Source organism: Solanum stenotomum, chromosome 2 (genome assembly GCF_019186545.1).
Source record: "Solanum stenotomum isolate F172 chromosome 2, ASM1918654v1, whole genome shotgun sequence".
Lineage (NCBI taxonomy): Eukaryota > Viridiplantae > Streptophyta > Magnoliopsida > Solanales > Solanaceae > Solanum > Solanum stenotomum.
In genome coordinates, this window is record NC_064283.1 from 28,567,676 (window position 1) to 28,639,764 (window position 72,089).

At 36.4% G+C, this 72,089-nt stretch overlaps 1 protein-coding gene across 1 annotated transcript; it reads left to right on the forward strand.

The window, feature by feature from the left end:
* Positions 1-18,118: 18,118 nt before the first annotated feature.
* On the forward strand, positions 18,119-59,456 carry LOC125856825 (5'-3' exoribonuclease 4). Its single transcript, XM_049536469.1, has 23 exons — positions 18,119-18,401; positions 18,763-18,992; positions 26,469-26,571; positions 26,649-26,725; positions 26,796-26,987; positions 27,161-27,280; positions 27,495-27,557; positions 27,638-27,766; positions 27,865-28,029; positions 28,318-28,395; positions 30,162-30,248; positions 30,761-30,829; positions 34,966-35,061; positions 47,956-48,026; positions 49,409-49,537; positions 49,665-49,741; positions 49,835-49,875; positions 49,988-50,062; positions 54,632-54,783; positions 54,878-54,982; positions 55,103-55,178; positions 57,943-58,025; positions 58,205-59,456. Exons 2-23 carry the CDS (start codon positions 18,801-18,803, stop codon positions 58,941-58,943), a joined length of 2,919 nt encoding a protein of 972 aa, XP_049392426.1. The 5' UTR covers positions 18,119-18,401; positions 18,763-18,800; the 3' UTR covers positions 58,944-59,456.
* Positions 59,457-72,089: the final 12,633 nt, after the last annotated feature.

Genomic DNA, 72,089 nt, shown 5'->3' on the forward strand with positions numbered 1-72,089 from the left:
TCACAAATCAAATCTTTGATAAAAGAATTCAAAGTAATGCTACTCCCTGGTCGTGGCACCATTTTGATTAACGTTTCAAAGACACTTCATCCAGTTCTAAGTGTCAACTATAACCCAACTAAATGAGTTGGGGTCAATCCCATAGAGAGTAGCTTTTCCTTCGAATTCAATTATAGAAGTATGACAACAATCTCTTCAACTAAACACTTACTACACCTTTTTGGTTTAAACTTCAAATTTTAGGTTATAATTATCAATCCAATTCAACACTTAACACGAAACCATCAAATTGTGAGTAACATTTGGAGAATTGACCAATCAATTATTGAATTCAACTTAGTGGATGAACATTGATGCTCACAATATGATAAATTGTTGTGGGTAGGTCGGACTATATGTAAAGCAATTTTCTCTCAAACAATTACCTTATCTTTGTCGAATTCTCGCAAATTTCAACACTAGCGGAAGATGCCCAACCCTCGTCCTCATCAAATCTACTCTCAAGCTAGATACAAAGGATAGATTCCATATTTCACTTTCTCAATCTGAAATCATGGTGACCCACTACTAAGGATGCTAAATTTGCTACTTTGGCTCTGTACTTCTCTCTCGAGCAAGCACAAAAAACTAAACTTGCTACACTAATCATGCAAGACGACCTCAAAATGCAGCAGCAATTCAGACCCACTTCAAATTAACACCATTATTCGCAAATCAATGACACCCACATAGGAAAACTCAAAAATTGGTGACATCATCAAAATCCCAAGGTTAGGGTTTTAGCCAATCATGATGAAAAGATGAAAATCAATATTTGCCACATTTTCATAGCTGGGTAAATGAAGTTTTAAAGTTAAAATCAACTACAATCTTCTCTATTACAAAATTTCAACGAAAAACCTTGCTAAAATCACTTGAAATCCACAATGGTAGTGTTTTCACTCTCAATCTTGCGTTCCTCACATTTAAGAATGCCTTCTCTCTCTTCCAAAAATCAATTTATGCAAGTCTGATGTGAAGCTGGTTGGGACCAACCGGTGAGGTAAGTAGGGCTTCGCCGACCATTCGGCGACTCGCCGATTTTCCTTCATCTCGCCTTCATTTTTCACCTCTTCTTAGTCCAACCACTGTAATTTTAGGCGAGCTAGACCAGGATCACCGAGAAATTTTGCGATGCACCCTTTTTACTTTCCACTCGCCCATCGACACTTATATGGATATCCATTAGTACTTTTGGCGACCTGGTCATCCATTGCTGAAGCGATCGGCGAAACACCGAGTGAAACTGCTGCTCACCGAAGTTACCCCTAATTCAGCCTCAGCATTCTATAACTATAGGCGGTAGGGTGGCAACTTGGCGAGTCGCCGAGTGACATCGGCGATCATCAAGCTTGTCTTTCCCTTCTCTTTCTTGCTCATGTTGTCTCTATTTCCCATTTCTGTCCTAGCTTTGTTCCTCAATCCACGTATCTGAAGATCAATGGTTTTACATCAGTTGTTGGCACAAAATAAGCATTTCAGGACACTAAATCTATATAAATAAAGCCCTAAATGAGTCCAAATCTCAGACTCATCACTATTCAGCAAAGAAACCTATTAGATTTGATTCAAAAACTTTTGTCGAAATTTTGGATTAGCGAGGTGAGTTATGAAGGATACAAAAGTGATGGAATTGTTGTTGGACAAACAATTCTTCAATTACGAAGATCCTTTCAATTTTGATTCAAGATTGTCTAAAATTTTGAGATTCAAAATTCTTCTCCCAGTTCAGTGAAGATCCTTTCAGTTTTGATTCAAAATTGTTGAAAATTTTGAGTTTCAAAATTATTCTCCTAGTTCAGTGTAGATCCTTTCAATTTTGAATCGAAAATTTTGAGAAGATACATCATGAAGATCCTTTCAATTTAAATTGATAAGTGTTGTATCTCTACTAGATACATTAAATAAGAAAGTGTTTCCCATAAGATTTTAGGTTTGAGATCGATACATTATTGTTTGGTAATCGTTATATATCATATACATTTAGTATGAATTCGAATTTACATATCATGCCTAAAAAATTAGTGCATGATACATTATTATTTATGTATCTTATTTTGTTTAAGAAATAATATATTTTATTTATTAAAAAAAATTATATATGTAATTATTTAAAATAGCATATTTTTTTGGTGTGTGATACATAAAACAAAGTTTATATATCAAGTACATTTATATTGATCATGATAAACATTAATCGAAGATTCAACAACATTAGAGTTATGTATCAATACCTTTAATATGAACATGATACATTGCATGAAACAAAATCTATTGCAGCAAAGATGTATCAGATCAATGATAACACTATAAAAGACTAATTTAAGAATCAAAATAAATGAGATACATTGAAAATCTGTATGTTTGGTAGTGATAGTTGTGCAATGGCAAATCCAACTTTTTTCTTTCTTTTTGGGCGTTTTTGAATAGTAGATTTAGAACTCGAGCATGCATCTTTCTTCGACTTCAGTGCTCTCAAATTCTTCTTGATTAATGAGTTGTTTCGATCGATTTTCATAAAAGTTTGCATCTTCATAATCAAATTGGATAAGCCCAATACTAAAAGAGGGAGATGAATTCATATGTATGAGAAATTTGTAGATGAAAAGACTGATACATGATAAATGATTCAGTATTTTTTTAAGATGAAAAAATTTAAAAAGAATTAAAGAAATTGAATACTGAAGTGATTAAAAGAAATCTACCTCTTGAATAAGTTGAAATCGTTAATTGGAAAGAGACAAGATTCGAAATTCAAAAATGGATTAATGAAAGTAACCGTGGAGAGATTTGTGGAGTGAAAAAAGGAAAGAAAATCATGGTAGAAGAATTCAAATTAATGTATACGGAAAAAAGAATGATAGGAGAAAAAAAGGGATTTTTGATATTTTTTGAAATAATAGGGAAAATAAGAAAATATGATAGTAAATGATGTGTATTTAGGTAATTATTCCGTTTTATAATAGTCCAAATGAGTCTATACTTAAAGGTTTTTAGTCTCAAACCGTCTAAAAACGAAGTTTTGAATCTGTGATTTTTAAGCCTAAAAATGATTTTATTATAGTCTCTTTTTTTTCAAACTTTCAAGCTTTTACAGTAACTTTGTTTTCATGCATTTAATAAATGAGGAATAACTTATTTAAACTTGGATTTGCCCATGTAAGCTATTTTAGGCATACAATTTTGTACTTGGTTTAAAATATTTTTTATCCAAACACTATAATTTTCATGGTAATATATTATTTTGACACTTAGCCTAACTAATTAATTAATCCCGATCAGTAAATCATTATTTAATGGATATGAAAGGGTGCTTAATACATTCCCTTTACATTAGTTGAACCCTTACCAAGAATCTCATGCTTATTATACCTTAAAATTGAATTGACTTTTGACAATTCTTGAATCAATTTTAGGTTCCTTGATTCATTGTAATAATTAGGTGACAACTCCTTCACTTAGTTAATTAATTTACGAATCACCAATATTTTGTACACTATTTTGACCCCGCTGATGATATTATTGCTTCATATGTCGATAGTTGGCAACTATTTAACAGAGTGAGCGATTGTGGTGGATTATTTTGAGCTCGTCTTTCTCATAGTCTAGCTCTTCATTGGTTAGGCGATTTCCCACATTCCGCATTAATATAGAATCTGGAAGTCGGATCCCTTCTATATCTTTCAAACTTTTATTCATCTTTTAGAAGAAAGCTTTCAATCTCAAATAGTGTATATGTTTCAGTTTGATTTTCATTTAGTTGTAAATATTTCAATTGTAACTCGTAAAATATTAATTAGACATCCGTACATAATATGTATATATATATATATATATATATATACACACACACATTTATAAATAAGTATTTGTGCTTAAATGAATTAGGATTGTGGTACAAATGAAGGTAGAAGGTAGTAACATGATTTGAAATCTGCCATCTTCGATTATAGTAGATGTTCATTCCACTTATAATTGGTAGCACAAGTCTTTTTACGTTTGGGATCTTTAGAAGCGGTTAGATGACCCCGCAGATGGAGTTTACAATACAACTGGGTGAAGAAGTTAACTTTCTAAGAACATGAAATGAAGTATGCAACAAACTTGTGTAAAGAAGGGGAAACCCACCAAAAATGTGAGTTCAGCTTGGTTTTTGATTTCCGAGTTTAGATTCTTAATTAGACTGACAAAGTCAAATTAATGCATCCATGTCGTAACTGTTGAATGTACCAAGTAGGTTCGAAGTAAGTACTAAAAAATGGATAAGGTGGCTAGCGATAAGGATTGATAAGACGCTTATGTTAATAAGTACAAACAAATAGGGGAGGTACATATGAACAACAAAGGGAGGCTAACATGTCCACACATATTTTTTATTTGTATTTGAAAGTTCAATAACTACGGTAAACTTGGTGTGAGTATCAATGACATAAATGGAGAGGTAGGGTGTGATGCTAATTTGTTGAACACATAGGCTGTATCTATGACAAAATTATATGCATCCCGTGCACCAAACTCATGTCAATGTTTTATCGATGTTTTCTATTATTTGGAGGGAATTTGATAGCGCAATGATAAAGGAAGAGCTAGATCTTATTTCTAGGAGATGCATAATTAGTTTGTTGAACTGTGTTCATCAAGGAAGAAAGAATTATCGAAGATAGCAACATACTAGAGCCTAAATTGTCCTCATATAATTTTCAAGTTCAATAACTATGGAAGACATGGCGAGAACATATATTTTAGTTTTGAATTTGCAAGTTTAGTAAATACGACAAACCATTATGTTATGATACTAAATGTCCATAAGAAAAAATAACAGGGAAAATAGTATTGTGGATGAAGATTGATGCAACGCGCAAAACAATCAACTATATTAATTAGGTGATGCTATTGTTGACCATACTTGTAACACCTCGTATCCTAGATAGACCAGACTGAAGATTTCCACAAGTTCGGGTGCCACCTACGGAGGCCACCTACGGATAGTACGTTGGACCACAGTCCGTGGAATGTGGTCTAGAGAAAAAAACCCCAGAATACCTCGATCGTAGGTGGGACCACGACTCGTGGAACATGGTCCGCAGAAAAAACCCCAACCCACTGCCAGTACCTACAGACCGTAGGATGAACCACGGTCCGTAGACCAGGTCCAAAAAATGTGGTCCGAATAACCCATCCTCAGAGCCGAACAACAACTGACCATGATGGACCGTAGGGTGGACCGTAGAGTAGACCACAGTCCGTGGACCAAGTTCGTCGGTTGGTACCGACAACTTTTAAGTCAGGGTCATTTTGTTCTTTTCCCTATGCGTTGGACCCCAAAACTACGTTGTTTAGACCCTAAATTATTATGTTTTAGTCAGTTTAAGCGTAGAAACATAACTAGAACTTACCTTAGTCAAAATCATTAATCAAAACTTAGAAAATTAGAGCTTGAGAGGAGAAAAAAGGTCAAGAACCCTAGTTCAAGAACGCAGCAAGATTCCATCAGTTCCAACCCCGAAATCGAAAGATTTCTTCATGGAATTCATCACTAGGTATGTGAGATTTCAATAGTGGGTTCCTTTCACCCATTAGGTCCCTAGTTTTTAGTTAGTTTTTTGATTCCCTTAATATGACTAGACCTAGGGTTTCTTGAATGATTAAGATTATTGGGTTCTTAGCTGTTAGAATGATCCAAATCAAATTACTATGTTAATATTCAGTCTATTGCATGAATTTAAGAACCCTAGCTATGTAGTTCTTTAGTTCTTGATTTACACATGCTAGGCTACATATTTCAGTTATTTCAGATATACATGCCTCAGTCTTAAATGTATCATTATCAGTTATATATGCGCATTATCAGTTTGCATGTCATTTTGAACAATGTGGTATATCACAGTAATTCAGTCATAATGTGTTAATCACTTAATCCATTGGGAGTAGTATAATACCAAGTTGGACTAGGGTCAGTCACCCATATAGTCCCAGAACTACGAGGCACGTAGGTTGTAAGTCCCCTTTGTGGGCATCATTTTAGTGATCACGCCAGCATGCCTTTGTACCTTTGGCCGGGTGTATTGGGTCCTCTTGATGGGGCGTATATATCGGACTCCACATTTAGCTCATGGGGTTTTATTATCGGTTATTAGTAGCTCCCACAATTCAGTCAGATTCCATTACATTGACCACATTTCAGTACAGTTAAGTATTAAGTCTCAGAATGTTATAATTTGGTCATTACATTCAGTTATCTCAGTATCTATATCATGTTCAGATTATGCTCTTGCTTTATTGCTTGTTCAGTTATATGTTTATTTCAGCTTTACTCTATCCTGCATGCTCAGTACCTTTCAAGTACTGACACATACTCTGCGTTACATCTTCTCGTGATGTATGTTCAAGTTCTCAGCATTCAAATCATGCTTAGATCGGTTCCCAATCTCCAGTTCAGCAGCATCAGTAGTGAGTCCTCATTCTTCGAGGACAACAGTCATGTTATCTTTTCATTTTTCAGTCCTTTCGTTTCAGTTTTACTAGACTTAGTTGCGGCATGTCCCGGCACTTCTAGTCAGTTAGAGGCCATTTTCAGAAATAGTTAGATTCAGCTTAGTTTTTGAGTTTGATGTTTCGTTTCTATTAAACTCTCAGATTTTATATATTCAGTTAGTATATAGGTATTCCCCATCATTTCAGATTTACTTATTATTAGCTTCCGCAACACTTTTATTTCTCAGTTTATCTTTAGTATGCTCATGATTATGCCAATAGGGTTAGCTTGGGGTCACTTGTTATCCTAGGTCCCGTGTCCGCGTCTCGGGGGTAGCTAGGGGTGTGACAAACTTGGTATCAGATCACTAGGTTTAAGAGTCCCTGGATGTCTGAAAAGCCGCACTAAGTAGAGTCATTTTCATGGGTGTGAAGTGAACCATATCTAATGATAGGGAGGCTACAAAGTGTTTTAGGAAAAATCTTCATTTTCTTGTTACTCTTATCGTGCGGAAGGTATGATATAATTCCATTCTAACTTGACGTTCTACATTTCAATGATCATGCCTCCTCGTCGAGCTAACGTCAAGAATACGAATGCCAGGAACGTAAACGCAACTCCTCCAGTCCCAGATCAAGAAGTTTATAATGTAGAATTCTGGAACGCCATTCGGATGTTAGCTCAGAGCGTTGCCAACCAGAACAAACAACGAGCTCCAGTTCCGACAAACGCTAATGTTGGGTCAGTTGTAGCCACGGTGCGAGACTTTGTTAGGATGAATCTGCCAGAGTTCTTAGGATCACAGATAGGTGAGGATCCCTAAAACTTCATTGATGAGGTCAAGAAGATCTTTGAAGTGATGCAGGTAACTAGGAATGATCAGGTTGAGTTAGCATCTTACCAACTTAAGGATGCAGCTCATATCTGGTATACTCAGTGGAAGGAAAATAGGGGTACAGATGAAGCTCCTATCACTTGGGCTTGCTTTAGTGAGACCTTTCTAGACAGGTTTTTACCAAGAGAGCTGAGAGAGGCAAAGGCTCAGGAATTTATGAACTTGAGGAAGGGTAACATGACAGTCCAAGAGTATGGGCTCAAGTTTACCCAACTCTCCAGGTATGCTCCTCACATGGTTGCTGATTCCAGGGCTCAGATAAATAAGTTTCAATATAGAGTGTCAGACTTAGTGAAAACAAAGTGTAGAAATGTGATGCTACTTGAAAATACATCGCTAGGCTAATGACTTATGCTCAGCAGGTTGAGGCTGATAAGCTTAGGGAACAGGCGAGAACAAGAAAGCAAGGACGGGCTACTATGACTATTCTCAACAGAAATTGGGTGGTGGAAATCGCTCGCAGTATCAGCAGAAGTCTTCAATCCAGCACCTTCATCGGCCAGTGTTCCATCTTCCAAGTTCAGACAAGATCAGAAAGGTAGGGCATCAGACTCTAAGTCTCAGGGAAGTGTTTCAGGAACCAAAACCTACCCAACTTGCCCTAATGTGGTAAGAACCATCCGGGCGAGTGCCTTGCAGGAAAGGAAGGATGTTTTGGGTGTGGTCAGTTTGGTCACAGGTTGAGGGATTGTCCTTCTAAATAGAGTCAATGAGGCAATGCTAATCGAGCCCAGTCTACAACTTCAGCAACACCAGCAGGTCACCCGACTCAGTAGGGTAACTCTTCTGGTACAGGTGGCAAACAACACCAGAACATGCTCTATGCTCTTCAGGCTCGCCAGGATCAGGAAGATTCTCCTGATGTAGTCACTGGTACGTTACGAGTCTTTGATCTCGATGTTTATTCATTGTTAGATCCAAGGGCTACATTATCTTTTGTAACTCCTTATATAGCGATCAAATTCAGTATTAACCCAGAAACTCTCTCAGAACCCTTCTCAGTCTTTACTCCAGTTGGTGACCCAGTTATAGTTAGATGGGTATACAAAAATTTCTCTGTTACAGTCTCTTATAAAGTCACCTCATAAGATCTTGTAAAGTTAGAAATGGTAGACTTCGATGTCATTCTAGGCATGAATTGGTTACATTCCTCTTATGCCTCAGTCGATTGTAGAACTATGATTGTTCGTTTTCAGTTTCCAGACGAACCAATCTTAGAATGGAAGGGTAGTAGCTTAGCGCCTATAGGTCGATTCATTTCTTACCTTAAGGCAGAAAGATGATCTCTAAGGGTTATCTCTATCATCTAGTTTGAGTTAAGGATTCAAGCTCCGAAACCCCAACTCTTGAGTCAGTTCCTGTGGTTAATGAGTTCCAAGAAGTGTTTACAGAAGATCTTCCCCGAGTTCCTCCTAATAGGGAAATCGACTTTGGAATTGATCTCCTTCCATATACCCAGCCTATCTTTGTTCCTTCTTACAGAATGGCTCCAGTTGAGCTTAAGGAATTGAATGAGCAGTTGAAAGACCTTCTAGATAAGGGTTTCATCAGACCTAGTATTTCGTCATGGGGTGCACCAGTGTTCGTAAAGAAGAAAGATGGTTCTCTCAGAATGTGCATTGATTATAGGCAGTTAAACAAGGTCACAATCAAGAATAAGTATCCCATCCCCAGGATTGATGACATGTTTGACCAACTTCAGGGTGCTAGTCATTTCTCAAAGATAGACCTTAGATCGGGTTATCATCAGCTCAAAGTCAGAGATAGTGACATTCCAAAAATAGCCTTCAGAACTCGGTATGGTCATTATGAATTCATAGTTATGTCTTTTGGACTAACCAATGCTCTTGCAGCTTTTATGGACTTGATGAATAGAGTGTTCAAGAAGTATTTAGACTTGTTCATTATCGTCTTTATTGATGATATCCTCATTAACTCTAGGAATGAGGAAGAACATGCGAGTCATTTGAGGGTTGTCCTTCAAACTCTCAAGGATCGCCAGTTATTCGCAAAATTTAACAAGTTTTGGTTACAATCAGTTGCTTTCCTTGGGCATATAGTATCCAACGAAGGGATCCAAGTGGATTCCCAGAAAATAGAAGCAGTGAAACAATGGCCCAGACCTACCTCTCCTGTAGATATCAAAAGTTTCTTGGGTCTAGCAGGTTATTACAGAAGGTTCGTGGAAGGATTTTCTTCCATAGTCTCTCCATTGACTAGATTGACTCAGAAAAAGGTTAAGTTTAATTGGTCAGATGATTGTGAGAAGAGCTTCGTTGAACTGAAGACTAGGTTGACTACATCTCATGTTTTAACTCTACCAGAGGGTTCAGACAGTTATGTGATTTATTGTGATGCATCCAGAGTTGGCCTAGGTTGTGTATTGATGCAGCGAGGTAAGGTTATAACTTATGCTTCCAAACAGCTTAAGGTGCATGAGAAGAACTATCTGACTCATGACCTCGAGCTTGTAGCTGTGGTGTTTGCACTCAAGATTTGGAGACACTACCTGTATGGTGTTCATGTAGATGTGTTCACAGACCATAAGATCCTTTAGTATGTGTTCACCCAGAAATAGTTGAATCTTCGCCATAGAAGATGGCTTGAGTTCCTCAAGGATTATAACATGAATGTGCATTACCATCCTGGTAAGGCAAATGTAGTAGCAGATTCCCTTAGCAGACTATCTATGGTTAGTGAAACTCATGTTGAGGAAAAAAGAAAAGAGCTAGCAAGTTCACAAACTTGCTCGCCTAGGAGTTCGTCTTATGAGCGTATCAGATGGCGGTGTAACTGTTCAGAATGGAGCAAAATCTTCATTGGTAGTGGAGGTTAAGGAAAAGCAAGACAGTGACCCGATATTGCTCGAACTCAAAGGTACAGTCCATCAATAGAGAGTTAAGGTTTTCTCCCAAGGGGGAGATGGTGTGCTTCGCTACCAGGGTCGATTATGTGTTCCTAATGTGGGCGAGTTGAGATAGCATATTCTTTCAGAAGCCCATAACTCTAGATATTCTATTCATCTAGGTGCTACTAAGATGTACCGTGACCTACGGAAAGTCTATTGGTGGAATGGTATGAAAAGAGATATAGCAGATTTTGTGGCTAAGTGCCCAAATTTCCAGCAAGTTAAGGTAGAACATCAAAAACCAGAGGGTACGACTCAAGAGATAGACATTCCTTGGAAGTGGGAAGTAATCAACATGGATTTCATTACAGGGTTACCTCATACTCACAGACAGCATGACTCCATTTGGGTGATAGTTAACAGAGTCACTAAGTCTTCTCGCGTTTTGGCTGTCAAGACTACAGATTCGGCGGAGGACTACGCCAAGCTTTACATTAACTAGGTTTCATGGGGTTCCTTTGTCTATCATTTCAGATAGTGGTCCTCAATTTACCTCTCATTTCTGGAAGTCATTTCAGAAAGGTCTTGGTACTCAGGTTAATCTTAGCACAAGATTTCATCCCTAGACGGATGGTCAGGCAGAGCGTACTATTCAGACCTTAAAGGACATGTTGAGAGCTTGTATGATCAACTTCAAGGGTAGTTAGGATGATCATTTTCCTCTTATTGAGTTCACCTACAACAATAACTACCATTCCAGCATTCAGATGGCCCCTTATGAGGCATTATATGGGCATAGATGAAGATCTCCGGTTGGTTAGTTTGACGTAGGTGAAGCAGCCTTGATAGGGTCAGATTCAGTTCATGATGCTATGGAGAAAGTGCAACTCATTAGAGATAGACTTAAGACAGCCCAGAGTAGCCAGAAATCTTATGCAAATGTAAGGAGAAGGGAACTAGAGTTCCAAGTTGATGATTGGGTTTTCCTGCAAGTGTCACCTAGGAAGGGGTGAGATTTGGCAAGAAAGGGAAGCTTAGTCCCAGATATGTAGGCCCTTACAAGATTCTGAAAAAGATTGGTAAAGTGGCTTATGAGTTAGAGTTGCCAACAGAATTAGAAGCAGTGCATCTAATCTTTCACATCTCACTATTGAAGAAGTGTGTGGGTGATCTAGCATCCGTAGTGCCATTAGAGAGTGTGGCTGTGAAAGATAGTCTTTCTTATGAGGATGTACCAGTTGAGATTCTTGATCATCAGGTTAAAAGGTTGAGAAACAACGAAGTCGCTACAGTCAAGGTTTTGTGGAGGAGTCAGTCCGTAGAGGGAGCTACTTGGGAAGCAGAAGCAGCCATGAAGTCTAAGTACCCTCACCTCTTTCCTTCCAATTCCACTCCAGCTTGAGGTAATAGTTCCTCTTCAGTTTTTAAGTCATTCATGCTTAGATTCAGTTATAGTAGCATGTTTCTTCAGTTTGTACTTGCATTTTTAGCGTATTTGCATGTTTTGGAACTCAGTTCAGTGAGAAATCAATTTTCAGTGTTTAGTGGTAGGGTTTGCAACTCTTTCCCTCCATTCCAGCTAGTTTAGTCTTCATTCGAGGACGACTGTTGCCAAGAGGGAGATAATGTAATACCTTGTATCCTAGATAGACCAGAATGCAGATTTCCAGAAGTGCAGGTGCCACCTACGGATCGTAGGTTGGACCACGGTCCGTGAAACGTGGTCCACAGAAAAAAAACCCCAGAAAACCTCGACTGTAGGTAGGACCACACCCCGTGGACCAGGTCCGTGGAATGTGGTCTGCAGAAAAAAAAACCCCAACCCACAGCCAGGACCTACAGACCGTAGGTTGAACCACGATCCGTGGACCAGGTTCGTGAAACGTGGTCCGTAGAACCCATCCTCTAAGCCAAACGATGGCTGACCAGGATGGACCGTAGGGTGGATCACGGTCCGTGGACCAGGTCCGTCAATTGGTACCGACAACTTTTAATCAGGGTTGTTTCGGTCTTCCCTATGCGTTAGACCCATAAACTACGTCGTTTAGACCCTAAATTATGAGGTTTTAGTCAGTTTAAGCCTAGAAACATAACTAGAACTTTCCTTAGTCAAAATCATTAATCAAAACTTAGAAAATTAGAGCTTGAGAGGAGAAAAGAGGTCAAGAACCCTAGTTCAAGAACGCAGCAAGATTCCATCAGTTCCAGCCCCAAAATCAAAAGATTTCTTCGTGAAATTCGTCACCAAGTATGTGGGATTTCACTAGTGGGTTCCTTTCACCCATTAGGTTCCTAGTTTTCAGTCAGTTTCTTGATTCCCTTATTATGACTAGACCTAGGGTTTCTTGAATGATTAAGATTATTGGGTTCTTAGCTGTTAGAATGGTCCAAATCAGATTAGTATGTTAATATTCAGTCTATTGCATGAATTTCAGAACCCTAGCTATGTAGTTCTTTAGTTCTTGAATTACACATGTTAGGCTAGATATTTCAGTTATTTCATATATACATGTCTCAGTCTTAAATGTGTCATTATCAGTTATTTATGCGCATTCTCAGTTTGCATGTCATTTTGAGCTATGCAGTATATCACAGTAATTCAGTCATAATGTGTTAATCACTTAATCCATTGGGAGTGGTATAATACCGAGTTGGACTAGGGTCAGTCACCCATATAGTCCCAGAANTGACTAGACCTAGGGTTTCTTGAATGATTAAGATTATTGGGTTCTTAGCTGTTAGAATGGTCCAAATCAGATTAGTATGTTAATATTCAGTCTATTGCATGAATTTCAGAACCCTAGCTATGTAGTTCTTTAGTTCTTGAATTACACATGTTAGGCTAGATATTTCAGTTATTTCATATATACATGTCTCAGTCTTAAATGTGTCATTATCAGTTATTTATGCGCATTCTCAGTTTGCATGTCATTTTGAGCTATGCAGTATATCACAGTAATTCAGTCATAATGTGTTAATCACTTAATCCATTGGGAGTGGTATAATACCGAGTTGGACTAGGGTCAGTCACCCATATAGTCCCAGAACTACGAGCCACGTAGATTGTAAGTCCCCTTTGTGGGCATCATTTTAGTGATCACTCCAGCATGCCTTTGTACCTTTGGCCGGGTGTAATGGGTCCTCTCGATGGGGCGTATACATCGAACTCCACATTTAGCTCATGTGGTTTTATTATCAGTTATTAGTAGTTCCCACAGTTCAGTCAGATTCCATTGCATTGACCATATTTCAGTACAGTTAAGTATTAAGTCTCAGCATGTTATAATTTGGTCATTGCATTCGGTTAGCTCAGTATCGATATCATGTTTAGATTATGCTCTTGCTTTATGCTTGTTCAGTTATATGTTTATTTCAACTTTACTCTATCCTGCATGCCCAATACCTTTCAAGTACTAACGCAAACTTTGCACTACATCTTCTCGTGATGTAGGTTCAGGTTCTCAGCATCCAGATCACACTTAGATCGGTTCCCGATCTTCAATCCAGCAGCATCAGTGGGTTCTCATTCTTCGAGGACAACAGTCATGTTATCTTTTCATTATTTCAGTCTTTTAGTTTCAGTTTTTCTAGACTTAGTTAGGGCATGTCCAGCACTTCTAGTCAGTTAGAGGCTATTTTCAGACATAGTTAGATTCAGCTTAGTATTTGAGTTTGATGTTTCGTTTCTATTAAACTCTCAGATTTTATATATTCAGTTAGTATATGGGTATTCCCCATTATTTCATATTTACTTATTATTAGCTTCCGCAATAGTTTTATTTCTCAGTTTATCTTTAGTATGCTCATGATTATGCCAGCAGGGTTAGCTTGGGGTCACTTGTGATCCTAGGTCCCGTGTTCGCATCTTGGGGTAGCTCGGGGCGTGACAATACTCTTGATGGATAAAAAAAATGAAATTTTATGAAATAAACTGTTATTTAAAATATATTTACAATACAATTACTAAGGATATGCGGAAAATTTTATGAGGAATGAAATTTAACAGAACCTAGTTTACTCAAGCGTTAAAATACGATAAAAATGGAATGTTTTACAGCCAAACGTGGACTTTCAAAGATCCACATCAAGTAAAAGTAGAATGATAACATCGCCACAGTTTTACAAACTTCTGAGATTCAAGATATCTCAAATGGTGCTTCATCAACATATTGTATAGTTGGTTATCGTTGCAATTTGAATTAAATAATTCTTGATTCAATAATTGGCCCAGCGTGTTTTGTTAGAATCATGATAATGAAGGGACACAAGTCCTTCACATAATACAAATATGCATATTGTAACAACCATAGGAGTTCCACAATCTTCATGAGGACTATCAAATGGAACACGATAGTTCTTTTTCCTTGGTAGAAAATTTTAGTGTATATAGTGTGGGTAATGACCATTGGGCCAATGTGTTTTGTTAAAATCATGTTAATGAAGGGACACAAGATATATTAAAGGATGTATATCATTATAACTCGAGTTGTAACATAATAGAAATAGAATATGAGGTGAGTTGTTCAAAATAAAATGACATTGCCACAACAATGTTAATGTTAAACACCTTGGGGAGGTTCAGATAGGTAATTCGCAGTACAAGGGTAGCAAAGTGAAGAGGTAAATAGGGGATAATAATCTATTAGTACATAAGACATTGGTTCTGCAATCATTGTTAATTGTCCGATGGTTCTTGCAGGATTATGGTATAATGAAGGCCCTCATGTGGGCGTGTTGTCTCCACAAGTAGTTGATTCATAGTTTTAATAGGTGAGTGTATGCTAATTCGAGGGGGTACAGAGGTAGTTTAGTTGCTGAAGCAAGAGAAAAATGAGACAATATCACAGATGGCCATTCAACTATAGACTATTTTCTCATAAAGTCACTCAACATTGATTTTTACCTCAAAAGTCACTCAACTTTACACTTTTTTTCTCAGAAAGTCACTCAACTTTGATTTTTAACTCAAAAGTCACTCAATTATGGATGTTTGACTTAAAAAATCACTCAAACTATTTAATTTATTTTTCATTATTAAAACCAAAATATTAAGAAATAAATATCCATTTAAACCATTTAAAGTCCGCCAATTTGGTCCAACCAGTTAAAAATATAATAGTTACCCCTTTTATTTTACCTTTATCCTCTCAAAATTATTATCTTATGTGTTCTTTATTTTTTTAGTTAAACAAAATAATTAAATTAAAATTACATCTGTAAGAAATTTTTTGGATAATATTAATCAATAATATACTGAAGGTCTTGAGTCTTGACAAGAACGTTATCGTCCATAATGACGTCCTAATATCTTTGTAATGATGCATAATTATTTTTAATATTATGTCTAATATTTTACCAGTAATGATTTAGAATATTATAACTTATATTATACCATTGACCAGTAAATACTAATCATTTGATTTACATATAATTTTAGCACCTAATAAATGATGTTAACAAGATATTATTGTAATAATTAAGTAGTTACTAATTTGTTACCAGAAAAAAATAAGAAATGGCATTAAGTCGAACCATTCAACTTGAAAATTGTTGTTTAATTTGAATGTATTTTATAACTGTCTTTGGTTATATTCAAAGCCCAAAATTAAACCTATCAAATCATGCACCTCATTAGTTAAAAAATAATTTAAAATAAAATACACAACAGATAAGAGAATAATTTTGGGGAAAAAAGGTAAAATAAAAGGTTGAGTGACTTTGTAAGTAAAATATTCATAGTTGAGTAACTTTCTATGAAAAAAGTCCATAGTTAAGTGACTTTTGAGTTAAAAATCAAAGTTGAGTGACTTTCTTAATAGTTGAGGGACCATATGAGATATTATCTCGGAGAAAAAGGCAATATATGTGAGCAACAATAATGAAGTAGAAGTTATAATGTGGGATTTATTACCTGAAAATCAGTAGGAGGGTTTAGGTTTGAAGGAGTGGATGCGATTCTTTCCTCATTCGGTATATTCCTGCGTGTTTATAGATTGCAGCCATGTCACGACCCCAGGGTACACCCTAGGAGTAACATGACGTATAGGATCCCGAGAGGCCCCACACAAGCCACTTAGCATACATAGCATAGATTAAGGAAATATAAGAGATTTAAAGAAACAACATTTCATATCAAGAGTTTATAAAAACGAAGCGGGAGTCTACTAATATCTCAAGCCATCTATTACATCAAGAGTACCCGGACGTAACCCTGACATCACGTACAATGTCTAAAAATTAAAATTGAAAGAAATAAAGGTTTGGTCCTCGAAAGATGAGGACTCACCACTACTAAGTAAAAGCTTAAGGTGACTCCTAGCAACGAGAATGAGAACATGTAACGCCAGACCCTAAATTGAAGAAAACAATGTAGGCAAGAGTATGCGTTAGTATAAAAATGTACCAAGTATAATAGTAATGCATATAGTAGTAAAATCATGCTAAAAAGGACCTTTTCATGCTCATGCAAAGACTAAGTTAAAACCATAAGAAAAGTTAGAGAACATCATACTATCATGGTCAATTGCAAATAAAACATCTCTTTTGAACACTTGGGAAATACTTCTTAAAGTAAGCTTAGTTCATCATTAGTCATGTTTGTGGGAAATGAGCCTTAATCGATAGAGAGACCATGTGAGCTAAAACATGGAATTTGGTATCTACCCCACACCGAAAAAGGGTATTCTCACTTGCCAAGGTAAGAACCTTAACTTCTAGCTTAGGTGATATATTGGCTAAGTTTTATGTCATTGTTAATTAGATTTTTATAATAAAAAGCTTTAAGATGGATTGCTAGAACTTGATGATAGAGTATAAAATAAAGGAATTAGCTTCGCCGTAGTAAAGAACCAATTTTTGCTGTTGAGAAAAGCTCTCAACAACCATTAATGGTGGTTTAGGGAAGAAGAAACGTGAGTCTCTTTTTTACTTCGGTTGGCATGCCATGTTTCAGTTTTGCATTGGTTTGGGATTGCAATTTTACTCTTTCACGCGCTTTTTTAGCGTGAAATTACAATTGTTGTGAAAATGGGTCAAAATGACATATTTATTGCGGATTTAATTGATTTCGTGGAGGTATTAGGACCCCCCCTCTCCCCCCCCCCGGAAACTTATGGTGTCTACTTTAAAAAAAGATCTAAGTTTGATGGGGGTAATTATGTATTTTCATATAAAGAATATGATATATGATACAAATATAGATTTCTTTTTATGTACTTCTGCTCTTAGTCATATTTGACTGAAACACATTTTAAAATTGATTAAAATTTCTGCTGTGTGTGTTTAAATGCAGAAATATTAAACAAAAGAAATGAAAAAAATATGAAGTTTTATCTAAAAGTTATCTAATATTGAATATTTATGCCAAAAAAATATTCCACGAATATTTGTTAATGGAGCGATTAAAATAGGATAAACTAGGGAGCAAACAATGTAAATAAATGAGGCTTTTAAAGCCACTGTCCTATTTCATATAAAGAAAGCAAAATTGTATAGTTTTTAGGAAGTGTTTGAACTGACATTTTAAAAGTTGTGTATAAGCTAAAAGCTAAAAGTTATAAGTTGAGAATATTCAATTTTTAACTTCTAACTTAATTTTGTACATTTTCAGTTTAAGAAAAACACTTTTTGTCTTTCTTAGTAAACACCTCTGAAAATTAAAAAAATAAATTACAAAAGCTATTTAAAATAAACCAATCCAAACAAGTAATGAATATAGTATAATATTATAAGATCTTATATTTAATGAAAAATTATTATATTGTATATATAATTGATCAATCTTAAATATAAAGTGTATATAATAATAATAATAATAAAATATCAAATATGGATTAAATGTATTTTTATTTATACCTCCCGAAGAGAAAAGGGGAAGAAAAAGAAAAGAAGAGAAGGGAAAACAAAGAGTTCCATACGGAGAAGGAGAAGGAGAAGAGAAGAGAAGAGAAGAGAAGAGAAGAGGAGAGGAAAATCCAAACTGATTCATAGCTGCTGTGGCGATTTGTTGAGATTTTATAAATTGATCTCACTTTTCCTTAAAATCTGCCCCTCTCTGTCTCTTCTCAAATCGCATTTTTATGACCCTAATTTTGTCCAGATTGATCGGTTTTTAGGTGAATTGTGAAGTTCTAAAACCCCTTCAGGTACGTTTAGTTTTTGTTACTTAAATTCATTTGGTTTTCTCTGTTTCTTTTCATTTTTAAAGCCTATAACTTCCATGCTTATGTATATCGAAAGTTGGAAAGCATGGGTGTTTGCTATAATTTTTTCCAGAAGAAGAGTTAGCTCTATGTTGCTCGTATGTTTGTGTTTTTTTTTAACTAAAATCTAACCTTTTGACTAATTCTACTTCAATCAGTAAAATGTTTTTGATTTCTGTAACCTGTTATTCAGATAGAAGGTTGGTTAGCATAGCTTTTCATTGATGTGAAGAATTTAAATTTGGCCAGAAAAATGCTCACTTGTTGATCAAATTTTGGTGTTGCTGTTCAATATTTGTAACAGGTACTTTTAATTGACTGGAGTTGAGCTAATCAGACAAAATGGGAGTACCAGCATTTTATAGGTGGTTGGCTGATCGATACCCACTCTCGATTGTGGACATGGTAGAGGAAGAGCCTAAAGATGATGTTCCGGTGGATGTTTCAAAGCCAAACCCTAATGGCATGGAATTTGATAACTTGTACTTGGACATGAATGGTATCATTCATCCTTGTTTTCATCCTGAAGGAAAGGTGAACAAGTATTTCTTTTTGAAAGTTCTCCTATGGATTTATTTGGTATTTTGATATACCTAATTCATTTACGCTTATGCACAATGCATGTTACTGTTGTTTGACATATAGTTTGTTAGCACTTATATAGCTTTTCTATGTTAAAAGGATGTTATTCTTTTGTGACTGTAATTTGTTTAACTTAGTCATAGCTTTTAATGAAGGATAATGAGTATATATATCAGTCATAGGATCTACGTTAGAACCTATGACTAAGCTAGAAAATAATGTTATTTGGACAACTATTCCTGTCATTATAAGAGCACTTCCCTTGTGCTGTACTTGTCACAACTAATTAAGATCATTCAATTGAGTAAATTTTGGACCAGTAAACTGTCATCCAGATTTAATATTCTTTTCTCCTGCCTAAGTATGTAGGGTTTAGGATAGGAGAAATAACAAAAGGACCTGCTTGTTTCCTCTTTCCTCTTGGAGGACTTCTGTTTTTATTGGAAGATTATTGGAAAATGTCACTCAAATTCAAAGGACCACACTGGCTCACTTTAAGTACAGTTTCATTCTTTAAGGTGGGAATTTTTCTAGCTGAAAGTCAAAATCCTTTCTTGGAATGTAAGGTGGGGGGGGGNGGAAGATAAAAAGGGGGTAGTCAGGAGACTATTTCAGCGATGGGAGCTGAATTTTATGTTCTGGTGGAGACATCCACCAAAACTGACAGGAACATAGGTGAATGTATTCAAAAAAGTATGGCAAAATAGATGGATGGGGGAATTTCATGTTATTATAGGTAGAAGTGGGGGTATTGTAGTAATGTGGGATAAGATAGTGTGGAAAGGAGAACTGGTGACAGAAACAAACCAAATGGTAGCCTGCAAGTTTGAAGGCATTAATCAGGCATTCACCAGGTTTCTTTTAGTTGTGTTTGCCTCTTGTGATCCAATAATTAGAAGAGAACTTTGGCAAGAGTCAATCAATATCAAAGAAGAGAGCAGTGGGCCTTGGGTAGCTTGTGGGGATTTCAATGCCACAAGATACCCAAATGAAAAGATCAGAAGGGCACATAATTACTGGGACAATGATTGAATTCTCCAAGTGGAACAATGAGATGGAGTTCATTGACCCTTCTTTATTTGGGGGGTCCTTTACACAGAGAAGAGGGGACAATTCCATGTCAGCCTCCAAAATTGATAGGTTCTTATTCTCTTCCCCATGGGATGATACCTTCACACAAATTATACAAAGCCTACTTCCCAAAATAGGTTCAGACTACAATCCAATTGTACTTGAATTTGGAGATTTAAATTTGAAGAAGTCTTACTTCAAGTTTGAACAATGGTGATTTAGGGTGGAAAGTTTCTCAGGCAGTTAAAGAATGGTGGGCATCTTTCAATATCACTGGTACATGCTCTTATGTCCTAGCTTCCAAGATGAGAATGCTCAAGGGGAAGCTAAAGGAATGGAAACTGGAGATAAAAATAATTGGAACCAAAGGAAGAAGGAGGTTGTAAGAGCTTGTTTGGATTAGCTTATTTTAAGTGCTTTTAAGCCAAAATAACTTTTAAGCATGTTTGGAGTGTTTTAGGTATATTGAAAAAGTGCTTATAAGCACTTGGTTTTAAGCTAAAATGATAAACAACTCTTGCCCATTGGCACATGATTTTATGCAATTCAAAACTTCTTATGCATCAAACTATCTCTGCAACCATTCCTTTTCCTCGTGTAATGCCTCCCACCCGATATGCTAAACCATTATAATACCACTAGATGCAAGCAGGGATATGTTTCCACCAATCTTCCTTTGATCCTCTCTTTCCGATTCCTTGCCAGTGTGTTAGGACCTCAAAAGTGGTTCTAGGCATTGTCCAATTTACCCTGAGTACACAAACAAATATGTTCCACAGAACTGTAGCTAGCTTGCAATGCAGAAATAAATGGTCATTTACTTCAGCCTCTTGTCCGCATATATAACAGATCTGTAAACCTCTTCCTTGTAGCACTTCATGGGTTAGACGAGCTCTTCTAATTACCAACCAAGTGAAACATACAACTTTTAAAGGGATCTTAACCTTCTAGATTAATTTCCAGGGCCAAACTGTTGTCAAAAGATGATTGGTATACCTCTCCTAGTAATAGGACTTCACTGTAAAATCTCCTCTGCTATGCAGTTTCCAAAATGGGTTGGCGGGCTCTGTGGCAATGCTTGGAAACAAGTCTAAAGCATCCAACCTCCCAATCATTTAGTGCCCTTCTTAACATAAGGTCCCAACTCCAAATCTGTCCTTTAGTGTCATTCTGCTCTAGGCTGATAATGTACAAATTAGGAAAAAGTATCCTCAATTTCATATCACCTAACCAGATCTTATTCCAGAAACTAGTCTTCAAACCGTTCCCCACTTTGAATGTCACCTTTGCATTGAAATCAAACCACATTCTCCTGATGGTTTTCCATACAGAGCACCTAAAAGTGCCATTCACTTCTTCAGTTATCCAGTTGCTCCGTAGGCCATATTTCTCAGCAATGAACCTCCTCCATTATGCCATAGCTTCACAACAGTATCTTCATAGCCATTTTTGCAGCAGACTGGTGTTCTGACTACTCAGATTCTTAATGCCCAGTTCCCAATCACCACATTGTAGCATAATGAGGTTGTGATTAGATATAACTCTAGGCATAATTTGCTGTCTAATGTTTCTGAAGTGTTCTTCCCATTCAATTGAGTAGAGAAACCTGTCCAATCTCGCAACATTGTGGTAGTTAGCCCCTTTAAACCAAGTAAAAATCCCACTATTTAGGTAGGTGTCATGTAACTCCATATCCTCTATCCAACACAAGAAATTAGTCATTACATTGGTTATTCTCTTGCATCCTCTCCTTTCTACCATTGTTCTAATAGGTTGAAGTCCCCACAAGTGACCCAGGGACCTCCACAACTCCCTAACTGTTGAAATTTCTTCCCTGCATTCCAATTTCTCAGCTCTGATGTGTGGAACATACACGCCAGTAGAAACCAATAAAAGCCATCTTGGACAACTTCAAATCTGCAAGTGATTGAGAATTTGCCTTCCTCTACACAGTTGCCTACCCAAAATCTTGAATCCCATATAATTAGTATCCCCCACTACTACCATCAACTTCAATGTACCCACACTTCATCCATCTACTAACCACAATTGTTTGGTAGTCCCCTTTACATCTTTACAGTTTTTGGTCTCCTGAAAGCAATAAACATCCACTCTCCATTTCAGAAGAGAGCTCTTAACCAGATTCCTTGCTGAAATCTTGTTAATCCCCCTGATATTCCATGATAATATATTTACTTTCATTTAAGAGTTAATGACAAAACTCCCCTTTTGTTTCTTACACCTTCAATTTCCTCTTTCAAATCTGACGGTAAGTTCTTTCACTCATTCTTGCCAATTCCTCTGTGATGAGGTGTTGATACTGCATTGTTTGCCCCTTTCTTTTCCATCACTCTTTCAATCTCGCTGTCGATATGATACCCAGGATTTTGTATGGAAACCAGCTCAACATCGTGAATATGCTTAATTTGCATGCCTCCTTTCACAAATTTTTGTACCCTCGAGGCCTCCCCAAAATCCTTAGATTGATCGATCCCTTTTGCTTCATTGAGTATTGGTGCGACATCCTCTTTCATCTTGTTTATCGACTCTCTATTTTTGTGAGCAGAGATGTCTGTGTTTTCCACCGTATTTGATGTTTCCCATTTGCTGTAAGCCTATAAGAACTGAGTTGCTAAGTCCTTGATATCACTTAACCCTTGTAGAAATTCCCCCTGCTTTTCACGTGCCATGTCAAGCTTTTTATTTACGAGCCCATCTTCTTTATTTTTCTGGCCCCAATCTTAAAGTTGGGCTTTGTTTCGAGTTGGACTCGCCCTAACCCACTGTTTCATTTAATTTAAAGGACCGCCGATGTGCCTCTGTTACAACACGTGCTCTATCAGCTATATCTGTTGCTTTTTGACTTTGTAGAAGGTTCTTAACTTCACCTGGTGGTTCTCCACCTCGTAACCATTGGGTAATGACCTTAAAGTTTAGATCTTCTCCGGTGGACACCCTTAGCGGCGATTCGGTCCAGATTTGCATCGTGTAGCATATTCCGCCCCCGTCAATGGTCACCTTTTTGGGTATGTCTGCCCCATCTCCTTTGATTCTGATTCTTGCCCATTTGAGATGATTTCTCAATTGGGTTTCCTCTTCCGTCTCTACCCACCCCCACAAAAATCTCCGATGCCCTTGGAAATTTTCTAATCCCAAAAATGTAAAGGTAACCCTACAATTTTTACCCAAGTTGAATTTTCTTTACTCCTCCCGCATATCATATCTATTGTTGGGTTCCACCACTAGAGGATAACTATTCCTCCACTTCCAATCCCCTTTGATCACTTTCTCTGCTGTGATCATGTGTGCAAACTCAAATAGAAAGAGTTCATTGCCTATTTCATAGATGTTCAAGCCGTGTGTTTGTTTCCACAGTTGATTAGCCCATCCCCTGATTTCTGATAGAGTCATTGTTTCTCAGACTCTGGATTGAAATGCACACACCAAACTCCTCTTTAACACTTCACTACTTCACTGTATTCCTCTGGGTCATCATTGATAAAGATTCTATCCCCTTTTAGAGCAGCCTTCTCTTTCTCAGCAACTTTTGAATCCTGATTAACCCATTTAGTGCTCCTTAGCACTGTAGCATATGGAATGTCTCTGCTCACCAACCTATGATTACCCACATACATTAACTTTCTATGGCTATTAATAAAACTCCCTACCTTTTCCGCAATGCTCAACCACCTTGAGTTGAAATTTAATTCATGAATGATAATAACTCCCTTCCTCCTGCCTTTCACTTTTATTAAACTAATGTTGCGCCCATATTTTTTGTAGTTCCTCGAGCAAAAAACATCTGAAAAATCGACTTTCTTCCATCTCTTCACCATATTCCCCTTTGTCAATGATGCCTCCCTTAATATCTGCACGATTCATTCCATTGTCTTCTCATTGAAAGTCGTTCTTGTAATAAAGTTCCTATTTCTTTTTGTCCAGTCGTACCAGGCTCTTGCCGTACCAGGTGTTCTTGTGATGTCGTAGGTCTTCATTCCAACTGCAAAATAAATACTGTCTTCCATTTGAGATCGATTGCAAAGATAGAGGGAAAGAAAAGAAAGGGAAATGAAATCCGGTGATCAGATGGATCACCGGAGGACGTTGGGGAGGGGTCGTACTAGGTTAGGACATTTCCTTGGTTGTTGTGTCTGAGAGTTTTTTTTTGAAGAGAGAATAATACCCCTTTTGTTAAATTCAACTTATTACTAAGCAATTCTATTAAAGGAGGGTTAACACCTCGAGTTCTTTCTATTTACTTCTTCCAAATCCTAATTCACTTTTCCACGTAAAATTAGGGCAATTGTCCTAGGTTAGTGTTTGCAACCACCAACCAACGATTAAGAATGAGAGTCAAGAAGTAAACAAATATCGAAACCCCCAAATCATGTACTAGCTCGAAAAATTCATTAGCACAAGGGTTCACTACCTTAGTAGTAGATTTAGCTACTCATAATTCTGAAATTAACGCAAAGTAATAAATAATTCATAATTTGCTTACAACGATGATGAAGAAAACAATCTTAAGAAAATTAGTATTCTCTCCTTGAAATACGACAAGACAAAGTAATACTCTATACTCTAACTTGTTTGTATCAATTCTTGGAAAGATACTGTACAAAAACACTACAAAAAGTATTTATATTGGACCACAAACTCGGAATCAAATTCTAACTGAAATTCCCGTCGGCACCATTTATAGACCGTAAAACGGACATATGGCCCATAGATCTTCTTCAGCCATCCGTAAATGGCTTGATACTTGTCCCAAACAGTCCTCTGTTAATCCATCTATGGCTCGTGAATTTGACAAACGGTCCATAGATGGCGACGGTAGATGGTCGACTATATGATCTTTGCTAGTGTGGGGTTCCTTCTCCATGACTTACGGACCATGGAATTGACATACAATCCATGAGCTGTTTCGTGGTTTGTCTTCCCTGAGTTTCCGTCTTTTATTTTACAGACAGTGACTTGACATACAGTCTGTATCTTCCACCGTGCTTGGGCCTCTCTAATTTTTGAGCTTCTGGATAGTGGACTCTTTTTCCCACGACCAGACATATTGCGCGTAAGGGAGTTTAACGACACTTAAACATTTCTGTAAAGATATGACACCTTGGCCTAACTCAACCCCAAAAGCTAGCTCATGAGGGGAGGTTTGTCCAAGTCCATATAAGGAGACCAATTTCTCATCCCTCTACCGATGTGGGACTTCTTAACACTTTCCCGCACGCCCAGACCTCAATTGGAGCGTGAACACTACTAAATGGGGGCCCAACATCGGTGAATAACAACTTGGGATGGGCCCGACTCTGATACCATGTAAAGATATGGCACCTGGGCCTAACTCAACCCCAAAAGCTAGCTCATGAGGGGAGGTCTGTCCAAGTCCATACAAGGAGACCAATTTCCCATCCCTCTACCGATGTGGGACTTCTTAACAACTTCCAAGGCTTTGGGTTCATCTACTGTGGCATGTACGTGCCTTACATCAAATGTACGGTCCGCAACATGCCCATACGGGGTCCTTGGCCCTTTTTTCCTTGTTTTGACCAATTTTCCTCCTAGTACGTGCAACACAACATTTTAACATTAGAAACACATAAAAACAAGCTAAAGACAATAAAAACTCATCTAAAAGACATCAAATGTGTCGTAATTCCACGACACATCATTTATCAGCTGCTTCAGTGAACTGGATTCAAGTTACTACTGCACATTGTTTGTACGAGATAAGATATAACTAATAATATCTGCAGGGTAGACAAAGCAGCTTAAAGTAAACGATTTACGTGAAAGCTTACAGTGGAACAAGAATTTGTTGGAATTGAAGTAAGACAAGACAGGATCTTAGATGATGAGATTCAGCAGCAATTTAATTGTGAAAATTATCTTGATTTATTATTTCAAAAAAAAAAAGAAAATTATCTTGATTTATGTAAAGCTCTAAATAGAATGGAGGAATTTAAGGCATTTACCTGGTCATTTGTCTGTGGTAGCTGTAAACAAATAACTTTTGACACATCGGCTACCTATGAGGTACTTAATCCAAAAATAGTTTTTGATGAATGTAATGAAGGTTGTGTAGGATGATGATGAATCACGTCATTTCATGCTTGATATGGGCAAACTTACATCCAAAATAACAATACAATTCAAGATGTTCAATCAAATTACTTTATAGATTGGCATTACTACCTTAAACCTGGAGTGCGGTACTTTTTTCTTGGTTAGAAAAAATAAAAATAAAATAAATTTCTTGTTGCAAATACTAAGTATATCTCCCCATTTCTCTACTGTTTTTCCTTTAGTTGGGCACTACCTTCGTATCAAGTTTTTTTCTCCACATTGCAGCCTGCACCAGCAACCTACAATGACGTATTCAACTCAATTTTTGACTACATTGACCATCTTTTCTCATTAGTGCGTCCAAGAAAACTCCTCTATATGGCTATTGGTAAGTTGTGGCCGTAAATGTTGCATATCTTTACAACTTCAATCTTTAAAGTCCTAACTTCAATATGTATTTCTTAGATGGAGTGGCTCCTAGAGCTAAGATGAATCAGCAGAGAACCAGGCGTTTCAGAGCTGCTAAAGATGCTGCTGAATCTGTATAATTTTCCTTTACCTATGTGGTTTAACATTGTAAATGTATGCATCTCATTCAAACTTTTATGACAGGAAGCTGAAGAAAAAAGGTTAAGAGAAGAGTTTGAGATGGAAGCTGCTATTTTAGTGCCTACAGAAAAGCCCGAGACATCTGATTCAAATGTTATTACTCCTGGTACTCCATTTATGGCAGTACTATCAGTAGCTCTTCAATATTATATACACTCGAGGTTGAATAAAAATGCTGGCTGGCGGTTTACCAAGGTTGTTCCAGTTTAATCTACTAAAGTTATCTTGCTTTAATATGACCTTTTAGAGTCGGAGGATTCCTTCTGTGGAGTAATCCTTTCTGGTTCTTTTAGAATACAATTCTGATTTTCAGGATATCCTGTCCCTCCTAACTTATTTACCGGGCTGCATTGGGTGATTATTTGTAGGTTATCCTTTCTGATGCTAATGTGCCTGGTGAGGGTGAACACAAAATTATGTCCTACATCCGCTGGCAACGTAACATTCCTGGCTTCAACCCGAATACCCGCCATTGTCTCTATGGTCTAGTGAGTGAAAGTGTTGCATTATTGTTTGATATCTTCTTATTTTATGTTAATCCTTCTAAATTTTTTTTCGGTGCAAGAAATTGATATGTTTTTGACAGAATCTCGGTTCATCCTTGCTATTTTGCTTTCAACAAGTGTTGCCTCATTTTTTTGAGTTTGTCTTGATAATCTGATGTCTTAGTTTCTTCATAATTATCCAATTTACTTTCTTTAGGATGCAGATCTTATTATGTTGTCTCTGGCTACTCATGAAGTCCATTTTTCAATATTGAGGGAGGTCAGTAGCTACTACTACCAAGTGGCTGTGCATTTAAATTATTTGTTCTTCAGAAACTGACAGTCTGATCTTCTGTACAGGTGATTACTCCACCAGGTCAGCAGGAAAAGTGTTTTGCCTGTGGTCAGGTTGGACATCTTGCAGCTAATTGTCATGGTACAGATGGGAAGGCTGTGAATGACACACCTATTCACAAGAAGAAATATCAGGTTTAAAGAGTGATGCCTCTTCTTTAATTTCCAATTTTAAGTATCGTATCGTCTAATACTTGGTCCATCTTGTTGATACCTCTTTTTACCATTCACAGTTTCTCCATATCTGGGTGCTGCGAGAGTATTTGCAATATGATCTAGAGATTTACAACCCTCCATTTCAGATAGACTTTGAAAGGGTGGTGGATGATTTTGTTTTTTTGTGTTTTTTTGTTGGAAACGATTTTCTTCCCCATATGCCAACATTGGAGATTCGAGAGGTATGCAATTATTCTGATATATGCCTTTTCTTCTTGGTTAAGTTTCTTGTAATAATGAGCTTTCTCTATGTGGATATTGTACTCGGATTGTTAAATTTCTGGTGATAATGAGCTTTCCCTCTATGGATATTGTACTCTGATTGTTAAGGAATATTGGGCATGTAAATTTTTTTTTTTCTGTTGAATGACATTGCAACTGCTATTCCTTCCTTCTGTCCCATTGCTATGCAGCGGGTGGTCATTCTACTTATGTGGTTAATGTTTCCTTAATCTTGTAAACTTTTCTAGGGTGCCATCAATTTGCTGATGTCCATCTATAGAAGGGACTTTACAACTATGGGTGGTTATCTTACGGATGCGGGTGAGGTAATTTACTTTCTTACAATGAAACACTTCAAATTTCTCACAAGGACTCAACTTATATGTGATGTAGTGCAGCATGCTTGTATTATATAGATGTTTTCATTGTTCAGTCAGATGAACTTTTTTGTTGGTATACCTACTTTTCTAGTGCAAGTACTTCTTGATTGTTTGATTAGTTCAGATAATTTAGTTCATGAGTCCGCACTCTTTGCATGGCCTATATTGGTAATAATGTTATTTCTCTGCTTTGTGAAGTGTCCATGGTTAACTGGCTAAAGTAATGTCTGGGGAAAAAGTCTAATAATTGTAGGCATGAATGACAAATATATGAAAAAAAGAAATTGGATTTTTTTTACGATAAAGTAAAATATCATTTGTTTAGTGCCACTCTTCAAAATAGGCTCATTGGAAAGGAAAAGTATGCTTTGCGCCTCGATGATGCCATAAAGCGCACATTAAGTGAGGGGACTTGCTCAACACGTTTTGACCCTCACTTCACGACTTAAGCACATTTTAAGTCCACCTTTGACAACACTGCAATTGTATGTAAAATTATTTTTTATTTATTTTTATCAATTGTTTCATTCTCAATTTTTTTAAATTTCTTTTTGGCATCAAGAATTGTATGTTAAACAACTAAAAGACATTACAAGATAGCTTAAATATATCTGATAGTTCTTCTGTTTCATCTGCTTTTGAGGGCCCATTTGGCCATTTAAGATGAAATCATATGAGATGAAGTTGAAGTTGAAGTTTGCACATGCAATTTAGATTTTTAAGTTATATTTTTTGCTCGTACATAGAACTCCTCTAAGTTGTGAAAACTATCAAAATTGTCCCAATTCTTTATACAATCTTACCAAATAAACAAAAGTTCATAACAAAAGTATAATACACTATCACAAACACAAAGCTATTGTGACAAAAATACAATATTTTGATCAATAAAAAGGTAAAATTGAACCTGAGTTGTAGTGTAATACTCTTTAATATAATAGTGTACAATATAATATTTGTTAGAATTGGAATAGGTATATACAATCCTATTTGGAATAGGAATAGGAACAAAATATAGTTTCGTACTTGATAAAGGATTATATTGTAGATGTAGAAACAACAATTCAATAATATTCTTCTCTTATACTTATCACAATATTTATCTACCAACAAAAATAACATTTTTGCAAAGAGTTACTAAAGAGACATATGACGGAAATGAGATAGCTTTGTGTAAACGAATAATATTTACTAAAGAGACACGTAACAAAAATGATATCAACTATAACTTTTGTTTACATATGAAATAAATGATTGGTTGGTAGATACAAAATGGTGATTTTTTTTTACAAAATATAAATTTGTGGGCCAAATTTTGTATTTAAAAAATGTGAAATCATGATATGAAATTCTCAAATCAATTTTTTTGGAGAATTTGGGATTTCTATCTCATGAATTCAAATCATGAGATGAAATCTCATGTTCAAATGCTGATTTCATTTCATGATTTCAAATCACGAGGTGAAATTGCATGTCCAAACGGCCTACTAAATATCACCACTTTGATTCAAGGAATTTGCTTCATTTATATGACATGGCTACTTGAATTTTAAAGCTAACATATATAAGATTTTATTATGTAGCCATACAAGACACGGCTAACTTTGAGAGTGTGTTTCCTTTTCATTTTATCTAGATAAGTTTAGTTTCTCTGGGTTGGCAAGGTGAGAAATCCTATATTTTGGTTGAGTAATATGACCATCCATTCACAGGTTTTTTTGGATAGAGTAGAACATTTTATTCAGGCAGCAGCAGTTTATGAAGATCAAATCTTCCAAAAGAGAGCCCGGATACAACAGGTGATCTCTTCAATTTCTTTTTAAAAATTGTGTCACAGACCATGACATTAAGTTCAATGAAGAAGAGAATTTTAGCCTGTTTCTGATTCTGAAACCATGCTTATAGTGCTATAAGATATTTCTTTGACTCAGGCATATCAAATATTGTTTTTCCATTTTAGTTATGCACCTTTTTATTAGAAAATCGGATGGGTTTTGATGAATTGCTTTACTGATTTTTTTAAGTACTCTGCCTTCTTAATACTGAATCTTGAACTGTACTAGCAATTGACACTAGTTACTTTACCAAGTTTCTGTGATACAGTAGTCTGTTTTGTTTTTATTGGGCTCTAAAAGTCATGTCTTTGGTAGAAAAGCATGGTTATTGTTCAACATGATGTACATCTGCTTTACTCATCATTTTCATTGTTATTGTTATCGTGATCATTGTTGTTGTTGTTGTTGGCTTTCATGTTGTTTCATTATTGTTATTATATGTAATTATATTATTATGATTCTTCTTCTCATTGCAGTCGATAGAAAATAATGAAAGGGTGAGAAAAGAGGCTAATGCTCAGCCACATCCTCCGGCAGAGGACAAGGTGATTTGTTTCTCTTAAATGTTACACTTCCTGACACTAGAGAAGTTTATTGAAGTGATTAAGCGAAAGTCTGAGTTCGCTCAATTTTGGATATTGGTACTTTGTTCCAAAATGTATAACGGAGTCCAGCAAATGAACTCCACACTTTCTAGTTATAGGTTGAACATCAATTCCAGGTTTTTCCAAAAGTGAAGATTATATATGTTTATAGCTATATTAAAGTACTGTTGATTAAATTTTTGAACAATTACTAATATTAGGGAACATCTAAACTATATAGCAAAGACAAAGTTGTTAGACTCCACATATAAAAATGATTTCTCGTAAAATGCGTAGAGGGAGTAGATCAGGTGTGCTAGCAATGCATAAATCCTAGTCAATTTTAAAAGCTATCTTTTTTTTTTTTGGGTTAAACAATTTTAGAAGTTATCAAGTAAATGATAATATCTTTATTCTATGTATTTTATTCCAATAATTTCTTGGCTTTGTTTTTGACTCCTTGTTATTCCCGACTCTCCATATTTGTGCTTCATAAAATTAAGTTTTGTTGGAATAGCTGGTCACTTCTTCCATCTCTTCAAAGTTCAATCAACCATCTAGTCCCCAATCATTTTTTTCCTTTGAGAAATGTAACATTTCTGGAAATATTCAGCACCAGAGCTGTGCTTAAAACCATCTTTACAATTTACCAAAAAACCAAAAGTATCCTTGTTCTTTTTACAAAGATTCTATTTTGTCATTTACAGAATTCACTTTACATTAAAAGTAAAACAAAGTAGACAATTTATCTTCAGACTGACTGGAAATGATGATTCCTTCAAAACATCTTGAGTTCCTTCTTGATAAGAATCGACTTACTTTAGAGAATAGAAAAGAAAATAATGTGGAAGTGCAAATCTAAAGATTAAAGACAGGAAATTAAAGATGGGCGAAATTCGAGAAATAAATCCTCTAAATCTCGAAAGTATTGACTTAGTACCCTAATTGATTGTAGTAGACCTAATTAGCTGATTAGGGTTAATCATGTTTACTAGCAGATTCAATTCAAGAACTTAGATGGAAGGTGATCTTGACACCTTTTGAATAATTAAAGACAATAGTTAGTATAAGACTAATTACCTTGTTCAATTGATCGAGTAAGAACAATAGATATCAAACATAGAATTACTCTTAAATTTTTTTTAAAAACTTCAAAAAACATAGAATTAATCTTACCTCTTAGAAGAATCGTTCTCGTAAGGCTGGATGATAAATCCCAAGTCCAATACACAAAAGTGTAAAGAAAAGAACTTTCAATAATATTAAGAATGTTGTGTGTCAACAAAAAATATATTATAATGTTTTCTGGAAAAAACAAAAGAACTCCCCTATATATAGGGGTAAAAACAGTGTAATCCCCCTAGTAACTTGAGGATTCGAATCCTACTCTACTTTGGACAACAAGTCCTTTTATGGAAATAAAAAATAGTAAAAACTGACTAGACAGTTGCTTCAGTAACATAAAACAGTCAGTCATGCAGAGGGTAAACATCAGACAGTTCTCCAATTATGATGCTATAGTGTGGTGATTGGGGGGATTCTAATTCTTATTTCAAATGGAGAGGTTTAAAGAGAAGGTCAAGATCTGGTGGGACTCATTCTCTAGTGTTGGCAATCCTGATTTTGTTCCAATGGTCAAGCTGAAGGCTCTGAAGACTAAACTCAAGGACTGGAGTAAATCAGTTCAAGGTAATTTGGGAATTCAAAAGCAGTTGGTATTAACACAATTGACAAGACTGGAAGAAATCTAGGAGCACAGAACCTTGCTTGAGGAGCAAATTGTGTCCAGAATGACTCTTATAATTGAATTTGAAGATATTGCCAGAAAGGAAGAGATAGCTTGGAGACAAAGGTCTAGGGTGACATAGCTAAAGGAAGGGGATAGAAATACAAACTTCTTCCATAAGACAACAAATGCTCACAGGAGAGCCAACACTATTGATAATCAAGAAGGAAATGGTTACCTTCTATGAGAACTTATATGCTGAAACAGAATAGGGGAGGCCGCATTTAGAGACGGAGAATTGCCCTAGGATCAGTGCAGGAGACAGTTCCATGTTGGAAGCCCCTTTTGAACTACATGAGGTACTGGAAAGCATCAAGGCATGTGCAGGGGACAAGGCCCCAGGTCCAGATGGCTACTCCATGGAATTTTTCAAGCAGTATTGGGACATTATTATATCAAAGTAAATACTTTTATGTATAATATAAATTATATATATATATATGATGTCGGGTTAGTTTGGTCTCGGGTTGACTTTTTTTTATGTTAAAATCAAACCAACCCAATTATGGTCGGGTTTTTTTTCCAGTACTAAATCAAGTCAAAGCAAACCACTAATCGGGTTTATTTTCTCGGTTTGACTCTATTCACGGTTTGGTGTGGTTTTTGGTTCGGTTTTGTTCACCCCTAGTGACAGGGATAGAAAGCTCGGCTAGTAAGTGAGGAGGCAAGATTGGGGAACTTCCAACGTCTTACCTAGGCATGCCTCTGGGAGCTAAAAGCAAGTCCAAAGGTATTTGGAATGGGGTCCTAGAGAAATGTGAAAAGAAACTCACCAAAATGGAAACGTCAATACCTTTCCTTGGGAGGCAGACTAACTTTAATCAACATTGTCCTTGATGCACTACCATCCTATATAATGTCAATATTTCCAATGCCTGCTAGTGTATCTAAGATCATTAATTCCCTTGGGAGAGATTTCCTATGGCAAGGCAGTGAAGATAAAAAGAAGTTCTACCTAGTTAAATGAGAGGAATTGATAGTGAACAAGAATACAGGTGGCCTTGGCATCAGGAACTTAAGGAAGCAAAACCAAAGCCTCATGTTGAAGTGGCTGTGGAAATTTGCCAATGAAGATCATATGCTTTGGAAGGAGGTTATCACAACAAAGTATGGCATGGAGGACAAGTGGCTGACAAAAGTGGTTAACACTCCATACAACTGCACTGTATGGAGAGCAATCAGGAACCTGTGGCCTATGTTGTATTCCAGATCCAGAATCAAAGTGGGAGATGGTCAAAAACCTGCTTCTGGGAGGACAAATGGAATGGAGCAACACATATGAAACAACTGCATCCAGAAATATGCATGTTATGTCAACAACAACAGGCAACAGTGGCCATAAGTCAAGGCAGGAATTTGTTCCTAAGGAGACACCTATATGACTGGGAAATAGAGAAGGTAATCATACTCCAAAACTCAGTAGATAATTTTAGCAATCTTACTGAGGAGAAGGACTCACTGGTTTCGCAGAGTAACATTCATGGTCAATTCTCCATCAATTCAGCATATAGGGTAGTGTACTCAACAAAACTGCAGACCAAGAGAGACTGGCCGTGGAAGATGATCTGGAAACCAAAGGTGCCCTACAAAGTAAACTGCTTTTTGTGGTTGCTGTCAAAAGAAGAAGTTCTAACCCATGAAAATCTGAAGAAAAGAGGATATCAATTTGCCTCTAGATGTACTCTGTAGTCTGTGGGGAGAACAAGAAGAGACAATTAACCATCTTTTTTTACATTGTTAGTGGACTGAGAAGCTGGAGAATGTTCATTTTCCCGTAGGGAATTAGGTGGGTGAAACCAGGAAGCATCAAAGGAGTTCTAAGTAGCTGGATTGGGGATGGCAATGTTTCAAAGGAGGAGATATGGAAAATTGTCCCAGCATGCATTTGCTGGACAATGGGGAATGGTGTGTTTACCTTTACCTGATCAAAGTAAAAAATATTATTGAATAGTGTGTTTTATACTTGAGAGAAAAGTAAGGATAGTGATGAAAGTCTTTAACTTGGTGAGGAACTCCTGCAGCAACAGAATGTACTGAAATAGAGAAGAGAACAAATGTGCTAGATAGAGTAAACCCTATGGAAGTCAGAAATCTTAGTGAAAAGTTGTGCTAAATATGGTTGGTGTTTTCTTCCGACTTTTGTTGCTTCTAGTTCAACCCATTGTAGAAGTTGTATGTTACTGGATTTTGAAAGTAGAACTATATTTATATCATCTTATTGCAGAATGAAAGTTTGATTGCATGCATGCTGCATATGTAGAATAAATGTAATTCATTTTATGAATGCTATCAAATGTCTATTACCTTTTAGGTGAAGCTAGGAGAGCCTGGATACAAGGAAAGGTATTATTCTGAGAAATTTGGTGTATCAACTGCAGAGGATATCCATGAAGTCAGACAAGATGTAGTAAGTTCAATTACAGAATATGGTCTACTCTTACTGCACTTCTTTCATAATCTGTTCATATTATATTCAGTTGGATTGCTTGTCTCTATTTCTGGATAGTATTCCCTCTGTTCCATTTAATATAGCAGTGTTTTATTGGGTACGAAGTTTAAGAAAGAAAAGACTTTTGAGACATACCAAAAGTACCCTTAAAATGTCCAGTTTATAAACATGCCACATTTCCATGGGTATACAAAAAGTATAATTTAAACATGCGTTAAACATGCCATGACGTCTATGTCCATAAGGGGTCGTTTGGTGTGAATGATAACACCAAATAGTTCTGAGATTAAATTATGGTGCCACTTAATTTGTTGTTTGGTTGGCAAGTCCAGAATAGCTTATCCTGGGACTAACAATTAGTATCGGGATAAGTTATTCCTTCCCTTGGGTGGTTTAGTAATCTTGGGATATATACAGTGGCATACGCAGGATTTATTGTAAGCGGTATCACCCTTTTAAAATGAGAATATATATATATATATATATATATATACACACACACACACACATTATATTTGTTTTTACAAAGCCCCAAATAATTACTCCTAAACAAAGAAGGTCAAATAAAAAATCACATAAATAATGAGGTTGTGGAGGTTTGAAACCGAAACTTTCACTATGGTTCTTCAGCACAAAACCATCTAGGCTACATGCATTCTTTGTTTAAGGAGTGTCACTTGTAATATATAACTGCTATATTTGCTTTTGTTTCTTAATTGTATATACCTATTTAGAAATTTTTTCCGACGAAGCAATGTCACGTGACACCCCATCCACCTTCCTAAATCCGCCCCTATATATATAGATTCACGTTATTTTTAATATCATGTATAATAACATTCACAACCTTCACTACTCCTTATTTTTATGATTCTTCATATTTTTTAAAAAAGAACTACACTATATAAATATAATTTTTATTTATGAATTTATTTGATTTAACTCTTATGTTTCTTTATAATTTATATCTCTACTACTGTATTACATATCTTTAATTAAATATTCTTTTAGTCACTTGAAAGCTTGTATTTTATAAATCAACTAAAATGAAGATAACTTTAAAATTTTACAATTTAAGAGTGATATGTGCTTAATGAAGTGATATAAATAATAAATCCTCTTTTACTTTTACAAACTTAAGATGAAAGTTCTATTTTAAAGTTAAATAAGATGAAAGTTTTATTTTTAAACGCATACGGACATGGGAATGCACACACAAAGATACATCTAAAACAGATGAAAATTTTATTTTTAAGAATGAAAAGCTAAAGATTGCAAAGAAAATATAAAAAACTAAATAGAGTGAAGGGTATTTTTGTAAACAAACAACTTATTCTTAAAATTTATGCAATGCATATTATTTTGAATACAATAAACCAAACACTCAATCAGAAATAATCTGAGCATAATTTATCCCATCATAACTTGTATTCAAACCAAACGACCCCATAAGAGCATATAATTTTTTTTTGGTACAGACAAATTGAAAGAGGGCCATATAAAATGAGCATTGCAACAAACTTAAAATGGGAAAGAGTGTTATTTTTTTTTTTGAGAAAGTTAACAATGGGAAAGAGTGTTATGTAAAATGGAATTGAGAGTGTTGGGAAAGAATTGCTGACTTTCACTTTTGGCATATGATAAGTAGAGTGTTGTTGGCTCTAAACTTAATGACTAATCACATAGCATCACCATTGGAACAAGCCAATAATCAGATAACAACATACCCAGTGTAATCCTATAAGTGAGGTCTAGGAAGGGTAGGATGTACGTAGACCTTACCCCTACTTATGTGGTAGGGAAGCTGTTTTCGGTAGACCGTAGACCCTCGGGTCAAAGGAGTACAATCGAAGCCGAATTGAAAGGAAAATTACTACAACAAATTAGCTAGATGAAGAAAGCAAATTGATCAACAGGTAGTAGTCAAAATTGAAGAATAAGATATTACACGATAAAAAACCAATACTACTAAATAAGGAAAGATGGGAAGAGGAGATTACCCTTGCCTCTCCCACGTAAAAGTGCTACAACTAGACTACATACTACATTTCTACCCTAATCTCCACATCCATAGGGTCAATAAGCTTGAGATATGTCATGTCATGTCTAATCACCTCCCCTAAATAATTCTTTTGCCTACCTCTACATCTCCTAAAATTCGTGTAAAGAAATAGATCTTGAGCCTAATTCAACTCCAAAAGTTAGCTCATGAGGGGAGAATTTCCCAAAGTCCTTATAAACATAACACCAGTTCATTTCCCTACCAATGTGGGACTCTAATACACTTTAACACCCCTTTCACGCCCAGACCCAATTGGAGCATTGGTTGGGAGCCCAAACGAGGATGGACCTGGTAGGAACAATGATTTCCTCGTAAGAAATGAAGAAAAATATATGGTTGGGGTTGGAACTAGTAAGTGACTTGATCGGAGAAAAAAGAAGTAGTGGTCAGAAAGAGATTGATGCACCTATCGCGTGGGACTCTAATACACTTTAACACCCTCTTCACGCCCACACCCAATTAGAGCATTGGTTGGGAGCCCAAACGAGGATGGACCTGGTAGGAACAAAAGCGTGAAGTTATCTGAAATAGATAACTGGTAGGTAATCTTGACTTTTCTCCTAGGCACGAATACTAATGCACTTTCTCTGTCCTACTTTCTAGGGCAGTAGAAGACCATTTTTCCGGCAGCAACCACCGGAATCTTAGCCTTTTCTTTCTAAGCCAACAATTATCACCCACTGTGATAATTGCTACACACTTTAGCCTAGGATGGAAGAGAATAGAATTTATTTTAACGCTAGGTTTAAGTCATTCGACATCACTAGATGGAACTCGAGCAAGTCTGAATGGTATGAATGGGTTGAAAGAAGCAGAAAGATGATGACGAGGTCAGTTATGAGCAAGAAAGCTATGGAATGGATATGTTTCTGCCTGAGAGAGGCTTCAAAGGAGCACAAAAAGGAGACGAGAAGATGGAAACTAGCAGATAGAGAAGCAGATCTTTTTTGTACTAAGAAGCAAAATGAATATGGGAAATTTATGAGTGTGATAACCTTAAATAGTGGTGGAAGGTCGGGCTTAATCATACCGGAACTTGCATTAAATGCAGGGTGGGTGGATATTGCATTAAAGATTGAGAGATTCATTAAATGTCAGCAAAGAGAGAAGGAACATTCTTTCTCAAGGGTGACGGAGGAAGAATACTCTTATGCTGAGGCTGTCCAACAGAGTAAATGGGGGAGCAGTAATTTAAGAAGAGCCGAGGTAAACACCAAGAAAGGAAGCATTCTGATTACTAAGCCAGTAAATATTAAGGAGGAAGATCTCCTCAAGAGATGTCTTATAGGATATTGCACTGCAGGAAAGAAGGAGAAACCAACTCTGGCGGATATCAGGAGCTGGTCCTCAACAAACTGGAAAAAGGTCTTTGGAGTCAACATATATGAATTGAACAGCGAAATGTTCCTTTTCGAATTCCCCAATAGATACATGGCGGAATTGATCATCCAAGGCCAATGGAGGTGGAAGAGTAGCATATTTCATCTAGATTGGTGGAGTCCAACAACAGGTTGCACTCCTAGCCCCTCAACTGTGCGTGAAACTTGGATTAGAGTAGTGGGGATTCCATTGCATTTGTGGTCTAGGAAGGTCTTCCAAGAAATTGGGGATCTGTGTGGAGGTTGGATTGAGACAGAAGAAGAAACTGAGCTAAAAAACCACCTGAAGTGGGCAAGGATTCTGGTGAAAAACAACGGGAGAAACCTTCCGAAAGAGGTCTCTGTCGCTTGTGATGGAATTACATATTTTTTTCCAATTTGGGCAGAAAGCAAACCCAGATTCGAAATAAGGTCGGAAAGTGGAGGCATAGTCGCCGGGGAAGATGAGGTCTTTTGCCCAGGGAATAGATTTACCCAGAGGTCTGATGGCGTAAATATCTGCGACATAGTACCAAAATCCCATCCTTTTAGGGATTTTAGTACGTCGAAGCACGTGGGCTGTACTTCGACAGCTGGAAAGACAATGGGGAATGGAGCACGTGAGAGGCATGTGAGTTTTTTAAATGAGAGGGCTGAACTGGGCCCATCAGGAAAGCCCAAGAAGAATAACAATTCTAAATGGCCCAGTGGCCCTGATTTTGCAGCACATGTCATTTTTAATGATTTACAAGGGACAAAGATCGGCTACACAGAAACCCATAAATTGGCTGGTAACATAACAGCCTTGCACGTGTCCAATTCAGGCGAAGGAAAGCAGAACATGAACACAAAAGTCGTGACAGAGCTGCTGGAGGAAGAAATCAGGGGAGATTTGATGATAACGGGAGAGGAAGAACCTAACTCCATAGATAGGGGAGATGATAGAGAAATTACAAAATCAGGGGAGACTGGGATAGCAATACAGAGCTCAAACACAGAAATAGTTAATTGGGAGGTGGAGGAACCTGTACCAATTATGGTGCAACAACAACAAAGGGCACAAGATGTAGATAAAGCGAATTCAACATGGGTACAACAGAACTTGATAAAACTGGGGAAAATCTTTGGGATCGATTTCCAAGGGCATGAAGAGGAGGCAACAGAGTTACTGCTACAAATAGACAGTTGCAGACAAGCCAGGAGAATGGAGCAGGATACAGAAGTTAAGAAACTCAAGATCAAGGGTGCACAAGAACTTAAAAGTCTTGTAGCCTTTGATGTAAAATTTAAAAGTTCTGGAAGTAGGAATAAGGGGAGGAACACAATTTTCAACACATGATGAAGTTTAAGCTAATATCATGGAATGTTAGGGGATTAAACGATAGGGAGAAGAGAAGGGTTGTACATAGTTTGTTGTCTGGATGGAGAGCAGATATAGTTTGTCTCCAAGAAACAAAAATTGAAGGGGATATTTCAGAGATGGTAAAGCAGATTTGGGGAGGCAGGTGGATTAGATATGCCTGTCTAAAAGCAAGTGGAACAAGAGGAGGTATCTTATTGATGTGGGATGCGAGGGCATGGATGGGGGAGGTCTTGGAAATTGGTTCTTACACCATTACTTGTAAATTTGAATCACAAACCCAGAATTTTAGCTGCCATATATCTGGAGTGTATGCTCCTAACTGTTACAAGGAAAGGAGACTTGTATGGGAAGAATTGAGCTCAGTAAGGGGGTTGATGGAGGGACCCTGGGCAATGTGTGGGGACTTCAATGTATCTAGGTACATATCTGAGAAGAAGAACTGCAACAGAAGAACTAAGGGAATGAGAGAGTTTTCTGATTTCATAGAGGACATGGAATTAGTTGACATGCATTTAGAAGATGCTGCATACACATGGTTTAAGGGAGATCAACAAGAGGCAGCCTCCAGAATTGATAGAATCATGATTTCTAAAGAATGGGATGATACCTTCAACAATTTGAAACAGATTCCTCTTCAAAGGCTGGGCTCAGATCATATACCAATAGCGTTGATTACTGGTTGCTGGGAGAGGAATAAAAGCTACTTCAAGTTTGAAAATTGGTGGCTGCAGTCAGAAGGATTTGTGGATAGAGTTAGAGAGTGGTGGAGCTCCTTCAGTTACACAGGAAGACCTGATTATGTTTTGGCATGCAAACTTAAAGCACTGAAACTTAAGCTAAAGGAATGGAAACAAGAAGAGGGTGGAAATCTGGGCAGTCAAAGAAGGAGATTGTTAGAGCAGTTAGCAGTGTTAGATACAGAAAGGGTAAATAGAACTCTCACTGTGGAGGAAATGACAAAAAAGGCTGCAGTCTTAATTGAGTATGAAGAGCTAGTCAAGAAAGAGGAAGTTTCATGGAGACAGAAATCAAGAGTACTATGGTTGAAGGAGGGAGACAAGAACACCAAATTCTTCCACAAAATGGCAAATGCTCACAGGAGATATAACAATATAGATCAACTCATGATACAAGGAGAGGTTACTCAAGAGAAAGGCAGAATTGAAGGGGAGATAATAGCATATTATAAGAACCTGTATAGAGAAACACATCAATGGAGACCTTCTTATAATAATGTTGAATGTCCAATGTTGACTGAAGGGGAAAAAATGTCCCTGCAAGGCAGATTTGAGGAGAATGAAGTTCTAAATTGCCTAAAGCTATGTGCAGCCGATAAGGCTCCTGGTCCAGATGGGTACACAATGGGTTTCTTCATCAAGTGTTGGGATGTACTGAAGAAAGACATCATGGACACATTTCAAAACTTTTATGAGCAAGAAGTCTTCGAGAAGAGTTTTAACGCTACCTTCATTGCACTCATTCCAAAGAAAAAAGGAGCCAACGAGTTAAGGGACTACAGACCAATTAGCCTCATAGGGAGCATTTACAAAATACTCTCCAAAGTTCTCACAGAAAGGTTGAAAGTTGTGATAGACAGACTGGTGGACTCACAGCAAATGGCTTTTATAAAAGGGAGACAAATTATGGATGCAGTGTTGATTGCTAATGAAGCTGTAGATTCCAGGATTAAGCAGAAGAAACCTGGCATTCTATGCAAGCTGGACATAGAAAAAGCATATGATCATGTGAATTGGAAGTACCTTCTGAAGATTTTAGAGATGATGGGATTTGGACAAAAATGGTTGAACTGGATCAGCTTCTGCATTTCTACAGTTAGCTTCTCTGTTCTGATTAATGGGTCCCCTGCAGGGTTTTTTCAAACTCAAAGAGGACTCGGGCAGGGTGATCCATTGTCCCCTTTCTTGTTCTTAATTACTATGGAGGGGCTGAATAATATGCTCAAGACAGCAAATATGAGAGGATGGGTAAAAGGTTTTGATGTGGCTAGAGAAAATACAGAAAGCTTGGAGGTGACACATCTTCAGTATGCAGATGATACACTGATTTTTTGTGGAGCTGAGGAAGACCAATTGAAATACTTAAGGGTGATCCTGGTGCTGTTTGAAGGGGTATCCGGGTTGCACATTAATTGGACTAAAAGTTCTATGTATACTATCAATGAGGTCAACAACATAGACTTGTTAGCTTCAATTCTAGGGGGTGAAGTAGGTACTCTACCTACAACATATTTGGGTATGCCATTGGGAGCAAAATCCAAGTCCTTAGAAATTTGGAATGGTGTGATAGAGAAGTGTGAGAAGAAGCTGGCCAGATGGAAAACTCAGTACTTGTCAAGAGGGGGCAGACTGACCCTCATTAACTCAGTCCTGGATGCTCTCCCAACTTACATGCTGTCTCTATTCCCCATCCCACCAGGGATCACTAAAAGACTAGACAGCATAAGAAGGAAGTTCTTGTGGCAAGGAAACAAAGAGAATAGAGGCTTTCATCTAGTTAAATGGAATGCAGTGACAACTGGAAAGAAGAATGGTGGTCTGGGAATAAAGAATATGGAGCTACATGGCAAAGCACTCTTAATGAAGTGGTTGTGCAAATACTCAAATGAAAACCAAACACTTTGGAGAAGAGTGATAGGTGCCAAATATGAGAATGAAGATAGTTGGATGACTAAGATTGTGACCACACCTTATGGGATCAGTTTATGGAGGTCCATAAGAGCATTATGGGAGGAAGTTAAACCCAAATTCAAGATGAAAGTGGGGAATGGGAACAAGATCAAATTCTGGAAGGATGAATGGCATGAGAAAGGTAACCTGGAAACTCTTTTCCCTGATATTTACAATCTGGCAATGTTCCAACAAAGAACTATTGCAGAACTATGGACACCACAAGGGTGGAATTTCATCTTCAGGAGAGAACCAAATGACTGGGAAGTGATGAGGTTGGCAGAATTCCTCAACTTGGTTGGAAACTTTACTGGACTTCAAGCATATGAGGATACGCTTTGGTGGAAAGGCAACAATAAAGGAGAGTTCAAAGTGCATTCAGCTTACAGGCTGATGGATCAATCAAGCCAACAGAGTTCCATCTGGCCCTGGAAACAAATATGGAAGTGTAGAATCCCACACAAAGTCTCATGCTTTATTTGGCTGCTAGCTAAGGAAGCGGCCCTCACTCAGGATAATGTAATGAAAAGGGGGATAACCTTATGGTCTAGGTGTTTCCTATGTGGGGAAACCTTAGAAACTGTAAATCATCTATTTCTACACTGCAAATACACTCGGCAGCTTTGGAGGATTTTCTTGAGTCTTGAAGGCATATCCTGGACTATGCCTAGGAGAGTTACTGAGGCATTGTACAGCTGGGAGGAGTCAGGTGCCCTTGCAAAAGACAGAACTAGATGGAGAATTATCCCTGCTTCAATATGGTGGGCAATCTGGAAAGAAAGGAATTCCAGATGTTTTGAAGGCATAGAAAATAGTGTGCAGGATGTTAAACTAAACTGCATTTTGTTGTTATGTTTTTGGTGTAATCAATTATACTCAAATGACACTGCCTCTATAGTTGATGTTTTAGACTCATTATAGAAATAGAGTAGGAGTGTCTAGAGTGCATTTGTATATAAGGTTTGAGTACAACCCATGTACTCTTGTGATATAATACATCGTTACCATTTTCAAAAAAAAGAACTTGAAGAAAAATACATGGTTGGGGTTGGAACTAAGTGACTTGATCGGAGAAAAAAGAAGTCTCGAAAAAGTGGTCGGAAAGAGACTGATGCACCCATCGCGTGGTGTAGATCTTGCTGGAGAAGGCCACTTCCAGCGGCACGCAGAAGGTTTTCTGTTGGTGTAATTTTATGGGTTATGGTCACTAGTGGCTTGGGACTCCATGGTGGTGTGGTTTTCGTACAACTCTAACAGATATGGGGTGACACAAAACAACCCTATAAAGTCGCCGAATTTGATGCATCTTCTGTTCACTCGTTCAAATCATCTCGGTATCACTTTCCTCATCTTGTCCACTGAAGAGGCCACATCTATCTTATTTCGATATCCTCATTTCTAATCTTATTGCTCCTAGTATGACCACATATCCACCTCATTTACGCAACATGCATTTCTTGACATAGGAGTGCTTAACTGGCCAACACTTAGGCCCATACAACAATGTCAGTCTAATCACCACCCTATAAAACTTACCTTCGAGTTTCAGTGGTACCTTTTTATCACACAAGACTCGAGAGGCAACTCTCCAATTCATTCATGTCGCACCAATATGGTGTGTGATATCATCGTCGATGTCTCCACTCCCCAAGATTATAGACCCACGATATTTGAATCTATCTCTCTTGAGGATATTTTGTGTGTCAAGCCTCACTTCCACTCCTACCTCATGTATTGCATCATTGAATTTGCACTCCACATATTCCGTCTTAGTCCTGCTCAACCTAAGCCCTTTAGCCTCCAAAGTTTGTCTCCACACCTCTCACTTAGCATTCACTTAATTGCGTCTCATCAATAAGGACTATGTCATCCGCAAATAACAAACACCACGACACTTTATCTTGAATGTCTTGCATACATCCATCACCAAGGCAAATAAAAACGGCTAAGAGTCGACCTCGGGTGTAACCCCATCTCCACAGGAAAGTGCTTCAAGTCTCCTCTGAGTGTTCTTACCCGCGTTTTAGCTCCTCTGTACATGTCTTATATCACCATCTTTGTCCCTTAGTTCTACATACAATCGTTTAAGCTCTGTTGTTTGTGTTGCCTAACCGCTAACTTAGGCTCCATCTATGCCGTCTTATAAATTTCCTTATTTGTGTGCTTCTCCTTCTCGTCCTTGCATTCCACCAACTTTACATAAACAACCTTCTTTGCTTCCACTTTGCCTTGGACTTATCCATTCCACCACCAATCCCATCGGTGACCACCATAGTTACCCCTAGACACTCCTAGCACCTCTCTAGTTGCTTTCCTAATGCAACTAGCTATCTCATCCCACATGTAGTTCATATCCCCACTACTACTCCAAGACCCCATCTCTATCAACTTCTCTCCCATTTCCCAAGAGAGGGTAGGGGTTAAGTAACCCGATTTAATCTTTGGCCAGTCATATAACATCCTCTTCCTCCTCCAATGCATATTCTCCAACTCCTTCACCAAAAGCTTATGTGGAATAGTACGATTCTCACTCCAGATAACCTTGCAATCTTACAAAGGCCTCTATCACCCTTCCTTAAGAGTAAGTAATCTATTTTAGTTTTAACCACTACACCACAGAAGGTAACCAACTGCCTCCTTTGGAAAGCACGAGCTAGCTGTCACCAACTCAAAAGCTCTAGTAAAATCTAGGAGCGAGGTCCTACCTCTATTTCTATCCCGAAAACCAAAGCCTCTATGCACATCGTCAAAACCACTGGATGTTGCCCTGATGTGATCATTCAAATCTCGTCAATAAATATCTTCTCAGTAGGGGTGTGCATTTGGTTTTTCGGTTTGGTTTTTTTGGTTTTGAAGAAGTGTAACCCACAATCCGAACCAAAATAAATTTTGTTTGGTTAGGTTTTTTCTTTTCAGTTTGGTTATTCGGTTATGTCAATAATTAGAAACATAATCAAAGTTATATTTGCAATTTGAAAATGAATATATATATATATATATATATATATATGGTTTTTTCGATTATATTTTTCTAAATCCGAAACCAAACCAAAAAACCAAACAAAGTAAATTATTAATCCAAAACCAAACTAAAAAATCAATCCAAATTAGAATTCAGTTCGATTTGGTTTTGTTTTTCGGTTTACTTCTCAGTGTACCCCTCACCACCTCATCCAAGCCCACCTGAGGCGCGTAAGCACTAATATTGTTCAAAGTAAACCTTCCAACGACTAGCTTAATCGTCCTCATCCTATCATTGATCCTCCTAACCTCCACCACTTGCTCCCTAAGGTCCTCGTTTACTAAAACGCCTACTCCATTCCTATCTCACGAGCCTGAATACAACAACTTAAAACCATCAACATCCCAAGCCTTGGTACCTACCCATTTGGTCTTCTGGACACATGCTATATTAATCCTCCTCCTTTTAGAATCTTCACTAACTCTATGGACTTCCCTGTCAAAGACCATATATTCCAAGACCCTATTCTCAATATAGGAGAACCTTTAACCCACTTACTGCCCCTTCCCCTCAATCCCAGCTTCAACTGTAGACATGACCCTAATCTATCATCGTTCACCGAAGCCACCAAATAAGGTGTAACTACAAAGGAATTTACCAAGGGATACTAAATCAAGTGTATAGTCTGAAATGCAAGATAACAAGCAATAATTCCAAATTATACTGTAAATCAGGACGAAGCAAGTAAGAACCCGAACTGTACCGCAAATCAATAAAAGAAAACAATGATACAAAGTATGCTATGGGAGAAAGAGAATATAGATCAAGAAATTGGAGACAGGATCACTATACTGTGAATGCAACCCAATCTTGAAGAAAACAAGAAACTTAGAACCAACGAGAAAACGGAACAATACAATATATAATATATACAGTAACAGTAAGCAAAATTTTTATATGCAATAAACAGTAGGCAAAACGTGAGAACAGGGACTGGGATTGACTAAAATAAAGCTATGAAGGAACACCAAATCAACACCAACAACAACAAATCAACAAATCGAAGAACAAATACATCCATTTTAGCTCAACTTCTTCATTTAAATACTACACATCAAAAAACACCATTATACGCTCCAAGTGATAAAATCCATATTAAAAGGCAATTAAAAGTACTAAATGTGAGGCAAATAATGACTAGATTACTCATATGTTTGGCCTAACATCAATTACTAACTCTTACATTACAGTCCCCGCATTAGTAATCCGTGTATTGCCGATCCCCTCATAACTTGTTTGTAAACCAAGTGACCCCTTAATGTTACTGTATAATATGGAAAGAGAAAAACAAAAGAACATTTGGAAGATAGAGAGTGACTTTGTATATTTGAGGAGTAGCCTCTTGTTTTTGGTTTCCTCTTGGTGCATGCATGATGTCTCGGGTTCTATTGATTATTGTATGTCCTTGTAGTGAACCATATTATTTTGTATGTCTCTGTACTTCTTGGTATACAGTCAGTGGTGGATCTACAGTGATAATTATGGATTTTACCGAACTCATTCATTTGGCTCAAACTTTATATACACATGAAAAATTGTAAAGAAGCAGATAAATATGTTGCATCTACAACTTCTGAGAGTGATAAGTTCAGTTGCAAAAATCATTGGGTGAAAGAAAGTTAATACAATTTCTGACCTATAATGCATCTACAACTTCTTTCTGTTTTCTTATCTACAGTGCATGCCGTTAATTTACTCTTGCTGCACATTAGTGCTTGCATGAATTTTGGAATGCAATATCTTGACCCTGTAAAACCTTTTTTTAAAGACCACTAGTAGCTTGTTTTCGTACACCTATGAAATTATGCACTTGTTTTGTTGTAGTTTCAAATGAGCCTGCTTTGATTTACCTTTATGAAGCACAATTGACTGTGTTTCACCATCCAACGAATTGCAATTGGTTGGAAGTAAGAGTAATTAAAAGAAATAAAGGATGAATAAGTAACATCTAGTTCCAAAGAAGCACAATAAAGTAAAATAAACTGAAATAAGGACAATAAACATCTGGATAAGTAGTTATCTATAGTCTCCCACTTTACTTGAGCTCTCCCTTTAGAGTTTTAAAAGCTTCGTTTGTTGCACCACAATGCTCATTAGTGGAGTAAGTGCCCTTGTGCTTAGAGATCCCATTTTCCTCTTTGTGAACTCTGTGGTTTTGGGGCCTGTATTTACATGTAATGATGCTGTAGTCATTTATGTCCAACTAGGATAGATGTGTCAGGAGGGAAAGGAGAATTCCCTTCTTCACACCTTCCTTTCTTTTGCAGATAAACATCATTTTGCATCCTGTAGCTAGTAAGATGATAGTGAAACTGAGTTCTGTTGTCAAAACTATTAGATGATTAATCTCAAAATTTCAGGTTCAGAAGTATGTGGAAGGATTATGTTGGGTTTGCCGGTATTACTACCAAGGTGTTTGCTCGTGGCAATGGTTTGTTGTTTTCCTGGATTTAAATAAATAGTATTTTCTACTTCATCTTTATGCCTTTCTTCGTGTAACTATTGCTTCATTGAGTACATTGTGGTAAATAGATGGAGCGGCTGTTTTATGCATGCAGTGTGCTACATATATGATGTTGATTACTGTTTGACAATTGTACTTATCCTTGTAGGGATGCTCTGTATGACTCCTTTTTTGTTTTTTTTGTGATCAAGTGAACAATTTCATTAATCAACAAGGACAAAATTAGCCGCATACTAGAGGTATACCAAAAAGTGAAGAACCTACAGAAAGAGATGGTTATCTACAAAAGACGCCCATTGCTCTTTACAACCAGGAGCTACATGGGTGCACAAACATTAAATAAGGGATCAGAAACACTTACCCAAACTCATTTCTACCCTTTTAAATGCTCTCCTGTTTCTCTCTCCAAATAATCCACATCAGAGCTACAGAGCAAAATTCCAGGCCCTGCGCGTTTTCCTTATTCTTCCAACTTTCCTGTTAAACAACAAGTCCTTAACAGATCTAGGCATCACCCATGAAATACAAAACCAACTAATAATATCCCACCACAGTTTTGTGGCCAGGCTGCAATATAGAGGAAGATGATCTCTATCTTCACCCGCCTCCTTGCATAAGCAACACCTCCTTTTGTAGTATACTAGTCAAATTTTTTATTATCCATTTAGTCATTCTTTTCTTTTTGTAAATTGGGTGTGAGGGGCTTGGGGTCTAGGGGGGACCTCTCTTCTTCCTACTTTTTATGCTTCATTATTGTGTCGGAAGTGTTTTTTTGGTGATAATGGTAGTTTCTAAGTCAACTTGCGAGCATCAGCTAGTGTATTTTTTGGGATTTCAATCCTGGTCTAAGATTTGTATCCACTTAATTGACCACTAGGCAATGCCACTCCATACAATTATAACAACAACAACATACTCGGTATAATCCCACAATAGGGGACAAGACCACTCCATACTTGATTCAAAATTATCGGCTAATTCCATTTTATATGGCAGCGTTAGATTCGACACAATTGAAAATGCTATTTTACTTGATTGATTGTACTAGTGGTAGTGGAAAACATATTAAAGTAATGTGTGAGATTAGTTTGGTAGAGAAAACATCACATCAAAGTTCAAAAATTGAATAATAAAAGTGAATTTGAATTCTCAAAAGTTTTGAAAGTCGTAATGTATAATACAATTAGTGGCATGGTGTCAAACATTTTTGGCTGTCCCAGAATCGGAAGAGTTCATATTAATTGGGATAGAGGCAGAATCTTAGTTACTCTAAACATTTCTTTGTCCTTTCTAATTTTCTGATGGTTCAAGTGGAAATGTGCACTTATGACATCACTTTTCTTTTTTAGGTTTTACCCGTATCATTACGCTCCATTTGCTTCTGATCTCAAAGGTCTAGCAGACTTGGAAATTACTTTTTTCCCAGGGGAACCATTTAAGCCCTTCGATCAGCTAATGGGTGTTCTACCAGCTGCAAGGTTATCTTTAGGCTCTTTATACTCTGTATTGAAGGAAATTTCAAAGGAAACATCTTTTATACTGTGTTGACTATTTCTCTAAGTTGGTGGTTATTTGTATTTGTCTCCCTCTTCACCTGTCCTGCAGTGCAAAAGCTCTTCCTGAAAAGTACAGGATGCTAATGATGGATCCTTCATCACCAATTTCTGATTTTTACCCAACAGGTGTGATGTCAACATTTTACTGTAGTTCAGTTTACTATATTTCTCTTATGTTCCGAAGTCAATCATTCATCATAAATTCTTTTGTGAATGCAGATTTTGAACTTGACATGAATGGGAAGCGTTTTGCATGGCAGGTAGTTTCACAACAATTTTCGTAGGTTAAGTGGTTCTCGAGATGATTGTAGATGTTCACTTATTTGAAAGTTTGATATCTCTGAACTACTTGTTATTTCCTCTGTGAAATAGGCTGTTGTAAAATTGCCGTTCATCGATGAGAAAAAGTTACTTGCTGAAACAAAGAAGCTTGAAGACACGTTAACGGTATGAAAACAAAAAAAATTTTTAGACCTTTTACTGTCTTGGGTCTTGTTGTTAATAGTATCTACTTTTAAATTTGTAAAGATGGTGAACTTGATTGCCTTAAGAGGATAAAAGAGAGTAGTTTAAGTACAACTAGTTTTTCCATCTTCAATTTATGTTGCCTCCGTTTTGGTTACTCTGATTATTCCGTCCTTGCTATAAGCATCTTTTTCACGAGACACATGCAGTTCTAGTAGTGTTTTTTTCTCTTTTTCAATAAGCTAAATAATTTTATTGACAATTGTGGAAATTCTGTGTACAAGCCATATAGAGAACCTACACCAAAATATGGGTCTCGACAAAGAGATCCAATCCTCTATACAAATGGGGACATCATAAGTAAGAGATCCAATCCTCTATACAAATGGGGACATCATAAGTAAGAGATCCAATCCTCTATACAAATGGGGACATCATAAGTACACCAAAAAGAAACTAGAGACAACTTACTAGTTTGCATTTTTACAAAATCTTGTTCCAACCCTTCACAAGCCCTCATTTCTCTCTTTCCAAATAACCCACATGATTGCTAAGGGGGAAACACTCCAAGCCCTTGGTCTTTTCTTCCCCCTCTTGTTGGTCCAACTTTGTAAAACCTCCTTCACTGGGCATCACCCATTTCATCCAAACAAATTAAGAACCACCCTCCATGACTTATTAGCCTCTTTTTAGTGCAATAGAAGATGATCTACATTTTTGCTCGAGCTCTTACACATGAAGCACCAACTTGATCCTCTTCTTTATCAGATTTTCTGCAGTTAAGATCATATCCCTTGCTGCCAACCACACAAAAAAATACACCACCTTGGTGCTCTAGGTGTCCGAATGGAGTCATGAGGGAAAGTGCATTCCCCTCTCACCAATAAAAACTCAGTGAACAAACCATTTACACTCACCCGCCAATTCCAAGCATCTAAAATGTTTGCTGGATTATCCAGCCCAGACAAAATCTCAGTCAATTTGTGAAATTCTTCCATCTCCCATTCCTGAAGGTTCCTTTTGAATCTCAAATCCCAGTGAATTACCCCCTTGTGTGACATACGAATCTGCTGAACCGTCATCTCTCTTTGGCAAAACACTCGGTATATGTTAGGGAAGACTTCCCTCAACTCTCTCCCCCCACCACTTATGTGCCCAAAAGTTAATACTGCTTCAAGTTCTAGTAGATTTGATTGACGAATAGTTGAATTGAGACTTGGATGTTCCTCTCTCTCTCTCTTTTTGAGATTAAGGTAACCATTTGTATTAATAAAAAAACGATGCTCAGTTGTCTAACTTCACAAACATTGAGAAGTATAAGGGTTGTCCTACTCTCCTGTCCAAAACCCATAAGCTTATGTATTGCTCCACTAAAAAAATACAAACTAAAACAATGTAACCTATTTTTCTTGATTTGGGATTGGTAGTGTCTTCAAAATGAACTGCATAATCACTTTTTGCTATTGGTGTAGTTCGGAGTATATAGATGACCCTATAGCGGTTAGAGATATCCTAGGTCCTTTGTAAGATGAAGTAGGATCTAGTTTAGTTTTGTTTTAAGTACACGCAATTGTATGTAGCTCCATGATGTAAATTTGGGATCCCAGCCTTTAGTGCTAAATATTAATACACAAAACTGTTACCTTTGTCAAAAAAAAAAAATATCTTGAGTTCCTCTCTTTCCTAACTATCCGCCAATTGCAAGCAGGAATGACCTACCATCAATCCTCTTCACTGCTTCTCCCCACATTCTTCCAATTGCTCAGAAGTTCTAGGGTGGAGCTAGGCATAACACATTTTATCCCCAATATACAAAAGAACAGAACACGTGCCATAGATTTATAGTTGTCTTACAGTGTAGGAGAAGTGCTCATTACTTTCACTTTTCTGTTCATATGATAGATATCTTGAACAAATGTGAAACCCACTTCTTTGTAAGTTTTCTTGAGCTAGGCATGCTTTGCTTACCACCAAACAGACAAAACAAGATATCTTCACTGGAATTTTAACTCCGCAAATAAGTTTCCAAGGCCAAATCGCAATCTGATGGCTTCTGTGGTTCATATGCCAGTAAACAGACTTCACTGAAAATTTTCCTTTGCTGTTCAACATCTATTTAAGTTTGTTTCACATCTCAATTGTACCACCAATGGCTGAAGCATTGAGGTAAACCTCTAAATTTCCCAATCATTGAGAGCTCTTCTGAAATTCAAATCCCAACCTTATTAACTCCAGATTTTATCTATCTTAGCATGAATTTGGAAACTCAGTAAATATAGATCAAGGAAGGTGCACTTCAAACCATTAAGACCAATCCAGTGATCCTTCCAAAAGTCAGTCTTTCTCCCACTACCCACGATGATCTTCACTTTGCCCAAAAATTCTTGCCACTGATTTCTAATGGTTCTCCTCACACTGCTTCCATAGGATCTTCTGACTTCTTAGGTTATTGACAACGTAGTGCAAACGACGGGTAGCAATTGGCCAATTGCCATATGAAGAAGGCGACTGCGATGGGAGACGAAGGTGATGTGGGTTTTCCATATGAATGTAGAGCATGCAAAACAATTCAGACAATGTTAGCAAGATGTAGCTCTAGCTAGGTTAGCGTAGCGCTTGCCAGAATTCAGGTTACGCAGGCGAGCAATAGTACAAGCTATCTAACACGTGGGCGAGATTGAAGGGGTCTTGCGCATCCTTTGGATTATTGCAAGCCCAACCTTCGACCCCTTCGTTGAAAACTTCTTATTTGTTCAAAACTTCAACTACTCTCGGGGCTTGCTGCATTTAGGCATAAGAAGCTCCACTCGGGGAAAGAGTGCTTCATTTTAGATCAATCCTTCGCCGCAATAGCTTCGGTTCACCCCCTCAGTGAAAAACGGTAATACGCCCTAAGGAAGTCCTACCACCAGACTTCCTTGTACTCGAAGTGAATTGCCTAAGTTCTCCAACAGGGTTATAATAATTTACGAGAAGTGATTGGGTGTATTTTATGTGCCAATTGCCATTTAGCTAATAAACCTGTGGAGATTGAGGTTCCATAGAACCATGCATTCCTCACGGATTAGGTTCTTGTGTGTCCGGTATCTGATCAGATCTATCAGCAGCTGGTTTAAGAAACAATAAGTTAAGCAAGGTCTAGGAAATTGATAAAAGAACCTGATCAAAGTCTGTCTTGTATTCAATTCCGTGGTCGGAAGAATTTCTTTCTGTGAGTTATCTTTCCCTTCTCTCTCTTCTCTTAGCAAATGTAGGTTCAAGTCAAACTTTTGGCTTGCGGGATGCAATGATTTTCCATTCCATATTTCTGTGTGATGAAATTTCTCCATAGTGCCAAATCATTTGTTGAACTTCCATAGCCTTTTTGCGGAAAACTTCTATTGTGTAAACTCAGATTCTTAATACCTATAGTGCCCTGCTTCTTGCTTAGAGTCACGACTTCCCATTTCACTGGATTGATACTTCTGTTCACCTTGTTGATCTCTCCTTAGCTGTCTAATTTATTTTCTACCCTTCTTCTTGAAATTGTAAATGCAAGCATCATGTAAGTGAGGAGAGCATTCAAAACTGAGTTAATTGGTGCCAATCTTCATTATCTTCAAAAAACAAATTTTCTTCAAAAAATAGGTGTTAATCTTCCTTCTAAGAATAAATACTGGATTTTTCACCTTGCTAACTTTTTATCACATCTCTCAGTAACCACATTGCATATCTTTTTTGACTTAATTCTTAGCCCCAAGGGCATCCACAAATATTTTGTTGGAAAAGTCCCCACGTGGCAGCCTACTATGTTGGCCGGATATAAGGACATTTTGTTCCGGTTAACATGTTAGCCAAAAAGAGATTAAAAAGTAGACAGGATTAGGGCTGGGCATGGTATGGTAAATATCGAATTACCATGCCGAAACCGAAACTTTGATCCTGCGGTTTCGATATTATGGTATTTGATATGCATAATGTCTCCTTGGAATATTTTTCCTCTAATGAAATAGCTGTGTACATATTCTTAGAAAGGATATAGAATCAAAATACATAATTACAAGAATAAATCAAACTATACTATATTTACAGGATCCTAGAATATTCTAGAAGATCTTCAAGATTCTAACAAACTGCATACAGTTTTATAGCTTTCCCATGTTCCATCGAAATTACTACGGCAGAATGCTGTATGTTTCACCATGGCTATCTCTGATTGTCTCCATTTGTGTGGCGCTAGAATTCACGGATCGTAGTATTTCTATTTGTTGCACTATTTTAACCTAAATAGCTGCTTAAAGATGCAATGGTTGTAGTTTAACATGAATGTTCATTGTTATTTTTCAACGTATTAGTCCTTAAACAATTTGTTTTTACCTTCCTTTGTTGTCCATAAGCAAACAATGATTTCAAACATTTAAGAGGATTTTTCATGGGAGTTTAGTGTGGTCATGAGTATCCATTGATCCCTTTTGTTTTCCCAGAGCTTAACTGTGGTAAATGCTGGAAGGTGTATAATTGTAATGCATATTAGAGTTGTTCTTTTGTCATTCTCATTTTGTATTTTTACAGGACACGGAGCAACTAAGGAACAGTGTAATGTTCGATTTGCTCTATGTTCATCATCACCATACTTTGGCCCCATATATCATTTCGTACTATCATCACAATGTTATGATTCCCTCCGGGGCCCAAAGGCCATGGATAATTGATCCAAATTTGAGGTTGGTAATCTGGTCTACTGCTGAAATTTTCAACCTTTTTTTATGCCAATTGTTTGCTAGTTCCTCAAGCTCTCCTTTGTTCCCTTTTCCACAGCGGTGGGATGAACGGATTCATTTGGTTATCTGAGAGGAATGGCCTGAGAGAGAGGATTCCTTCCCCACTTAATGGATTGGAAGATATCTTAAATAATAAGATTCTGTGAGTTCCTTTGTGGCAATTCTGGACCTCTACCCTTCTTTCAAATTGTGACTGACATGTTCAATATTTCAATTGTTTGAGGAAGTACCTCTTTTACCTTCTTTTTTCTTTTATGGCCAGAAATATTACCTTTCTGAATCCAGCACCTCATAAGCACATTCCGCGGCCTCCAGAAGGAGTATTTATGCCCAAAAAGGTTTGTGAAGGATCCATGATTTGTTTAGTTGCTGTTGTACATTTGTGAGCATTCTTAAACAATAATAACCAAATCATAAAACTGCTTAACCATTAATTTCATGACAGATATATATAATCTAACAGGAGTATGTGCTGTAATTAGTTTTTCAGTTTCTTTACTGGAATTATCGTGTATCTTAGTAAATTGGGTTCTACTTCCAAATTGATCTAGTTAGTGTTGTTATTTAGGTGGTGTTTCCTGCTATTGATTAGCGTATGCCCTCCACTTTTTTACATTAAAGACAAGCCTACTCTTTGAGCTTTTCCTAGTGTAGATGCTTGAGTTTATTTCATTCTAATATTTCTTCAATATGAGTTAATCGGCAGTTCATTTTTTCATGTATTTTGACACACATCTTTTGCCATTAAAGGTCCAATGCCTGGTTGAATAGGCTGCATTGCTGCTTCTCTCTGCACATTTATCTGATGTCATTATTATAAAATTTGTACTGCAAAATGTTGTATTTTGTCATATGCATACTTAAATTTTTTTCTTGAGTTATAAAGACATTTAGACACATTATTTCCAAATCAATGTTTACTTATAAATTTGTATATTATTTCAATACACTTTTAAATGGAATCTTTTAAGCTAAAAAAATCTTGTTTGAGTATCTCAAATGAAGTAATATTTTACGAAGAGAAATTTAATTTTTTCTCCAAGAAAAATTTATGTCAAACACAATTTCATCTTCTTTTCAACTTTAACTCCAAGCATTTTATTTCAAACTCCAGCCTCGTTGTCCAAACAAAACTATTTGAAATAGATAAGTAATATACATATTTGTAATTAACAACTGTAATTTTTTTTCTTTGTTGGTTAAAGTTATATATTTTTCAAATGTTAAAAGGTGCTTTTAAAGCTTTAACATGTGTATTTCACATTATTAGGAGTGCTGATGTTTATGAAAGAAAAGGGTAACTATGAGGAAAAAAAAAGGAACTGACACAATGATGACAACAGTATAACTCCAAATTCTCCTTCACTTTGCATTTGTTTCTCTTTTTTGTTCCTCTCAACTCTTTTTTTTCTTTGTGATTTTTGATAGCTTGTGCAGAATATTACTCCCTATACTTCACCAATATTGGAAAAGAAATAGGAAAAAAAATAGTTTATTATGTGAACCATTCAGTGTCATGCAATAATTGAAAAAGAATTCATAAAAGTATGCATAAAATTGTCAAGAAATGAATTATTCAAAATTTATATGCTTGAGAAAGACTAAAAATTTATACCCTGGGAAAATTTATTTGGTGGACAATCTGGAAAGAGAGAAACAGGAGTTTTGAAAATTGGCAGAATAGCTTACAGAAGATCAAGATGGACTGCTTAGCTCTTTTCTATTTTTGGTGTAAACTTCCATGTTGGAGGTCTCAAGTTCGAAACCCCTTGCCAGCGAAAGTAAGGGGTTTTGCCTTCTGGGTTGAGCTCGTCGCACCGGGCTTGCCTAGTGCGGGTTACCTCTCCTATGTGGTTTGCGAGCTATTGCATAGGAGTGGGGGTTTTACCCTGTGCGCACCCAAAGGGTAGCGGCTGCGGGTTTCCCTTGTCATAAAAAAAAAAGATATATTAACTCGGACAGAAGACATCTTTGATGTGCTAGATTGTTTATAGGCAGCAGTTTAGACTAAGACTATTTTATTCTGTAAGTTGTAACACTTTTGAAGGGGAACTACACTTTTGTTGTAGTATACCTGTGGATATATAGACTAAAGTTACCAGTTTCAAAAAAAAAAAATTTATACCCTGTGCGCTCCCAAAGGGTAGCGGCTGTGGGTTTCCTTGTCATCAAAAAAAGAAAGACTAAAAATTTATTTTTATAAGACTAAATGTTGTCAATTCAAAATCAAAACTCACTCTCCCCTCAAATTGTAACAAATATATTCATATGATTCTTCAATAAAACGTTTGAAGTTATCTATCTCAGTGGTAAAGGTATTTTACCGTTTTTGTTTAAATCCAAGTCACAATTTTGTTACTACTTTGAATTTTGTAAAATACAAGGAAGGAAGGGGGTGTAATCTGGCCTTCTTATATAGTGAGAGCATTTGACATGGAAATTTAATATCTACAAAAACAAAAGTAGGTAATAATGTTGGGAATGCATGGTGGTTCATAGCCCATGTTGCTAGGCCTTCTCTTCTTGACTCGGAATATTGATAGTTTCCATCTTTCTTCATTGAGCAGTCCTTTAGCTTTACCAGAAGGGTGTCAAAAATAGTGTAAATATAACTTCCTCCAGTTGGTAAAGAAGACATCATGTCTGCAAAGGATTTAGAAAATAGCCAAGGAAAAAGGATAATAGTTTGGTGAAAGAAAATTAATATTTCAGATCTGATGAAGTGTTAATAAAGAAGATTGAAGCTGGACCAGAAACAAAGAAGAAGAAGATTGAAGTGTGAGAGAGTGTCATATGAAGACCAAAGTGATACCTATTGAAATGTCCGTGGATATTCTTGTTCCAGTTTTATTTTTATTTTTCTGGTGCGATTCCAAATGAACTTGTGCTAGTTTCAATTTATCAAAATGGTGCAACTAAACAGTGGCAACTATTCAGAAAAGGAAAATAGACATATGTATCCATTTGTAGGTTTTTAAAATAAAGGTATTTAGATAAATAATAAGCGAATATAGGTAATTTAACTTTTAAGTATTGGAGTTCCTGCTTTTAATATGAAAAATATAGATTGTGAATGCAGCTTTTTTTAACTTTGTGCTGCAGATGTTGAGAGCTGTTGATATAAAACCTTTTCCTGTATTATGGCATGAAGATCATGGAACCCGGCGCCATCTAGGCAAAGATAGGTAAAAATCTGACCTCCTTATTCATGTCTTGTGGTATTTGGGTGTCTTTGCTTTTCAGTATGTTAATCTACAACAAGTAACAACAGAAATTGTCTTGCAAGTAATGAGCTTGTGAATGTACTTTCTTCATACAAATAATCAACCGATGATATGCATGGCTTATCTTGTATTTTATGCAGGGGTTCTGTACCCGGGGCAATAGCAGGGCCTTCACTGGGAGAAGCAGCACATCGGTTGCTTAAGAACTCATTGAATATCAAACCTGGTGGAACTAATTTTGGAGTGTTGGATCAATCATATTCTCGAAATATTCCGGGCAACCATGTTTTGAATAGGCCAAGGCCAGCTGGACCATCTGGCTATGAAGGTGGATTCTATGATCAAATGAGTCGTAGGAATTCGTCTCCGAATCACAGGCCACGATTTCCTGGACCCTCTGGACATGCAAGTGGTTTCTTTGAGGACCCTTCTTATATCCCTAGCAATTTTATGCCTCGTGGTGCATCTGGGAACCCCAGATATGCTCCATCCCCTTATGAGTTGCAAAATACTAGGCAAAATTTCAGGATGCAAGATAGACATTCATATCAAGATCAGTATCATAGCATGAGAAATGAAATGTCAGTGTTGACAATCGAAAGTGGTGCAAGAACAAGACCTTATTCGACTGTGGCAAGAATGCCAAATTCTGGACAACTATCTAACGTCTGCCCACCACCTCCATTCACACAAAATGTGGGTCCTCTTCCTTCACCTCCTCTGCAGTGGATTAATAAACCTGCAAGGGGAGCTACAGCAACGTACTCAAAGCATCAAGAAACTTCAAAAGGGCCGGCGTACGACAAGCAAGTCAAGCAGGTTTACCAGATCAAAAGCCGGCCAACTCAAGAGTCCCCAAGTAGCGAAACACAACAGTGATATTTGAGTTATTTTGAGCTTTGCTTTTCCTGTTGATAGTCAATCTCATAGACATAGTGAGAGGATATCTGGATCCTCCCGTGAAGTATTTATCTATTCTTCTTAACATTATTGATGCAGTATTTTATAATTAGTTGTAGCAAATATGGTGGAGTCTGTTCACGCTCCCCATATTTTGATAGTCCAGGTCTGGGTAGTATGTTGTACCAAATGACTTGAAGAGGTCGAGTAATAGATTTTGTTGCCTTGCTCTTGTTGACTATTAGTATATTGGCAAAACAAGTTGTGCATGGGTTTAGGAGATGCAAAGAATCAGCAAGGTATGAATTGTCATTTTCTCTTTGGTTTCTTTTCTGAAGACATTTGTAAGATGTGTATTTGGTCTTCCTCTCCCTTCACCCCCCATAATTCCCAAAACTACAATGGTCTGTAGCAGTGTTCTGTCAAATTATTCCTTCATATTTCAGCATCCAAAACAAAGAAATACCATAATTAATGGATTCTTCTTTGTTTCCCCTAGCCACTGCTCGATCAGGTGTCGCAACTGGCTGTTCACATAGGAGTACCCCCTTAATTGTTGGGATATATACTATTAATCATGTGTTTAGATATAGTATTTATTATAGAATAATTATTTATTCAATTTTAATAGATTATTTATTCGTTTATGGTCTTTGTTTACTTATATAGTAGATGATTTAGTGTATATAGTTTTAGCTTATACACAGAAGATTAAATCATTGGTTCTTATAAGTATAAAGTTTTTCATTCACAATCTATAATGGGAATTGGGCATGCCATCAGTACGATTGTAGCATAAGATTATATGTAACTTATCTTGATTACGGGAATGATATAGTTCCAACTTCTTGTGGTAGTGCATTTTGTATGTATTGAACGCGATCGAGTAGAGATAGTTGTTTTAGACTGATTGACAAAAACATATTCTCTAAACTGTTAAATGTACTTATATTCTTAATCCTAATTTAACTATTATGATTTGTATATGTTAATTATCGTTTTGATTTATTAAAAGGTGAGATTCTAAGATGGGTCAATATGTCTAGTAGATTGGATGATAATAATATATATTGGTGAAATAATAAGTTACTTGACGGAATCCATGTCTCGATAGAGATTGATGATATATCTTTTTGAGAAGCTTATAAGTTTTCATCGAATCAAACCATGCAAGTGGATTTATGAATCCGACACATGAAATAAGTAAACCAGTGCTCTAAAGGAAATTGATCATTGAATTAAATTCGTCAGTAATTTAATTTATTGATTAATATTTGTAATCTTAACATGGGGAATTACATATGTGTTTAATGGGGAATTTTGAAATATAAATAGAGGAGTGCAATTACGAATTTCTAGTGGAATGATTTGTAATTTATTATGGCAAGAATAATTTAAATTAATTATTTAGAATTATTTTCATAATAGGAAGCTTCGATAATTAATTTCGTGGTCCCTACAGTGCCCATATTTGACTAGAACTCAGAATCTATTCAAAAGGGAAAAGGGAGAAGTATGTCTCTTTCTCTATTCTAAGGAAAGGGAGAAGTATGTGTCTTTCTCTATTCTAAGATAAGAGAGAAGTATATCACTTTTTTTGTTCTAAGGAAAGGGAGAAGGACGTGACTTTTCTATTCTAAGGAAAGGGGGATGTACATGTCTTTTTTTATTCTAAGGAAAGACATGGTATTCCTTCTTCTCCTTGGAATAGGAAGAAATCTCTATAAATATGGATTTTTCTAACCCTTGAAAAGTGAATAAGTTTGTTTATAAGATACTTTGCCACCCAAGTATTGAGAGAGTTCGAAAGTGAACTTGGGATCACTGTAGAAGACCGCATAACGGTGGTCCAGTTTATGGACTAGCTTGTGGATTCGATTGAAGGTTCTAGCTTGTTGACTAGCTTGAAGGTATCTGCTCATACTTCAAGAGGTAATTCTTGAATTAAATTTTAGAAAGTTTATGTACTCTACCATGATTGTACTTGTTCTAGCATAAACTATATGTTGTCTATTATTCATGTAAGTTGTATGATTCTGGTATGCTTCTGAAAGAATATATAGAAATATACTAGAAAGGATCGTTAGAAATTTTTTGGATTTTGTATTTCTTCAACCTAAGACTACAAAGCTACTGTACAAGAAAATATATTGGAACTTCCTAGGGATTGAATGGTAATAAAATAAACTAAGTACCTGCCTAGTACATACAACTGTGTAGCATAAAATAGGACATGTACTGTTTCTAGAGTACTCTACTCTAAAATATCTGTACATGTATATGTATTTACAAGGAAATTGTTCTACTAGAACTGGACCTCTATTGTTTCTGTTGTTGAAGCCGATAATGAATAAATCAATCCAATAATATAGTTGGGCTTATGTTGTGATCCAAAGGCAAATCAACAGACTGCTTCTTCACTCAACTTCTTCTTAGCTTCTCTCTTTGTTGAGCAAATTAAGTCACCGGAAACATCCCCCCTCAAGTAGGAGACCGGAGATCGGACTCCTAACTTGCCAATAAAGTGCCGATGGAGTGGTCCAGCCAAAGCTTTGGTGAATAAGTCTGCAATTTGATAAGAAGAAGGAACGAAAGACAGAGAAATTAACCCATCAAGAAGTTTTTCACAGAAGAAAAAACAATCAAGTTTGATATGTTTTTTTCGTTCGTGAAAGACAGGGTTTCGTGTAATATGAATTGCTGCTTGATTGTCACAATGAAGGTTTATAGGAAGAGAAGGAGAGAAAGAGAGATCAGAAAGGAGACGAACCACCCAAGAGATTTCTGCAACTAGCCTGCGCATAGAACGATATTCGGCTTCTGCCGAGGATAAGGAAACCACCATCTGTTTTTAAGATTTCCAAGAGATTGGAGAGCCTTCGAGGCTAAGATAAAACCCATTTACAGATCGGCGGGAATCAGCACACGCAACCCAATCCGCACCACAAAAGGCAAGAATATGAAAAGAAGGAGATGAATTGATAAAAAGGCCTAAACTTGGATCTTTTCTGAGGTATCGCAAAGTGTGATAAGCTACCTGTAAATGCCCTGTACAAGGGATTTGCATAAATTGGCTCAAGGTTTGAACAGTATATGACGAACCCGGTCATGTGTGGGTGAGAAAGTTCAGTTGTCCCAACAAACGCCGATAAAAGGTTGGATCTTGAAGAACAGTTCCAGAATTAGAGCTCAATTTTATTGTTGGATCTAAGGGTGTGGAAGCAGGACGAGATCCAATGTCTGGGTATTCTGATAAGAGGTCAAGAGTGAACTTCTGTTGTGTTATGATGAGTCCATCCGATTCAGGTAATATTTCCATCCCCAAGAAATAACTTGCTAATCCCAAATCTTTGATCCTAAATTCTTTATCCAGAAACATTTTCAAGTCACGAATTTCCTCTGTATTGTTTCCTATCAACAAAATATCATCGACATATACAACAATTATGGTTATCAATGTCCCTGAAGATTTTGTAAATAATGAGTAATCATTCATGGATGGACGTATCCCTTAGTACCAAGAGCTGCAGATAATCGTGAATACCATTGTCGAGAAGCTTGTTTTAATCCGTAAAGAGACTTACGAAGTCTATATACATGAGATGAAGATGGAGGATCAACCCTCGGAGGGAACTTCATGTACACTTCCTCGTCCAAGTCCCCATGGAGAAAAGCGTTATTCACATCCATCTAATACAAAAGCCAGCCCTTCTTTACTGCAATACTCAAAATACAACGTATGGTTGTCATCTTAATCACAGATGAATAAGTTTTCGTATAGTCTATACCCTCTCTTTGAATATCCTCCCTTGCTACCAAACATGCCTTTAATCTTTCCAAAGAGCCATCAGATTTCAGTTTAACTTTGTATACCCATTTGCAAGGTAAAACCTTCTTTCCGGGAGGAAGGGAAACTACTTCCCAGGTGGAGTTAGATTCAAGGGCTTCAATTTCTTGCTGCATAGCTAATGTCCAACCTGGATGGATAGATGCTTGTTGGTAAGAATGAGGTTCTTTGATTTGTGAAATAGAGTAAAAAAGGTGATGATTAGAACCATTGAGTACAAAATAAGCAGAAGAATACATAGGAACCACAAGTGGATTAGGAGAGATAATTGTAGAAACAGTGTTGCATATATAATCTGAGAGATAGTAAGGCTTAACCGTTGTTCTGGTAGATTTGCGTTGGTCTTTTGTTGTTGGTAACACATCCCTGTCAGGAGAAATAGAATTAGTAGGAGAATCAACAGACAAGTCTCTATGTTCTATCGTGTTACCTGAGGTAGGATTGAAAAAATCATCCTGATGGATAGAAAGAGGCGAGAAAACATCAGGATGAGAGGTAGTATTTGTGGACTTGATATATAAGGAAGGAAATGGTATATCACTAGAAGGAACTGAAGAAGAAGGAAAAAGTTTTGTCATAGGTTCTGGGTGGACAAAAAGAAAGATCATTTCATGAAATTCGACATGTCTAGTAACAAATAGTTGATTGGTTTGAAGGTTTAACACCTTGTATCCCTTCTTCCCAAAAGGATAACCAAGAAAAACACCAGCAACTGCCCTAGGTGCAAGCTTGTCTCTATTAGCAGACAATGTGGAGGCAAAACAAAGACACCCAAAAGGTTCAAGGTTAGAGTAATTTGGTGTTTTTCCTAAAAGAATTTCATGCGGTGTTTTGTATTTCAAAACCTCGGAAGGAAACAAGTTGATCAAATGAGTGGCAGTAAGCAAACTTCCCCCCAATATTTAGTAGGGAGATGCGACTGGAAAAGAAAAGCCCTACAAACTTCAAGCAAATGTTTGTGTTTCCTCTCAACTATCCCATTTTGTTGCAGGGTAGCAACACAATTTGCCTGGTGAATGATCCCTTGAGAGTTGAAAAAATATGTATCTACATTCCCAGAACCTAATTCATAAGCATTGTCGGATCTAATAATCTTTACTTTTCTAGAAAATTGTCTATCCGTGTAAGCTAAAAAGGATTTAAAAAGAGGAAAAGCATTGGATTTGGTAGATAAAAGATAGGTCCAAGTAGCTCTTGAAAAATCATCCACAATGGTCAAAAAATATCTTTCTCCTTTGTGAGTAGGAGTTTTGTATGGTCCCCAAGTATCAATATGTAAAAGTTCAAAACAATGTTTAGAGGAAATAGAACTTTTTGGGAAAGGAAGCTTAGATTATCTTGCCATGGGGCAAACATCACAAGGAAACTGATGTTTCTCATGTGAAACAAGGATCCCTGCAATATTCTTCATCGCATTATAAGACATGCGCCCTAATCTGAGATGCCATAATTTAATAGATTCAGGATTTTCAGAAACATAATTCTTTTCATTCATATGATCAAAAGTAGACAGAGGAGGAGTCAAAACAGGCTCAGGTACAACACACAAAGACTGAAACTTAGAGACTACATTCTCAGACTTGAGACTACATTTAGGAGAAAACTTCGAAGACTGAATGTTAGAAAACTTGATGGAATTGTTGGCAATGGATGTGTTATCCTTCAGCATGTATAGACTAGCAGCACAATCACCAAACTTTCGATTAATCCTCACTGTAAAAAAGTCCTGTAAGAAGCAACCATTTTTAGTAAAGAGAACTCCAACATCCTTTTGCTCACAGAATTGAGTAACAGATAAAAGATTATGCTTAAAAGAAGGGACATATAAAACATTTTCTAACTTAACTTGAGAAGACAAAGTAACACTGCCCAAGAAATAAACCTTGACCCTATATGCATTTGGAAGCCTAATAGAGACAGGTTTAGATAATTGTTTTATATCATTCAAAAGTGACTTGTCATAAGTCATATGGTGTGATGCTCATGTATCTATGATCCATTGATTTTCAGGAAAAATGGTGTAACAACTAGAGAAAAGATGCAATGCTATAGCAATACCAGCCAGATTTGCATTCACATCTGTATAAGAACCTGAATGGTTGGAACCTTCTACATGAACTGATTGAAACATATGAATCAGATTTTCACATTGCTCTTTTGAGAAGCCTTGAGAGTTAACAAGGGTGGACATAGTGTTTCTTCAAACTGATGGTATAGGATAAGGTGCTTCATTTGCTTCCACAGCATTTGCTTTTGCATTGCTGAAATTTTTCTTTCCCTTTGTGAACTTGAAATCCTGTGGATACCCAATCAGCCTATAACAATTACCTCTCACATGATTAGTCTTTTTACAATAGGTGCAATATAAATTGTTTCTCCTATTCGTCATTTCAGAGTTTCCCTTATGAGCAATGTTGTCTCTTACTTCTCCCATTTTTGCAGGTGCTGGATTGTGCACAACAGGGTTGTATCTAGTTGAGGAACTAGATCCAGGTGTAGTGAACTTGTTAGCGGAGAAAAAAGCAACAGAATCGATTGATACATGTTTAACTGATTGCACCTCCCTCTGTGATTCATCATGTAGGATTATCGAATATGCTTGATTGGTAAAAGGTAATGGCTTCATCATCAGAATGTGGCCCATAACTGCGCATTAAGCTTCATTGAGCTCCATAAAAAATTGGATCAGCTTCATGTCCTCATTCATTTTTTGATTATGGGTCTTTGTTGCACACTTGCATTCACAAGAGCATGTCATAAAAGTATTCAACACCTTCAACTGATCCCAGATTCTTTTAAGTTTAGTATAGTATGTTGCAACATCATTGCTTCCTTGACTAATATTGTTCAACTCTCTTTGCAGCTGAAGATTTTTGGAACCATCAGGCTATCCATATCTCTCCTCTAGCTCAGACCACAAATCTACAACAGTCTGAGAGTATATGACACTCTCAGAAATGTCCTTGCTTAGAGAGTTGAGTAGCCAAGCAATCACCATGTCATTACACCTCTTCCATTGTCCGAATAGAGGTGAGTTTTCACTAGGAATCTCAACTTTTCCATTTATGAAATCAAGTTCGTTCTTAGCTGAAAGAGAAATCAAAACTCCCTTTTTTCAGTTCCCATAACTAGATCTATCAAAAGTAACATTAATGAGGTTCATTCCAGGTGAATCTGAAGATGAGAGATAATAGGAATGGGTTGAGTCTACTACCTCCTTGCTGGTAGTTCTGGATTCAGAAACAGAGAGAGTTGATGGAGGATCTACTTCCATATCTGAATCTAAAGAAGAAGAAGAATTTCCAGAGGAGATCAAACGGAAAGGAAGAAGATGAATCCTTCTAGTATTGCTCTGATACCATGAAAGAATATATAGAAATATACTAGAAAGGATCGTGAGAAATTTTCTGGATTTTGTATTTCTTCAACCTAAGACTACAAAGCTACTGTACAAGAAAATATATTGGAACTTCCTAGGGATTGAATGGTAATAAAATAAACTAAGTACCTGCCTAGTACATACAGTTGTGTAGCATAAAATAGGACATGTATTATTTCCAGAGTACTTTACTCTAAAATATATGTACATGTATATGTATTTACAAGGAAATTGTTCTACTAGAACTAGACCTCTATTGTTTCTGTTGTTGAAGCCCATAATGAATAAATCAATCCAATAATATAGTTGGGCTTATGTTCTGAACCAAAGGCAAATCAACAGCCTGCTTCTTCACTCAACTTCTTATTAGCTTCTCTCTTTGTTGAGCAAATTAAGTCAACGGAAACACCGTGGTCCAAATTCCTTCCAGACAACCCTTTACTACGGTAAGCAATGGGTTTACCTTGTTGCATCAAGGATGAACACAAACCCACAAGACATGCATTCGTTTCTGTTGGAAAATACTATAATATTGATATTGGACTAGAATTAAAAAAAAGTAGTAAATAACTTATCACAAACACTGTGTCGTGGTAAGCCACTGCCTTGAAAAAGATTTCGGCCTGACTTCGGTGCAAATCGTTGTAGCCGATCTCTCCCCAAGGTTCCACAATTACTCTCAAACACGTGCACTCGTGGCTGAAAGTTTGGAGTTGCACAAAAACAATTGCCCAGAAATCCACAATAGGAAGAATGATTATTTGAGCCAATAAAAGAATTGGTGAAAGAGAGAGTAAATGAAAGAAGGGGCTTTTTTTTCTGTGTGTTTAGCTCGCAAATGATATTCCTTAAATAGGAAAATCATTTACCTTTTCATCCATCAGAAGAATGTAAGAAACTAACGTATAATTAATGTAATGAAACAATACTCTTACTTTTAATTAATGACACTAGTTTCACGGTACGTGCATTGCACGTGTGTATCATATTATATAGTATAAGATATTGTAAAATGGAATTAATATTACTAAATTATGTTTTTTAGTAATGATTATAATTGAAAGAACATAGAAAAAGTGCTTTTGATTTATTAATACATATTGTCATAGAGTTACTTGTTTTTTGAGATCAAAATGATCAGATATTATTGAGATAAAAAATATAATATCAAAAATTAGTTTTAAGGAAAATTCGGTTGTTACAGTGAAATGTTGTTATAATTTATGTCAAATATTTAGCTTTACCAATTCTTTGTTTTAGATATATATATATATATATATATATATATATATATATATATATATACAATTTAATGTTAATATATGAACAACATCACTTGGTGAAAAATATTTCATTTCTTTAAGTTTCTACCTTATCTTTGCGGAATTGTAGTCTTCTCCTTTTTTCGCCGCATACATATCATATAGTTATTGTCTAATGAAAGTATCTAGTATATAATAGAAGTTGTATCGTGATATAAAATATTAAACTTTTTCAATAAAAAATATTGATAGATGAATAAAATTTAAAGTATTATCTATAGAATCTTTAATTTGATTTAAGATCATTTTATGATCAATCACTATTTTTTTTTATCTTATTTTATATAGCTAGCAAGGAGTACTGTATCTCGTGACAACATTTTCTAAGATTAAAATGAGCACAAAATAACATGGAATTCATACTTAAAATTTTGTATACCCAATATAAATATGCAAAAAGAAAAAATATATGGAACACAAGTCATAGCCAATGAAGAAGGTAGATGAAAATATATGTCCATGCTATATTCACTCTAGTGTTCCATTTGATTGAAATCTCTTGTCACCAACACTTTACTTTCTCCGTTCACTTTTACTTGCATATCTATTAAAAAAATATTAATTATCATGGCTATATTATCATATTATAAGTGAAAGTGATAATCTATTTTGAAATAGAGGACTTAACATCAAAACTAATAATTCAATGGACTACGTTGATGCCTGCTATTTTAGAAAAATTAGGAAAAAACTCCTTAGTTTGAGGGTAAAAGAATACAAAATGAAAAAATAAAGAAGATCATGCGCCTTTTTTTTTTGTCTTTGTTTATTATTATTGTCTGTATCACAACTTGATCTATTAATTTTATTGAAAAAAATAATCCTCAATCTGTGTATTGTCAATGTTCACTCGTTATGTGAACACTAATTATTATATTCTCTCTCGAATGAAAAATAAAATAAACTAATTGAAGAAACAAAATAAGAAAAATAAATGAAAATTCTCGCGCACTATATAGTAAAACCTCACTAAATTAATACTCGGTTAATTAATAATCTCATTAAGATAATAATTTCCTCCGGTCCCTACTTGGGCCAATGGAAAAAATCACTTATTTCGATAAGATAATTAGATAATATATTTTCAGAAGACTGCTATATAAATATATGGTCCCATTAATATTATAAATTGATAATTCTTTAAAAGTACAAATATATCTAAGAAAATTTAGTAAAATATGATTCTATTATGTTATGTTAGTTAAAATTTAAATCTAGTTGAAGCTTATCTCTAACTTTTCTTATTGCATCAAAAAGTTTCGGTATTGTCTTTTCTAATTGCACCATAAAATTGTGAAGAGTTCTAGATGCAAGTGTTTTCTTACGTGTAACTGGTTCCAAATGTGTTGTATCATCAACATTGTTTTTCCAATGATATCCGCAATTTGTTCTAAGCTCTGGACCTCTGAACATAAATGAGGTTTTCACAAGTAGGTTCTTTCAAATTCTTTGAGATTCCATCCCTGAATAATTTTTTCGTTGTCGAACACTCTTTAAATTAATAAATATTAATTTATCTATTAGATAATACATGCATAAAATAATAATATTTCATGGTCCCACCTATATTAATTTAGAGAGGTTTTATTGTATATAGAAGTTTTTTTGTGTGAAACAAAGTCCACAGTTAATTGTACAATTCTCTGTTCTTTTTATTTATTTAATAATTTAATAGAAAGCCAATACCTAAATTTCCATGCTAAGAACTTCAGCGAACCATATAAATGGATTGCGGATGAATCATTTATGAAAATTTTAAACGATCTCAAATTATTGCAGAAAAGAGATCCCCAAGAATTTATAAGAAGTGAATGGTTGTGATTTATGACCGAAGAAACATGAAGGTTGAAATTGTTGTGACTATTCATAGTAAATAAGTCTTTTTTTAATAAATAAAATATCTAGGTTAATTAAAAGGGTATTAATGTTCTAAAATGATATAAACAATATTGAAGTATGTATGTGATGACAATCGTAAGAGGAAAATATGAGTGTGAATTGAAGAATAATTTTCTACAATTTATTCACCAACTCTTTCTTATGTGGTACCTCAAATTTCGTTGATTTTTGAACTTAATAAACTGTTGCAAATAACATTTGAGATTTATTAAGAAGAAGAAGAGTAGAAAACATAAAAATCGTAGATTAAAAGTGAGAGGAAACTCCTCTATTTATAGCTAAAAAATAGTAGTATGAATAGGTACCTTATCAAAAAAGTTACAACCTTTCGAAAAAGTCACTACTCATCGAAAAAGTCACAACTCATCGGAAAAGGCACAACCCTTTGAAAAAGACAACCATTTAAAATAACCACAACCCTTCGAAAAAGTCAGAATTCATCGAAAATGTCACAACCCCACAAATAAGTAACATCCCTTCGGAAAAGTCACAACTCATTGGAAAAGTCACAACCCTTTAATGTGAAAAGGTATCTAGTTTTAATATAATATAATTAATTAAATAAGTAAATAAAATAAATTGAGTATTTTTAATGAGAAAATGACATAAATGGTCCCTAAACTATCACAGTAGGTCTAAAATAGTCCTTTAACTATACACTTAACGGATATAGTCCTTTAATTATCCACCATTTTGTCAAGTTTGGTTTCTATCCACATTTTATATCCACCGTTAACAAACGTCGTCATTCAATACGTTCTCTCTTGATTTTATTTTTCCCTCATCTTTTCTTCATTGTGAGACGGTACAGTCAAGAAAACCCTAGAATCTAGATTTTGGCGAGTTTGGCGCAGTTTCTATGTTAGTTTTTGTGTAGTTTGGTGCTGATTTTTGGTGGTTGGGTGTTGTTGTTTGTTCAGCAATTTGGTGACCTTTTTGGAGCTGTGTTTTGTGCAATTTGGTGCTGATTTTTTGGTGGTTTGATGTTGTTGTTTAGTGCTGTGTTATGTATAGTTTGGTGTTGATTTTGCAGTTTTCTGTTGATTGGGTGTTTTGGTGCTGCAATTCGATCGAAGTTTGATAGCTGCTATTTTTTTTTGTAGTTTAAGCTATTTTCTGCACAAAAAATGTTGAAAACAGAGCACTATAGTTCAATTTAGTTGCTGATTTTTGAACTTTTCTGCAATTTTATGCAGTTTCATTGATGTAATGATCGATTATTAACATGAAAATAGAATCATATTTTCTCAATTGTGTTCGTTACTTTGCATTTTGCTTTAACTTGCATGAAATAACGATCAACGACATAATTGCAGACAATGACGAAAAGAATTGAAAAAAAAAAGTGAGAGAATAGTGAGATAATAGACAAAGGAAATGACAAAAAAGAAAGTCAATGGAGAAGAATTGGAAAAAGAAAGTGAGGAAATAATGAGATAATGGAGAAAAAAGGTGGAAAAAAGAAATGAGACAAAATTCAATCATGTATGTTAACGGTGTTTGTTAACACTTTTTATGAAAAGTGATATAGACCAAACTTGACAAAAGGGTGGATAGTTAAAGGACTATATTTGTCACATGTATAGTTAAGGGACTATTTTAGACCTATTGTGATAGTTTAGGGACCATTTATGTCATTTTCTCTATTTTTAATTGGGAGTATTATAATAATTTAACATTTAAGTTTGGGATTTCATGCTTTTAAGGTAGTGTAGAAGATTTGTCATAATGCATAGTAACTTAAGTCTTCTGAATAGTTTCCATATTTTCTTACAAAGGTAAGAAACTGTCACTTGAACCACGTAGCCAGTGTAGGTTAGGATCGCACTGACTTTCAGGTGACTCCTCACTGCCTTTGAGTATACCTTTATAGTAGATCCATAAGTTGAGTTTGTTCTATACCCCGTCAAGGTATAAGAGAATTTTGACAACGTGGGCGAGACGCTGTATCATCACGAGGCTCATGCGATGGTTTTCGGTTAGAGAAACTCCTTTGTAAAGTAAAGAGTAGAGCATTTTATTATGCATATATATTCAGTTCAGTGAGTTATTATATTTACTTTTATTGTGAAGTTATTATATTTACTTTCGGGTGACTCCTCTCTGCCTTTGAGCATACCTTTATAGTAGATCCATAAGTTGAGTTTGTTCTATACCCCGGCAAGGTATAAGAGAATTTTGACAGCGTGGGCGAGACGTTGTATCATCACGAGGCTCATTTGATTGTTGTCGGTTAGAGAAACTCCCTAGTAAAGTAAAGAGCAGAGCATTTTATTATGCAATTATATTCAGTTCACTGAATTATTATATTTACTTTTATTGTGAAGTTATTATATTTACTTTCGGGTGACTCCTCACTGTCGTTGAGCATACCTTTATAGTAGATCCATAAGTTGAGTTTGTTCTATACCCCGACAAGGTATAAGAGAATTTTGACAACGTGGGCGAGACATTGTATCATCACGAGGCTCATGTGATGGTTGTTGGTTAGAGAAACTCCCTAGTAAAGTAAAAAGCAGAGCATTTTATTATGCATATATATTCAGTTCAGTGAGTTATTATATTTACTTTTATTGTGAAGCTTTAAATCTCATGATCATGCTTTGCATTCAGTAGAGTTATATTTTAGCCGTTTCAGTTCAGTTATTGTTTCATTCAGCTATATTACATACTCATGC

Bases quoted from the DNA above. Each gene is read 5' to 3' on its own strand.
- LOC125856825 (XM_049536469.1), top strand. From the start codon at position 18,801: ATGGGAGTACCAGCATTTTATAGGTGGTTGGCTGATCGATACCCACTC. The intron at 30,830-34,965 runs GTGATTTGTTTC...ATTACCTTTTAG, and splicing joins ATCCTCCGGCAGAGGACAAG to GTGAAGCTAGGAGAGCCTGG. The intron at 54,983-55,102 runs GTGAGTTCCTTT...TTTTATGGCCAG, and splicing joins ATCTTAAATAATAAGATTCT to AAATATTACCTTTCTGAATC.